General features: G+C 37.7%; 1 protein-coding gene across 2 annotated transcripts; it reads right to left on the bottom strand.

Moving 5' to 3' along the window:
• Positions 1-3,957: 3,957 nt before the first annotated feature.
• rhoaa (ras homolog gene family, member Aa) lies at positions 3,958-59,379 on the bottom strand. 2 transcript variants are annotated; one of them, XM_039776110.1, is made up of 5 exons: positions 59,281-59,379; positions 35,260-35,417; positions 33,321-33,441; positions 28,468-28,598; positions 3,958-4,512 (listed from the first exon to the last, which is right to left on the bottom strand). In XM_039776110.1, the coding sequence occupies exons 2-5, from the start codon at positions 35,413-35,415 to the stop codon at positions 4,339-4,341; spliced, it is 582 nt and encodes a 193-aa protein (XP_039632044.1). In that variant the 5' UTR covers positions 35,416-35,417; positions 59,281-59,379; the 3' UTR covers positions 3,958-4,338. The 2 variants fall into 2 exon arrangements, with proteins under 2 accessions (XP_039632044.1, XP_039632045.1); XM_039776111.1 differs by lacking the exon at positions 59,281-59,379 and adding an exon at positions 58,326-58,343.
• Between the last annotated feature and the right edge of the window lie 12,710 nt (positions 59,380-72,089).

Genomic DNA, 72,089 nt, shown 5'->3' on the forward strand with positions numbered 1-72,089 from the left:
AGGGGCTAAACAAACTGATACGATTGAGACGTTTCGGGAGCAGACTACGCACTGTTGGTCAATTTAAATGGGCAAAACACAATGCTTGTTAGAAAAATAACCCAGTATTCCTCACAGCAGATATCTGAATCAATCCACAGAAAATGTGTACAACTAGCATAAAATCCAAATAGAACATGGTTTGAATTGCTTTATTTAAAATGAATAAATTAGATTGTAATTACTGCTTGTGTTCTAGAATTGTCTTTTAAAAACATTATGTAAAAGTCCAGCCTTAAAAAGAAATAATCATAACCTAATAGTTGTATGTAAAATATATGAAAAATGGGTCGATTCAGCATGCTATAGTGAAGTCATTATTTTGAACTTGGTCATTCTTGTCACAATTTCGCCTTCTGAAAGGGCATTCAGCTAATAGGATGGTGTTTCTAGAAAAGAACTTACGAAGAGTATAACACACCTTAGAAAAGTTCCAGTCCTAGAACACAAAAATGGAAATAAATTAAGTTAGCAATTTAAAATTAAACATTTTTACAATCATAATTAGCAACACTATTTTAAAAAGGGATCTTTTGTACTTTTAATTATCAAGAAAAGTGTAAATATAATTATTAGATTTTTATAGCATCCGAACGACTTGTATTTTATTTTTTTAATTTGGTGAATTTAAGATTCATGTTTATACCATTACAGCTTAGGTTTATCACAAAAGCATTTACACAATAAAGAAAATATTTTCTGCTGTAACTAATTTCTCACCCTATTTAAGAATTTTTTTTTATTAACTTTGGAGAGCTTACTTGTTTACTATTTGTTGGTGTATATTGCAATGCATTATTAATATCTTTAGGTCAGTGGAAAATATTGTGATCTCATATTGAGGTCATATGTAACCCTAATAAAATTTAAAGTTCACTGCGATTTTCTTCTCTTGTTCTAAAGTAGGTTATTGCCTAGTATTTTCTTGTTATCTGTACAATTACAATGACCTTAACATTAACACATTTCTATATAACTTACAAGTGTTTTTGTTATAACAAACATAGTAAGGAGCGAGGTCAGCCAAAACAAATGATGTAACTACTATACGTTAAAAGTATTGCTGAATATTTATTAAGCAAATGCCCACATCAGCTACAAAAATTAATAAGTTTCAGACAAGACAGAAGCAATAAAATGATTTATTGAATCACTACAATAAACACACTGAAGGGCAGATGTTGAAGCATTACAAGTAGTACATATTTTTCTCAGTAGGTATATCACAACAGTCCAAGAAAAAAAATGTGTCGAATAATAAAAAAATCCAATTAGTGTACATCTTTTTCAGCTCAAAACCAATATGAACATAAGCAGGAAACTTATTCTGTTAAAAAAAAAAATCACAATGACCCCACAATTGTGTGTTCAGTGTATTTTGAAACAACAACGAATTCTGCTAAAATATCACAATGTTAAGACATCAATCTGCCCTGTATTACACTTTAAGAAAATGACACCAAGGTATGAATAGAGAAACTTCCTTTGGCAGAGTTAGCTGTTACAGTACAATGTAGAATACTATAAATAACCTGCAACGTGCTAATCTCATGACACAACATCAGAACAAAAATTAAACAGAAATATGTATAACAGTTTGGGTATTAAGGTACAGAAAAAATACTTGTAATTGTGTACTTTCTTATCCATATATTTCCAAATTAAACCTTTTATTATTAATCATATGATCACATAGGCAGAGTTACATTCTGTGCATTCAGAAAAATAAACATCTAGCATCCTGGATAAATCTTATGGTACATTAAATTCAGCCACTGATACCCTTTACTTTTGTGTGGAAATCCAGGAGGTACAAAGTCTTCCATTATACCAGAATACATTTAAAAGGTAGCAAAGCAATATAATACAAATTTTAAATATATTAGACATAAAAACTGAATGAGAGAAAGGCTTCCACCCAACACTTAAGGTTTTTTTTACTTTTATGCAACTGCTCGGTTCCTTTACAGTTGTCCTAACAGTACAGTCAACTGTTACTTTTGTTTACAGAAGTTTTTTTCCTTAAATATTATGAACCATTAAATATTTAGGAAATAAAGTAACTAAATAGTTACATTTAGTATAAAGGAATAGCATATTCATGTTTTGTAGCCATCCCCAATATAGATCAGCTCCTTAAAAAAATAATTTTCTTGCATTTAAAAAATATTGAAAAAATGCCCCATTTACGACTTTTACCAATCTTAAAAAGGTTTTACATACTTTATTCATAATTGAAATGTGCAGTCACTACAGTATATTACACAAAAGTATTCCTAATAAAAATAAAGATGACTTTTTTTGTAACTGAAGTAGCTATTAATCCTGCCACAAAATTTCACTTTCAGTTTAAATGGGAAAAACAAAGTCCAAATGTTTCAAAATCACAATTCAGACTTTTAAAGCTGCATTTAGACTAATTGAGGACATGTGCAGAGAATACACTAGGTACTGCAACTTAAAATTCACTGTTTATGTAATACTAATTTTATTTGTTTCCAGCACCACCTCAATACCTCAAAATAAATCTAATGATTAGTGGGTGGAAAAAAATGTCCTTCTCAAAAGTTCAGATCTTTATTCCGAATTTCTAGGATATACCTCTTAAAATATGCCTCCAAGATAAATCACATAAATTGAACCACCATGGTCACACAAACTTTTTTTTGTGTTTCACTGGAAAAAGAAAAAAAAAAAACACATTAAGTGTAAACCTCTCAATATATTAGTGTGACGTGCAACACATGCATGCAGTATGTCAATTTTTAAAAGCAGCACTCTAACTTTTCCTTTAAAACATTTGGATTCTTGCACTTGTCACACATAATACAGAACTATAGACTGCAGATAATAATGCTGCTTAAGAGGTATATAGCAATGTAAATACACACACATGCTGCATTATTTTAACAAAATACTGTATAAATCATTTTTTTTCGTGACCCAGCTATCTAGCGCACTCTCTCGCTCTCTCTCTCTATATATATATCTATATATACACACACACATATATATATATATATATACACATATACACATATATATACATATACACATATATATACATATACATATATATACATATACACATATATATACATGCATATACATATACATACATATACATATATATATATACACACACACACACACACACACACATACATACATACATACATACACACACACACACACACATCCACCCATCTTTTTAATTTAAGCTGCTTCAAAACTCAAAATTTCAGGATGCATGTGTATAAAACTATTTTGCTTTTGCACAAAAATTTAAAAAGAGGCCCAGACGTTAGTTTGTTTTCATGACAAATACCGATGTAGAAGAGGACTCCAGCCCTGGTTAAAGGTAAAGTTTCAGAGTATGACAAAACATATATTGACATCAGGAAAAAAAAATAGATTGTCTACAAAATGAACAATATGTATTGATCAACGGTTTTATTAATTTTAATCTAACTACAAAAATAAACTGACCAGTTAAACTGAAAATAGCTAGTTTTCATATGCGTTATACATGTTTGCTCTAGAAGCAATGAAAATATGACTTTTTTGTTTTTTATAAAATGGCTGATATTTATTGTATAAATATTTTACCCTTATTATAGGAGTGCTTTATTGGGAATGTATTTGAAATGTCCTTTTAAAACAAAGCACCATTTCTTGGTGGTATAGATCTGTCCCAGAATGCAGAGATTTCTCAGGACATAATGGAAATACACCCACCACCTTAGTATAATTTAAAATATGTTTAAGTGCAAAATGAGAACCTACCTACACTTTGATATGGTTTAATTTGAGAAAAGTGCTATGTAAAATAGGAAGAAAAAGTGATTCCTAAACATACTAAATAAGACATCAAGTTGTATTATTGTTATTAACAAGCTTAAGATAAACAATTTCAAATTTCTTTGCATTTTTCCCATTGCATAATTCAGTGGATTTTTTTTTATTTTTTAGTTTTTTGGAATTACATTTCAGATAAACTCTATACCTTTTAAACAAGATGCATCAAAAATGGGAAGGAAGCATAGAAAAAAAGACATTTGAAAGCATTTAGTTTTGGAGAAATTTTAAAAGGCATAGAACAACCTCTGGTATTCATCTTAGAAATTCTACATCCAAAAGATTATGTCAGTTTCACTGCATCCCAAAAATAGAACATTTCAGAGCAAGATCCTGTATAGTGCTACAATTCTAGAGTTGTAAAGTGATGGATAGAGCAGACAAAAAAGGAATGCTGGTACATTTTCATTGGCCTGTTTTTTTTTTTTTTAATCCTCCTCTCTACAACAAGCTGCAAGCATTCTTCTTACGACCTTTCTTGGCTTGTAAAGCAGCTCTTGTTGCCATCTCAAACACCTCTCGTACTCCATCCTTCGTCTTGGCAGAACATTCCAAATAGCCAAAAGCATTTATTCTGTTAGCCATATCACGACCCTCTTCAGGCTTCACTGGTTCCTTTAGCACAAAGACAGGAGTTCAAATAGTTAAGATTTACTTTTGAATAAACAGAATGTAAAAAAGCAAGGAAAAAAATGACTAAGAAATTTAATTTACACTCTGCACTACAGTATCCATTGAGCAGTCCCTTTTTAAACACGCAGTCTACCCTAGAAATGTACTGATACATTGCCAGGAAGCTTTGCTGAAGTTTGTTTTTTTTTTGTTTTTTTCTGTGCTCCCAGCCATTTGACTTTACCTTTGTTTGTTACTTGCTCTTTAATATTATTGCCAAATCTTGTTTTTCGTTTCATGTAACATTTCTGTCATCTTGTAAAGTACTTGATCTACATGGTTTGTATAAAAATGGGCTATATAAATATATGTTGTTGTTGGGTAGAGAACATGTGTGAACAAACTTAAGTACAGAAAAATCAAACTGCCAATTCCTTGTTCAAAACCAATTATAATTTCATGGCATGTCACAGGTTATTAGTATTAGAAAACCGATACTTAAATCATCCAAAATATCCCAGTACTCATTGATTTTTGTCAATACTGAAACAAGTGAATTGATCATAAGAGAAATTATGAACTAGACCGATTGTAGTTTACATTATATAGCCATGCGGTATACGTGGTAGTATTAAGAAACTCAAACCAAAGCACAGTTGTTGCCAGAAGTAGGTACATAAAAGATGTAATGGTATAAAGGCTGGCCTGCAGACTGCAAGAGCAACCTTTGTGCTTTCACATGCAACTTTGTTCTTGCACATTGAACTAAGTTCACAATGTTGATATAGCAAGCATACATTTATATGTCAGAAGGAACAGCAGTGTAGCAAGGTGAAAGGTGGATGAAAAAATTTCAAGAGCCATCTCCCATTCTGACTTCTAAAAGGAGATTGTTTGGCACTGGAAAGAAAACGTTAATAAAAGTAATGTGATGAGTATTATGCTATTTGGGAGCAAGATGTGGCGAATGAAGGAGGTACTAACAAAGCTGGAAAGAACAAAGGTGTGAATGAGCAGAGGCACGTGTACAAAAGATGGATGAAGAGTTTAGAGAAAAAGCTGGTGTGGAGGCTAAGTGATGCCTTTAACACAAAGATGAAGACCCAAGTCTTACTGGCAGCAATTATAGCTTTGAGTCTTATTGGGTAAGCTGTGTGCTCCTAGTTTTGAAGTTTATCCTGTTCTTACTTGCAAATCCTCTCAAGATCCGTTCGATTGGATGGGAAGCATCTATAAGCTGCTTCAGATCCCCCCCCCAGTCATTGACACAAATTTAAAACTGTTGTTTTACCCTGTCACTTGTCATTCAATGCTTAACCATCTTTGCTGTTCTACACATAAAATAAAACAAATTCTGTACATGTGTTCAAAGTTAATAACAGTAATATAGCAACACAAACTCATAGCCTCCTTGACTGTTATGATTGTCAATTTCAAAGAAATTAAGTCATTTTAAGAAGATGATAAGTCTGCGTTTGTATATAAAGCCTATAAGAAAAATAAAGAGATTTGGGAGTAACAACGAATAATATACAGTACTAGCCAACCACTGGCGTACCATACACCGCATAATCAGGCCGGTTTTTTAATGATTTTTAAGCACAGGGAGAAAATTAACATTCGAAAAATTGGTAATGTAATAAATCAGCAAGAAAAGCAACACTATAACAATGCAAGGAACGAACCAACACATAATCATCCGTGACTGAAAACTGGCGGACCGCCATCGCGCCTACTCCTGCCAGACGGAGGGATGGGGGTGCACGGCGCGGAGGGTGGAATGGCAGGAGAGGAGAAGGACGTCCATCCCGCTCCATCCGTCATGCTACTCTGCCGATTTCTCGTTCAGTATGCACGGCCCGCTCATGTGCCCACCTCCAACTCGTCACTTGAGTCGTTGTCATCTTTGCACAGTCCAGATGCACCTGTGACTCACGTAGACTTTTCATTGCTCTGTGCAGTTTTGGCTGCTTTTCTATATATAATCCACCAAGACCACGGTAGTAGCGAAGTGAGTCGCACTTAGTGGGAATTCCACGGTTTGCAGCCCAAATGGGGTTCAACGGCTTACCCACGCCTTTCTGCGCCGGGTAGACACGCACTCAATCTCATGCATAATTATTTATTGAATGCTAAACACTTCTGGAAAGACACGGTTGTCTAAAACGGGTTGGTGTGAGAATACAACAGTAAGCGAATGAAAAGATGGACCTCTGGAGAGAGCAAAATACAACACAATAGTGAATCCGCGGCATAACAAGCGCCGCATAATTATTTATTGATGGTTGAACACTTCTGGAAAGACACAGTTGTCTAAAAAGGGAGGGTTTGAGGATACAACAGAAAGTGAATGAAAAGATGGAACTCTGGAGAGAGCAACATATAATTGTCCGTGAGTAAAGAAGACGCATGTTTGTCGCGGATGCGAATTGCTGTATGTAGTGTGTAAAACAGTTTGCTATGGTGCACGTGGTCGTGCGTCGTAACCAAAAACTCGGCTTTTAAAGGCTGCTTACTTCATTGTGTTTTAACTTCAGTTATAAAGGATTGTTTTAAGGATCCCATGGGATTCCCCTTGCAAACCGTTTTACATGCTGCATATGGCAATTCACTTCCGCGAGAAACATGCCTCTATGAACAGTCAACGTGGCTCGGAGATGCATGTAATGTAGCCTCTACGACAGACGAATATAAATGACGCCGGTTTTTCTGTGTCGTCGCATTTGAGTTTGTGGGCGTGGCTCTGCGAGTTGTCGCCGTATCCAATGGTCTTGGAGTTGGTGAGCGTGGCTCCGTCCTGCGTGTGCCATAGGTGTCTTACTTGTCGGCGGCTTAGTGAGAGAGCGCGAGCAAAGTAGCTGAAGTAGACAGAGTTAACGTCAGCTGCAAGTAGGGCGACTCCCCTGTTGGGAAGCAGGGGGGCCGGCAGGTAAAAAGGCACCGGGCTTCTTCTTGGTTTTTTTTTTAATTTTTAAAGAATGCTTCCTGCTCCATTTTAATTTCGTTATTTTTAAGAATACTTTTTTCTATGGTTTTTAACCTCCACTTTTCACTTCTGATTTTATAGATTATTTATTGGAACTTTGGAGACTGCACTTTTATTTGAACACCTTGTTTTGTTAATCTATACTAATAAAAGGCAAAGCCCTCACTGACTGACTCACTGACTGACTGACTGACTCACTGAATCATCAGTTATTCTCCATGTTCCGTGTGGGTAGAAGGCTGAAATTTGGCAGGCTCATTCCTTACAGCTTCCTTACAAAAGTTGGGCAGGTTTCATTTTGAAATTCTAAGTGTAATGGTCATAACTGGAAGGTATTTTTCTCCATTTACTGTAATAGAGTTGAGCTCGAAAGCCGTGGGGGGCGGAGTTTCGTGTGACATCATCACGCCTCCCATGTAAATCACGTGAACTGACTGTCAACGCAGTGCGTAGAAAACCAGGCAGACCTCCAAAAAGCGCTGAAGAAAACATACATTATATAATTGAGAAGGCAGCGAAACAATAAGAAGCGAGCAAGTGACATATACTACCATATTCATGAGTGCTGCTACTTCAGAAAGAAAGCAAGGTGTAAACCTAAACTTAATTTAAAGTTCACAGACAGGCTGCTGTTGGCGTTTGTCATGCCCACGGGTAATGCAGGATGCAAGTTTAATGAGAGGAAGCAGGATATAAACGAGAGTTTTGATCACTTTGTAACCAAGTTAAAACTGCAGGTGAAGGGGTGTGCTTATGCAAATTTCAAAAGACTGTGTTTGTGGGGGATTGACAGTTAAGGCGGGTGGGGGAGTCACGTCATCATCTGCCCTCCCATTTACCTCATTTCGCTCTGAGCTGAGTTCCGCAGCTAACGCCATCTTCCAAAGCAACTTCGTCACACTGCCACCAAATACTCACAGAAAAATACACAAGTTAATACACATGCTGTCTCTTAGAGTTTCTCCACACTGAATCCTCCAGGCACTATTTACAAAAGGTTACATTGACAATCGTGTTACGTTATTTTTATAATCTTTCCTTTTCTTAGCACAAGCACAGCTGAGAAGCTTCGATGCATGTGCTCCATAATGCGTTAAAAAATAATGCATTTAATCACACTTTGCATTACAAGCAAAGGGGAACTTTTGTCAATGCATGATTTCCTGGTACACCGATTACATTGATCAGCGCATCCCGATTCATTTTACCCTCACACCCCCTTGGTTGAGTTTGAGAAGAAGTACAAAAAAATATGAGGTTAACACAGAACAAACAGATCACCAATTCAAGCTTTATGAATAATCGATTCGCCATCAATAATTGTTTTGGTAACGCCGTACTCAGTGTAATCCTCCTTCCATTTTATAATTTTTCCGCCACTAGCCATGATTAGATGAACAGTAAAAAAGTAAGATCCAAGCGAGGGTGACTTATTTAGGCAGGCATATATATGACAGCAGCACTCATGACAATGTCAATCATATTACGTTATTATTAAAATGTTTCCTTTTCTTTTTCATTACTTCTTTAACACACTACTTCTCCGCTGCGAGGTGCGGGCATTTTGCTATATATCTATATCTATCTATATATATGAATGAATGAATGAATGGATGACCTCCAAAGAGCGCTGAGACTTTTGATATCGTGAACGTTTCTGCAAAAACTGCGGTCTACTGCACAGCAAAAGTCGAGCAGCCGGCGCGCGCACATAGCTCTGCCGGCCTTTGAGGCGCTGACTGCCCTACTGCCTTAAGTCAAAGTGAGCACTTTTAATTTTTTTCATCCTCCCCCTGAGCTATAGCCCAGACAAGTGCAAACACGGGACCCCTTTTCTACACCGCGGTAAACTAATATTAAGGCGATTTGCACTTTCTTTTGCACGTATACGATTATGAGGTCATCAGCTCGGATTTTGAAGACACGCACATGAGTGGAGGACTGACAGTGCCATCACAGCCGACTAATGGCAGGGACGTCTCACCAATCTACACAAGACCCACCGCGACTGTCCCCAAAAGGCGATCATATCACTGCAGAAGACAAAAACACTAATTTTCTTTAATTGCTGGTAATGCCGGTAAGGCACATTACCAGAGGCAGAAATTTGAACGTTCACATAGAAAATGTAATTTCTATACCACAGCCGTCGTATACACATATATATTATATATACAGTGGTACGTTGGTATACTTCCTAAATCTGTTCCAGATCCTTGGACTTATACCAAACAATTTTTTCCCATAAGAAATAATGGAAAAAAGATTAATTCGTTCCCATGAAAAAAAAAATCCTATTGTTATTGGCATATTATACATTGATGCGGTTGTATAAAATAATTTAAACACTGCTTAATACTAAAATACATAAATACAAAAGCAATTAGATGAAATAAATGAAAATGACTTGTCCGATAACAATGAGTTTAATTTTACTGCACAACAAAGGAGAGCATTACAGCTTCTCCAAAGGAGCCTCTTCAGGCGATTGTGAAGCACTGTCGTCGTTCTTCTTCTGGCAGTCTTCAATCCAAATCCCTAAAGCAGATTCCATCCAGACTACTGCCTTATTACATCTACTTACAACTCGTTTTGCACCCTGGTTAAAAGGACACTGCGGCCGTAGATCTTATATTCCTTTCCTACTTTTTAAATAAAAAGAATCGTAGCCTTCAACAAATCCAAAACGTTTACCTTTCCGGCAATCGTTAACATCTTCCGTTTGCACTTGGGCACGGCCCCTGAAGCAGTAGCAGATTGTTTTGGAGCCATAATGAAGGGCTTGACTATGCACAAAGATAAACACAAAAGAGCACAACTCTTTACACAGCGAAATACGTTGATGCTGAATGAGCAAGATGAGACTTCCTGGTTAACACTGCATTCAGCACGCAGGAACTTAACTGCGTGCTCTGATTGGTTAGCTTCGCAGTCATCCGCCAATAGCGTCCCTTGTATGAAATCAACTGGGCAAACCAACTGAGGAAGCATGTACAGGAAGTAAAAAGACACATTGTCCGCAGAACCTGCGAAGCAGCGAAAAATCCACGTTATATATTTAGTTATGCTTTCATATAAAATCCAAAGTCAAAGCGTGATATAGCAAGGGATTACTGTACAGGTTAAAACTTAGCCCTTTTTTTTTGAAGGCGCGCACCCGGTATACCACACGTGGTGTTCTAGCACATGAGTCATATTCCAAACAAAGGTGGTATACCAAGCAAAATATTTTGCCTCTAAACAGGACGTATACCAAGTTGGACTTATTCCAAAGCAGACGTATATCGAGGTACCACTGTATAGTAATCCCTCGCTATATCGCGCAAACCAATTAGAGCACGCAGTTAAGTTCCTGCGTGCTGAATTCAGTGTTAACCAGGAAGTTTCATCGCACTCATTCAGCATCAACGTGCTTCGCTGTGTAAAGAGTTGTGCTCTTTTGTGTTTCTTTGTGCATAGTAAAGCCCTTCATTATGGCTCCAAAACGATCTGCTACTGCGTCAGGAGCCGTGCCCAAGTGCAAATGGAAGATGTTAACGATTGCCGAAAAGGTAAACGTTTTGGATTTGTTGAAGGCTACGATTCTTTTTATTTAAAAAGTAGGAAAGGAATATAAGATCTACGGCCGCAGTGTCCTTTTAACCAGGGTGCAAAACGAGTTGTAAGTGGATGTAATAAGGCAGTAGTCTGGATGGAATCTGCTTTAGGGATTTGGATTGAAGACTGCCAAATGAACAACAACGGCAGTGCTACACAATCGCCTGAAGTGGCTCCTTTGGAAGAGGTGTAACGCTCTCCTTTGTTGTGCAGTAAAATTAAACTCATTGTTATCGGACAAGTCATCGTGTCATTGTTGTTGAGTAACCATAATTAATTTTCTACTTACAGTACTTAGTACATGTACGTACGTTTAGTGTCACTGTACACACATTCACTGTATACTATTTTTCTTGCATTGTACGTATTTATTGCTGGTGGCCTGTCTATCGTAATGGCTGTAAACATATGTGATATCGGAGACACTCAATATCTTTAAAATAATATTTAGGTTTTACTGTATATAAACTGTGTTTATATACATAATTTCAAAGAATCTTACCTAATATCTAAGAGAATACAAAGGGATTATGCTGTATAACTCTGTGGGAAATATTTATAAACAGGGTGGGAGAGTTTGTAAGGGCTTAAAATATATAAAAATAACCATACAAACATATGGTTTCTACTTCGCAGATTTTCACCTATCGCGGGGCGGTCTGGAACGCAACCCCCGCGATCAAGGAGGGATTACTGTATTTTTTTCCTGTTTTTTTTTTATTTATATATATATATATATATATATATATATATATATATATATATATATATATATATATATATATATATATATACACATACATATATATATATATATATATATATATATATATATATATACACACACACACACACACACACACACACACACACACACACACACACATACATATATACATATATATATATATATATATATACATACATACATACACATCTATACATATAAAGGAGAGTTGGGATCCGAGAGACTGTGTTTGTGGAGGGATGGAGAGTTAAGGCGGGTGGGGGAGGTACGTGATCATCTCCCCTCCCATTCACTTCATTTCGCTCCAAGCTGAGCCCCGCAGCTGACGCGGTCTTGCCATTCTTTTTCCTTAGTGTTTAATCCTCTCTCCTTAACTGATTTACTATTTACTAGACGCAGTACTTACTGAATAGTATTTTTTCCTTTAGTGTTTCTACTTACAAAGTAGTTTTTCTTAGTGTTTATTAGACTTGGTGTGCCGGTGTTCCCGGCGGTGTTGCGGTTTACTGTTACTTTCTACTTCGTTTTTGTACTTTAGTGTTTAGTAGACTTTTACTTTATCTCATTTACTGTTGTTCCCGGCGGTGTTGCCGTTTTTCCCGTTTCTATTTTTTATGTAGCATGTTCACAAATTAGTCATAGAGAAAATTTATATATTTTGGTTCCAGGAGGACAAACCAAAAATGTTGTATATGAAGAAGCTCTATAAGTCGCATGTAGATACATAATTATTCCAACTACAGCGACTGCAGCGAAGCGCACACGGTCTGCTAGTATGTGTATATATATATATATATATATATATATATATATATATATATATATATATATATATATATATATATATACACATATATATACATATATATATATATATATATATATATATATATATATATATATATATATATATACATATATACACACAGGTGTGAAAAACTATTTGCCCCTTCCTGATTTCTTATTCTTTTGCATGTTTGTCACACAAAATATTTCTGATCAACACACACATTTAACCATTAGTCAAATATAACACAAGTAAACACAAAATGCAGTTTTTAAAATGATGGTTTTTATTATTTAGGGAGAAAAAATCCAAACCTACATGGCCCTGTGTGAAAAAGTAATTGCCCCTGAACCTAATAACTGGTTGGGCCACCCTTAGCAGCAATAACTGCAATCAAGCGTTTGCGATAACTTGCAATGAGTCTTTTACAGCGCTCTGGAGGAATTTTGGCCCACTCATCTTTGCAGAATTGCTGTAATTCAGCTTTATTTGAGGGTTTTCTAGCATGAGGTCATGCCATAGCATCTAAATTGGATTCAGGCCAGGACTTTGACTAGGCCACTCCAAAGTCTTCATTTTGTTTTTCTTCAGCCATTCAGAGGTGGATTTGCTGGTGTGTTTTGGGTCATTGTCCTGTTGCAGCACTCAAGATCGCTTCAGCTTGAGTTGACGAACAGATGGCCGGACATTCTCCTTCAGGATTTTTTGGTAGACAGTAGAATTCATGGTTCCATCTATCACAGCAAGCCTTCCAGGTCCTGAAGCAGCAAACAAACCCAGACCATCACACTACCACCACCATATTTTACTGTTGGTATGATGTTCCTTTTACGCCAGATGTAACGGGACATTTGCCTTCCAAAAAGTTCAACTTTTGTCTCATCAGTCCACAAGGTATTTTCCCAAAAGTCTTGGCAATCATTGAGATGTTTCTTAGCAAAATTGAGACGAGCCGTAATGTTCTTTTTGCTTAACAGTGGTTTGCGTCTTGGAAATCTGCCATGCAGGCCGTTTTTGGCCAGTCTCTTTCTTATGGTGGAGTCGTGAACACTGACACTGACCTTAATTGAGGCAGGTGAGGCCTGCAGTTCCTTAGACGTTGTCCTGGGGTCTTTTGTGACCTCTCGGATGAGAGGGGTAATTTTGGTCGGCCGGCCACTCCTGGGAAGGTTCACCACTGTTCCATGTTTTTGCCATTTGTGAATAATGGCTCTCACTGTGGTTCGCTGGAGTCCCAAAGCTTTAGAAATGGCTTTAACACCTTTACCAGACTGATAGATCTTAATTACTTCTGTTCTCATGTGTTCCTGAATTTCTTTGGATCTTGGCATGATGTCTAGCTTTTGAGGTGCTTTTGATCTACTTCTCTGTGTCAGGCAGCTCCTATTTAAGTGATTTCTTGATTGAAACAGGTGTGGCACTAATCAGGCCTGGGGGTGGCTACAGAAATTGAACTCAGGTGTGATACACCACAGTTAGGTTATTTTTTTAACAAGGGGGCAATTACTTTTCACACAGGGCCATGTAGGTTTGGATTTTTTCTCCCTAAATAATAAAACCATCATTTAAAAACTGCATTTTGTGTTTACTTGTGTTATATTTGACTAATGGTTAAATGTGTTTGATGATCAGAAACATTTTGTGTGACAAACATGCAAAAGAATAAGAAATCAGGAAGGGGGCAAATAGTTTCATACCACTGTACACACACACACACAAATACAATAATGTATCTGACAGTATGCATCAGACAAACCACAGCAAGCCACTATAACAATAATGAACTGTCAGCAACTACGTTTCAGTCAGTCACTTAACTACAGTGGGAGCCACGTCAAACAGCCGCCTGGAGTATGACAGGTCCATGACAGGACCATGCACGATCCGTGCACGGAATGTGATCCCCCGCGATGACGCAGTTAACGATGCCCCGCCCCATAAACGCCCCCATGCGCTTTCTAAAAAGATGGTTGCAATGCTGTATAATGCCGCCAGATGGCACATTGACTGCTTCAGTTAACTGCAATGTCCAGGAAGCCCTATACCGTATCTTTAATATACTGTATAGGCAGTTCTTGTATTGTCAACATAGTTTCATAAATAGATGACGTGGTAAAAAAAAACAACAACAAACCGATTAATAAAACAGATTTGTTAAATCACTCAATACACAACCCATGATGATTATGCTATTTATTATTAAATAAAGAATTAATAAAACTAGTCAGTAAAATATTTTTATTCTAGACTATAAGTGAAGAAAAAAATAAAGCAAGTTACAGTAAGCGGTTGATACGACAGCTTGCGTGGTGCAATGCTAAGAACTGCTGATTTCCGATCCGTGCTATATAAAATCATCACATTCAAATATTAACAATTCCCACACACCCTTCCTACATTCACGACATGTGTACTTGTTGCAGTGTACACATCTCTCTGTGCTATGGTTCCTATTACACTGAATGAGCACCTGACATTGTACTTTCTTCCCTGTTTAAATAACATTCGAGTATAGCACGTCTCCAAATAAATCACATTCGAGTTATAGCGCGTTTTTATGTGAAAACAGCATTGTCAGATTTTGGGGTCGGAACGCGACTGAGAGAATGGAACTGAATTTAAAAAAAAAAAAGCTAACCTTTACAATTATCATGCATTTACATATTCGTTTTCAAATAATATTGCATTATTATATAGGAGCTTCCCTGTCTGCCTATCATATAGTGCCTTTCCTTCCTACCTACCTATCTATATATCTATCCCCTTAGCTGTTTTTTATATATCTATTATACAGTGCCTTCCCTGTTTATTTATATATCTAGTGCCTTCTCTGCCTGTATGTCTGTCTGATTGCATATAGCGCTGAACTTACTGCTCTGTACTATTCTGTCCTCTGCATGTCTTGGAGTACAAAAGAAACAGCACCATACAGCAACATGTGCGAACTGGCAAGATCGGGGAAAAAACACGCGGTCACTGATTACAAACCGCAAGATGAATGAAAGAGACAATATATGTAAAACATCATCGCACTAATGCAATATTATTTGAAACGAATAGCGCCAGATCGGTTTGAATATGCGCCCGATCTGACGCCGTTCGTTTTCAAATAATATTGCATGTACTGTGCGTTGAAACTGCTTCACTGAATAAGATGACTCCTTCTGTAACAGCATCAGCGTGTATTCAAACCCGATCTGACGCTGTTCGTTTTCAAATAATATTGCATGTACTTAACTATTTTAGAATAAAAACATACATTTGATTTCAGTCAGTCTGTAAGAGCCAGTGTACATTACGGAAGCGTATTAGGGCCACGGTGAAAAAAAAAATACGGACACAGTGAAGAAAAAAAAAAATGTAAATGTCTAGATTAAAGTCAGTCTAAAGAATGTCGCAAACTAAACTAAATCTTAAAATGAATGTTTAATTTACTAGATTTTCTCAAACCCCGTCATTAATTAATGTAGCACATTAAATGCTTTATATTAAGTGTTCCTGACCCAGTTAAGTTGTGTTTACACGGATTACTGTAGAAACGGAACACACGTGAAATGCGTGTATTCCAAATAATGATCTATTCTTTCCACTCTAAAACTCCACTTCACTCAAAGATAATCAATCAAGGCATGAGATGGGAGAAGTTTGTGCACTTTTTAAATCGTTGGGGGGATGGAATAACCGACTCTGAACCAGTGGTGCGCTGTCAGATCCGGAAATCTCTGCATGACAGTCTCGTGCACCTTCTCTTTTAAATTCTTGGGCAATTTGGCTTTGCCGTTTGTCCCACTCCAGTTCAATGTAACCCATGGGTCTCAATCACAAAATCAGCCAACACTGTAAACAGATGACACAACAAATTATATACTCTGAAACGTTCATTTGAACATTTAAAAATATGTAAGTATAATAAGTATATACAAAAACATAAATATAAAAACAATCAACTATTATTGTTAAAGTCAGTCTGCTGTTCAGGATCAAGTTTACGGGGCTTCGTTTAACGTTGAAGCACTAACGGCCAAAGTGCCACCGTGTGTGTGTGTGTGTGTGTGTGCGCTCCGCATTCGTCAGGTTTGTCTGAGCTGGCTTTAACACAAACACATTTGCGCCAGCAGGACGAAAAAACATTTTAGCACCATCTAACAGTCAGTAATAAGGAGAAGTCAGTACATTCTCCGTTGAGATTTCTCACATTCCACTCCTCCTAAGTTTGTCTTTTAATGAAGTTCTAAGAAAACTAAGAAAAATATTTTGGGTCACTTAAGCACGAAATAGCACGGACGCAAATGATCAAGATTTTAATTGTTGTTGTCATTTTCTCAAACCTGATTTTCCAACTTGGCGTTTATAAAGATTTAGACAGACTGAATTTAAGAATGCACCCCTAGTAACCTAAAAAAACACACACACACACCCCGAAGAGCAAAGCGAGCTGCGATTCACACCTCAGACCGTCTTTTGTCTTGTAAATGAGGTATCCTAATTCACCTTCCAATCCCCACCAGCACACACACTCTTTGTCTGTACTGTACACTGTTGCTGTTTGTTAGGGCACTTGGTTATACAGAGTACTTTAATGTATAAAACACTTACTTCCTGGTTTGTTTTATTTTAAATATAGCTTATTACCTTATTCAGCAAAATAAACAATGTTATCTTTGTGTTAATTATTAACGTATTGATGTCTTTTATTTAGGACTGCTGAACAGCTGTGTTCATAGGTTTAATCAACGATAACAGTTAAAGCATTTGTGGATGAGAGGTGTGTGTGTGTGTGTGTGTGCGCTCCTGCATTTCTCCGTTGGCTTTAACACAAACACATTTGCGCAGACAGGTCTAAAGAACCCCTCCCCCCGCCAAAAAAACACACACAGAGCAATTAGCACCATGTCATAGTCAGTATTCTCCACTGAGGTTTCTCACCTTCTAAGTTTGTGTTTGCTCTTTTGATGGAGTTCTTAAAACCCAAAAAATTATTTATACTGAGAAAAAATTATGATGGGTCACATAATCACAAACACAAACTAGCACAGATACATATGATCAAGTGTTTAACTATTGTTTTCATTTGTTTCTATGACCAGTAATAATATTTATAATAATTATTATTGTTAGCCCAACTCTTTGACTATTTAAAACAAAGGCGTCTCCCATTTTTTGCCCATTTACTGTAAGTAGTTGGTTCAAGTAAATGTTTTTTTTAAATACCCAAACAATCCCCCAACAATTAAAACACGCACACACGACTTTAGAAATAAAATGTATTCTTCCAAAACTAGTCAATTGCTTCCTAAAACCGTTCTCACCTCTCCGCCAGTCTCTTTTGTTAATCTAAATGTGCTGATAAAAGAAAACCTGCAAGTAGCCGGCTATTCCATCCCCCGAACGACTTAGAACGTGCACAAACTTCTCCCAGCTCATGCCTTGATTGATTATCTGGGAGTGAAGTGGAGTTTTAGAGTGGAAAGAATAGATCATTATTTGGAATACACGCATTTCACGTGTGTTCCGTTTCTACAGTAATCCGTGTAAACACAACTTAACTGGGTCGGGAACACTTAATATAAAGCATTTAATGTGCTACATTAATTAATGACGGGTTTGAGAAAATCTAGTAAATTAAACATTCATTTTAAGATTTAGTTTAGTTTGCGACATTCTACTGACAAAATAAACTATTAGAATAAAGTGGAAATGTCGACTTTAATCTCAACATAATTGGCGACAATAAAGTGGAAATGTCGAGAATAAAGTCAACATGTCGACTTTAATCTCGACATTTAGATTTTTTTTTTTCTTCACTGTGTCCGTATTTTTTTTTTCACCGTGGCCCTAATACGCTTCCGTAATGTACACTGGCTCTTACAGACTGACTGAAATCAAATGTATGTTTTTATTCTAAAATAGTTAAGTACATGCAATATTATTTGAAAACGAACGCGTCAGATCGGGCGCATATTCAAACCTGATCTGACGCTATTCGTTTTCAAATAATATTGCATTAGTGCGATGATGTTTTTACATACTGTATATTGTCTCTTTCATTCATCTTGCAGTTTGTAATCAGTGACCGCGTGTTTTTTCCCCGATCTTGCCAGTTCGCACATGTTGCTGTATGGTGCTGTTTCTTTTGTACTCCAGGACATGCAGAGGACAGAATAGTACAGAGCAGTAAGTTCAGTACTATATGCAATCAGACATACAGACAGGCAGAGAAGGCAATAGATATATAAATAAACAGGGAAGGCACTGTATAATAGATATATAAAAAACAGCTAAGGGGATAGATATATAGATAGGTAGGTAGGAAGGAAAGGCACTATATGATAGGCAGACAGGGAAGCTCCTATATAATAATATAATATAATGTTATAATTATAATAATAAAATATAATGTTAAAATCACGTGATTGCAACTCAGCGCAGCTAAATTGCTGGCGTGTGTTAACGTGTTCTTGAGAACAAAGCGCCATCTAGTGGTGGAACCAGGTAAATGAATAAATAGGGCATGAATGGGCGTGTTTACTGTGAAATCTTAACATGCCTTCTGTCAGTAGAGGGAGGGGGGGATCACGGCGTGCATAGGGCAGCCGTACGCCATTCGCACGCCATTCACACGGCCGCGGCTATTTGACGTGGCTCCATCTGTATACCAACTGAAGTGTGTAATGTCAATGTCAGCTCAGTGTTTCAAATCACGCTGGGTGGAGGTAAATCCTTATTCATCTAGCTCAGTGCTTCCCAAACTCAGTCCTGGAGACCCACTGTGGCTACAGGTTTTCGTTCCAACCAGCTTCTATTTTTAATTGGACTATTGGGCTAATTAAGTGAACTGTTATTTTCCAAGTACTGTGTTAGAAAACTAAGTCTGGTGAAAAAAAAAAAAAAAGGTATTAATGTGCCAAGCAGTTACATGGGAATAATGTATATTTTTTTTCTTTCTAGCATTCTTTTCATCTTGATTTTCATTCAACTTCTCCAGGTGTTCTAATTGTTTAATTTGATCGATAGATCGATGGATAGATTTACTAATTAGTGTGTATGACCCTAAAGTAGTTGCAGCCTTTGATTATTCAGTGTTTGCCTGGGTGTCTACTCTCCTTGTTTTTAATTGTCATTAATAACATACAACAAAGGGGAGAAACTACACAGAGAAAAGGCAACATATGATATCTACAAAAGAGAGTTAAGCATTTAAATCTATAGCAAAAGCAGAAATAATTCAAAATGTGTAAAATCATGCTGATGTGCTTTTCTGAATGTAGAATAAGAAAAAAAAATACCAGCTGATTAAATGAGTTCAGTGTTATTAGGTTATGTCACTGATTATGAATCTGATTGGAACAAAAACCTGCAGCAACAGTGAGTCCCCAACACCAAGTTTGAAAATCACTGATCTAGTTATACTGTAAATTTCATAAATGCAGACTGGTAAAATGCATAATGCTTCAAAGAAGAGCTTTACTAATACGGATCACGACACCTCTCTTACCATAATACTGGATTCTCATAAATAATCGCAAATTAATTTGCCTCTTACCATTAATTTATAAAGATACTAGGAGACTAGGGGATGTTTGGTTTTCCGGATACACACTTTTAAGAATTTTGTTTTCTTTGAATTGTTGCTATTTCATTAGTTTCACTTTTATTTCAGAACTTCTGTGAAAACAATATTGTAATCTTTTATGTCCCAATATGCTGAATCTTTTAAACAAGGTCAGCGAGATAAGTGTTTAATGACTTTGTACCATAATTCAGGATAGATCTCTCTGTTTGGAATGTCAGCACAGACAAAGCAATCTACATCAGCAGCAGTTAATTTTTTTTTGCAAAGTAACCAATGAATGCATGCAAGGTAAACCATGTTGTTGAAATTCTCTGACTTAAACTTTAAAACCTTACAATATTTACATACTTCTGACACATCACCTGTGTCCATATATTCGATCTCTATTAGCCTTTTCGTTATTTCTCAGAGTAATAATTTCTCTTTGATTGCGCTAATGCAAAGTTTACTTTATTTTTTTGACACTGTCATTTTTTTCTGCTTTCATATTCTGTATCTTGCTCTGCATGTGTTTTGCACCTACGTTTTTTTTTTTTTTTTTGAGTCTTTTGAATTCCAGTTTTCATGATCTTTAACCTGCTCTGCATGTGTTTGGCCTCCTTGTTTTATAACCTCTTTATGACGTTTTACTTTGTTTTCTACTCTGTCTTATTTCTGACCTCGCTTTGTCCTGCTTTTTTTCCAGTGACACCTGGGGCCTCATGTATAAACGGTGCGTACGCATAGAAATGTTGTTTAAGAACTTTTCCACGTTCAAATCGCGATGTATAAAACCTACACTTGGAGTAAAGCCACGCACTTTTCCATGGTACCTCATACTTGTCGAACCCAAGTTCTCCGCTCGGTTTTGCAGACTGGCGGCACCCAGCGTCAAAGCAGTGCTACTGTTCCTGTGTGGTTACTCCTTATTTTTCTGACGCGGCTTTATAAATACATTGAAACTAACCGCATATTGTTTATTATTGTAATGCATCTGATTGTAATTAACTTGTAACAATATAATGGTCCAGGGAACAGCCATAGTATTCCAAATACCATAATTGCTTTAGCGTTGTTACTCTCACTTCTTCTTCTTCTTTCAGCTCCTCCCGTTAGGAGTTGCCACAGTGGATCATCTTTTTCCATATTACTCTCACTGCACCACTCGGAGTATTTATATCACTGTATCTGAGTGTGAATTACACCATCAGCTGATCGGAAAGAGAATTATCGGTAAACAGCTTCAAGGACACGCTATCTGAGCCACTGCAAAATGTTTTAAAGCCTTTCCTGTACGGACCTCGCGGTTCAAAAACAGTTTCATCCCAAGAACTTTAAATGCACTCAATCAATTGCACCTTGTAGAACTGTTTGTACTTATAAGTACAATCACCCCACTGTAAACTTGCACTATAGTTATATCACACAACCTGAGCCACTTTATAAAGCTCGTATTTACATATGACGACGATATTTTTAAGGTGGGGTAATGCAGCAAAATATATGTTTATTAAATTATACAGATAAAACTTTAACTTCATTTAAATAATCTATATTCTTCACTGGGAGTGTCGTGAAGGATAGAATAATTAAACATGTACTACGAAGATATTTCAATGTTCCTTAAACATTTTGAAGAATTGGCGCTAAGCTTACAGATGGCTTAACTTCTATTACAGAGCTTATCGTGTGCCGATCGATTACTTGGGGAAAGAAAAGCAAGGACTGCAGTGGCGGCTATGCCAATATATATTGAATATAAAACAGAAAGAGAAAATAACAACACAGCTAAAAACGCAGTGACAAATTTCGGCAAAAGTTAAATGCTTGTGTCATGAGCACGAGGCGGCTATGCAGTGTCTGCAACGGACGTGGCCATCCACCGCATAAGCTACCTTACTGACATTGGCGGGCAAGGAGCCACCGATTCTTCCTCTGCCCAGTGCCACCACAAGCCTAGAGCCCCTGAGTACTGCTGCAATAAATTATTTCATCGAAGTGAAACACATGTTTAATAACGTGCTTTAACTCCTATCATCATAAAAATGACATCACATATACATCTCAGTATTTTAGTTATTCAGAGAGCTGTAATATCACAAATGTAATGGATTCTGTGTCCAGTTGGAGGAAGAGAGCCGGTTTAAGAAGCAAGTAGTGATTCACACACATAGAGCACATAGAAGATCAAATACAAAACAAAGCATTTAACGTGCTACTTTAATTACGATGTGATTTGAGAAACTGGTTAATTAAACGATTTTAAGATGAAGTTTATGATGTTCTACTTTAAATGACAAAATAAACTACGTGATTAAAGTGGAAATGTCGAGATTGAAGTTGACATTTCATGCTTTTTCCCCATTGTGTGCCTTTTTTCTCTGTACCCTAATAAGCTTTGATATGACACTCAGACAGTGAGCTACAAGTCGCCTTTTCATGGCCACTTTGATATGCGACTTCTTTTTTTATTTCCGGCACTGTGCGATTTTGTGAACGTGAGCTGTCAAGTTTCTCCAACATGCTATGTCACTCGATCAACGTCCTTTTGTTGATTATACCACGGTATATTTAAACAAATAGTATGTTTTACCTTTGCCTCCACTTGGTATTCGCTGAAATTCTTGTATTCACCCGCGTGCTTTTATCATTGTCTTTTCACAGAAGGCTTAAGGGCGATTTATATTGGTTTGCATATTCAAAGATGCGTAATTCTAGGAGGAGTTGGGGCGTTACATAAAGCGCGTGCACGAGCGTTACTTTTCACGCTGATCGGGATTTATGTAGCGGAAGAACATGGAAGTTGGAGTACGCACAGATTCCTGCATCTGGATTTTTCTGTGCGTAAGCACATTTCGGCTTTTGTGCTTATGCCATGTTATAGTGCGAGTTCTACGCACGGTGTTATACATGAGGCCCCTGGTCTGTGGTGATTATTTTCCCTTTTTCAAGTAATAACTTCTTTGTTTGCACTACTGCGATCTTTACTTTTTGTTTTTTTTTCTTTAATACTTTCTAAATTTTCCTACTTTCATATTCTTTAACTTTCTCCACATGTATCACACCGTTTTTTTTTTTTCAGCCTTTCGAGTTCCACTGCTTTCATAATCTCTAATCTGCTCTTCATGTGTATAGCGCCAACATTTGTAAACGTCTTTATTAAGTTCTACTTTGCCTTTTTCTTCCGTCGTTCAATTCTGAGACCGATTGGACATGCTAGATTATTTTTTCTTTTTTGCTCCTTTTTCCTCTCCAACGCTTTTGAGTCTCTTTTCTTGGCGCTACTTCTTCACTTAGTCGTCGATGTTTCATTTGCAACGTATTGTCCTTATACTCTTTATATGTGCGGAGACCCTGGATCCCCGTGTGCTCAAATTCTTCACACGACTGAATGTTTTGTTGCCCGTTACATTTGATATTGATTGTAATTAGGGTGTGTCTTACAAGAATTTCATGTTCTATGTCATCGCGAGACAGTCTTGGGTCAATCTATTAGCACAATGTTTAAAGTCCCTGCAAGACGGCCAATTGAAGGTCTCCGCGAGACGCTCCATGGCCATTCTCTTTCTTCTCGCCGGTCTTTTAACTGTCTTCCGTGATCTTAACGTGAAGATCACGCCTCAATGCCCTAGTGTTTCTCTCAGGTTTTTATTTTTTTTTATAATAGAGAGATATCAAAATTAAATGATCATTTTGTTTCATGTATATAACAAAAGATCTGACTATTTCAATAGGTTTTTATGACTAATGATTAATAATTATACATTAGGGATTAAATGATTAAATATTAATTTGTGGAATTTGCAATTATTTAGATTGTAATGGGGGGTTTCAATGCTTGACAAAGCTTCCTTTGAACTGAGCGTGTTAGCTCAGTGCTTCAAACCATACTTTATTTCCACTGCACTGGGTCATTTTCACTATGCATGTCAGCTTACGGTTTCAGACCACGCTGGATGGAGAAGGGACACTTCCGCTGCACATGTCAGCTCAGCATTTCAAATCCTTATTTATCTAGCTTTCTTTGAACTACACATAGCATCATCAGATTTCAAAAACTTGACAGAACTGTTAGACAAAATGAATGATTGTGAATCATCAATAAATTTTAAATGATTGTGCCCGATAACTTAGCATTAAGAAAGAATGTATAAATTCTACATCTTACAAATACTGACTTGTAGAATCCATAATGCTGCAAAAAAGATCTTTAGTAATAAAGGACACAACACTTTTCTCATTATAATACCCTATTCTCAAATATCCCATAAATATTTGCATCTTATTAATTTATAGATAGAACAAAAGAAAATGCATCTTGATTCATGTGTGTAACAAAATGAAACTAATGACTAACAATTGCAATTGTTGTTATGGCTAATGATTACAAGGTTAGGGGTTTTAATTGTTAAGTTTTAAATGAATCAGGAGGAATTTGTTCTTACTTTGATTGTTGGATTTGGTGTACAGTAAATGTGTTAGTGACTGGGGTTGTGCTTAGGTAATTGGAAGATTGGTTATGAATGCTACAGTCAAAAGAACTGTCTTATTTAAGGAAATGTTTTATTATGCTGTGCTGTGACTAAGACAACTTTGTACCGATTGCCTATATGGGCCTAGAAGAATATTTTCAAGGTCATATGCATTTTTTCAAATGTAAAGGTAAATTTATCTCACTGCTCTTTGCTGAAGCAGCACTCAAGTGGATCTTTAATGCTGACCTGCATAAGTATCACCTAGTTCACTTTTTATCACAAAAGCACCTACAGTGGCTGGCTGTGGATTTTCATCTCTGTTTGAATGACAGTTGTACTTAAGTTATGCAGCACATACTTTTATCCACATTACACTTTATATATACAGTAAATTTTAACTACAGATTGGAGAACTTAATACTAACAGTCCTCACCTTGGAGTATTGTGTGTGGTTGTGCGACAGTGTGGTCATCTGCGCCATGTCTCCCAGCCTCTCCCAACATGTTCCGGAATGACACCTTTGAACTTGGATTCCAGTAGAGTGAATTCAGCCTAATCTGTCACAATGGGTTTGTTATCTTTTTCAATGGCGGGATTCATAGACATCAAGTGGCAATGAATGGAAAACGAATTCTGAATACATGAGCTACCTTCTGCAAATTAGTCATTTCAATGTTGATGACGATTCTAAGTAGGAGTGATTCCAGAACAGTTCTCTTATGCAATCGTTCCACTGTATCTTAACATTTTTTTTAGGTTGCATCACTCATGATTTTTTTTTTTTTTTATTCAGGTAACTCTTTAATCTGACATCAACCTAGTTTATTTAAAGTAAACAGGATGCACCTGACCACAACTTGGAATGCAACAGCAAAGTCACATAACTGAAATGAGTCACACATGGCTAGAGTTTTTCAGAAAATCCAAAATTTGAAATTAACAAATCAGCATATCAACATACACTTATGTCAGGCTTGTTTTCTCCTAGACAACTACTGTATTTTCTATAATATATAATGGTTTTGATGTAGCAGGAACATGCCTTGGCCAGTATTAGAAAATATCTTTTGCTCATTTGCATATATGTGCCTTTGTGGTGAAGGATGACAAATAATAAATGTATATCGGATGTGCTTCTAATTATTTAATAAATAGATATATACATACATACATACATACATACTGTAAGAAGGCGCTATAAAGTGCCCGACCTGGCACAAACCACGCAGAGGCACGTGTACAAAAACACACAGGCTTTTATTTTTCTTCAGCTGTGTGACACGTCTTCCCCGTGCCACACAGCCCAAACACAGTCCCAAAGCACAAGCAATACTCTTCCCTCTCTGGTACCACCACTCCTCCCAGGCAACCTCGTCCTCTTCCTCCCGATTCTGGCTACCCAGTGGTGGAGGCTGGCTCGTTTTATACCCCACCTGGAAGTGATCCAGATGCTTGACCACCTGGTCCTAATTACACCTCCGGGTGGGGCTGAAGATTCGTCCAGCCAGGCTCTTGAGTCGTGGCAGCCCCCTAGCGGCCACCCCCTCTCCCAACCAGGCTGTAGAGGACTCCATGTCCCAAGGAGCCACATGGGAGAGTGGGAAATGAACATTGGCCAGGGAGGCTGCCACCTAGCGTCCCGGGGAGCTAATGAGCTGTCCATGATGGCTCCCCCGGAACATATGTAGCAGGGGCGTCCCGACTGGGCATGGGACCCGGCTGTCCGTCACAATACATACACACACACAGTAGAGTCTCGCTTATCCTACCTTCGCTTATCCAACATTCCTTATTATCTGACGTCCCACCGCAAGAAAAAAAATAAATAAATAAATCAATCAGCAAGAAGAACTGCAAGTTGCGAGCGTGAGCGTAGTCTATTTTTTGTTGCTCCTGACTAATTACAGTGGAACCTCGGTTTGCGAGCATAATTCGTTCTGGAAATGTGCTCGCAGTCGAAAGCACTAATACAGTATATCAATGCGAATTTCCCCATAAGAAATAATGGAAACTCAGATGATTCGTTCTACAACCCAAAACTATTCATATAAAAATGATTAATACAAAATATAAAGTAAAAATACATAAAGCAAATTGACCTGCACTTTAACTTTGAAAAGAATCATGGCTGGTGTGAGTGAGTTTCTAAACTCTTGTGGGATTCCACCCAACGGGACGACACACAGAAGAGTGTCCCAAAGCAATTGCAGTCTCCCAGCCCTGTAGCAGTTTGCCATAAAGGCAAATCCAAAAAGATTGTGGACATGCTATAAGCGCCTGCCGTCGATGGGTGATACAAGGAACATTATAAATGCACAGACTATATGAGTGATGGAGTTAAGGTTCTAGAAACAGCAATTAATTACATTGAGCAACAAGAAGATGATACAGGAATCGACATAATGATGCTGCAAAGATGGCGAGACTTGACAGCGAAGAAACAGCACTCGTCAGGAAAGCAGACTACGATCAAAAATGTCTTTATATCATCACAGGACTGAACTTTTTAAGTACAGTACAGAATTGTCTGAAGTTAAATACAGTATGTAAGTGTAAGCTCATTTTTTCAGTTAATTTATTCTGTTTTGATGTAAAACATGATTAGGTTTGTAATGTGTAAAATGATATATATATATATATATATATATATATATATATATATATATATATATATATATATATATATATATATATATATATATATCTGCTCAAAAATTAAAGGAACACTTTGAAAACACATCAGATCTCAATGGGAAAAAGAAATCCTCCTGGATATCTATACTGATATAGACTGGGTAATGTGTTGGGAACGAAAGGATGCCACATCGTTTGATGGAAATGAAAAATGATCAACCTATAGAGCCCTGAATTCAAAGACGCTCCAAAAATCGGACTAGCCTGCCACATAATTTTTTCACTTTATTTTGCCAAAATTTAATTGCAGCAACTCAAAATTGTACGCAGCACTTTGTATGGCCCCTGTGTTCTTGTATACATGCCTGACAACATCAGTGCATGCTTCTAATGAGATGACAGATGGTGTTGTGGGGGATCTCCTCCCAGATCTGGACCAGGGCATCACTGAGCTCCTGGACAGTCTGAGGTGCAACCTGGTGGCATTGGATGGACCAAAACAATGTCCCAGAGGCGTTTTATTGGATTTAGGTCAGGAAAGTGTGGTGGCCAGTCAATAGTATCAATTCCTTCATCCTCCAGGAACTGCCTGCATACTCTCACCACATGAGGCCAGGAATTGTCGTGCACCAGAAGCCACTGTACCAGCATAGGGTCTGACAATGGGTCCAAGGATTTCATCCTGATACCTAATGGCAGCCAAGGTGCCTTTGTCAAGCCTGTAGCAGTCTGTGTGACCCCTCCATGGATATGCCTCCCCAGACAATCATTAACCCACCACCAAACTGCTCATGCCGAATGATGTTACAGGCAGCATAATGTTCTCCATGGTTTCTCCAGACCCATTCACTTCTGTCACGTGCTCAGGGTGAACCTGCTCTCATCTGTAAAAAGCACAGGGCACCAGTGGTGCATCTGCCAATTCTGGTATTCTATGGCGAATGCCAATCGAGCTGCATGCTGCTGGGCAGTGAGCTCAGGGCCCATTAGAGGACATGGGGCCCTTGGGTCACCCTCATGAAGTCTTTCTGGTTGTTTGGTCAGAGACCATATACAAAGAAATATGCAGTTAAGTTATAAGCAGCATTCTAAATTCATTAGACAAAAAAAAAAAACCTTCAGATATAGTAAGTTAAGTGCTTAATGCAGAAAATCATAATTTTATGTTTTGCCTTTACCTGTTTCATTTTGGCAAGCTCACGGCGGGTATGTTCATCATTTCGGAGATCTTTCTTGTTTCCCACAAGTATAATGGGCACATTGGGACAAAAGTGCTTCACCTCAGGAGTCCATTTCTCAGGAATATTCTCTGTGGGTTGAGACAACAGGAAGCAAATTACATATATAAATACATACATTCTCAAAACTACTTAAAAACAACCATTTTTAACACTTCTGCATTGATAAACTGAAACGTTTGATGGCTGGGATATATGGTTATATTATTACAAAGTCTGAAATGAAGTCAAGAGTTTCTGTAGTGTTCCTTTCTGTTCTACTTCAAAACAACCAACTATTTTAAAGTTTTCATGACTTACCAGTTGATAAAGGTGAACAAAAAGAAATGGACTTGCAAAATAAGATGCAAAGGTTCAGTGTTTCATGTTAATCAAGGTTTTGTATGTAGTCTGTATTTTACCGATTATGACTATCTTCAATTTGTACATTGTAGTCTCTCAAAACTGGCACTGTCCCATCCTGCTTTAAGTGTAACTGCTGGGGAGATGTGGAAGCAAGGACAGCTTTCCGTGTATGACAGATAATAAAGCCATCTGGGAGATGACTTTTGACATGTTCTTTTTGATGTGCCACCTGAAATACAAGAAACAGGCATGGAAAAAGTGTGCAACACTGATATGTTGACAGACCATGATTATGCTTGTCCTCCTTTAGGTATGCTTGTGTGTTTTCATGATCTTTTTTTAATGTAATCTTTATTAAAACTGTACCACTTATGTGCCGTTATATTTGTATTATCAAAAAAGCAAAATAACTTACTATATAGTAAGGGTAGTCTTATCATACTTTAATATAAGAGACAGTTACTAATTACTAGAAGGCTGGCTAATGTAAGCACATTACACACTGTTTGTGTTTATGTTTATGGAGTTGCAAGAACTTTAGCCATTGGAGCCAAGTTGCTTTGGTGGGGAGATAAGTTGAATTGACAGTATTGGTTTTCAATGCAATTTCTGCTGTTACAATTACACAAAGAAATATTTGTGGAAAACATAATGTGGTAAGCAGATTTAGACAATGGTTGAATAGATGCTGCCTTCATAATTATCTGTTTTGTCTGATTTATTCGTATTGTCAAGTTGCTAGGCCCAAGAAAAAAAATCAGTTCCCTATAGTTTTCATCATAATTCTTTTAATTAAGTATGCCCAATAACATTACCTAACACTATTACATAATAGAGACCAAAATTGTCATGGGTAAACCATCACTCTATTCTTGGGCACTACGTCACATCATTGAAGGACCGTTGAATAGTTATTATTGTATGCAATAAACTGCATTTTTGTGTGTTTACATTATGATGGTGTGCTATGTAAAAGATGCATGAAATAAATGTGGCTTACCTGATAGATATCAATTACAACAGGAAACCCTGCATGATATAAATTCCCAATTGCTAGTGACAAAATAAAAATGTCCCCACTACTACATTTTAATTTAAAATGTAATTTTTTAAATGAAAATGATCTCCACACACACTAACATCTTCCCATCATTTATGAAACTCTCTCCATCCACACTAAAATGACCAAAAATGCATATGATGGAGAGGTTGGTTTATACTGGGCAAACATGCATCGGTAGAAAAAAAAAAAACCTTTGAAGAGACAGCAACACTGCTGGTCAAAAGACTTAGCAAAACTGTAATGACCAGTAAACTATTTGCCTTTTGCAAATGTATGCAGCATTTTAACCTTACAAAACACAATTTATATGCATACAGGAAAGTAACACAACAAGAGCCATTGAAAGCAACTTTTATTTCAGCTATGCTAGTATATGTGTTTCTTTTGTGGAGGTAACCAATCAGGGAATGAGATATTGTAATGGGCAGGATCTAATCAGGGAAGGACTATGTAATAAACAGGAACAAATCAGAGCACAATTTGAGTAGGCATTTTTGAAGTTCATGGTTTCACATGTCTACACTGCAATGCATAGTCAGTATATGGCCTTAGACAGCATTTTCAAAAGTGTCAGAATAAAGTTTTTAAAAGTAAACACAGTAGTGTGGACTTTGCCAAAATTGTTCTGGTATCAGTGAATTGTATGATTCATTATGCTCAAAATGGACAGCATCAAAGACTATTGTTGCCAAAATAAGCTTTAACTTCCCACAGTCCTATGCTTTATGAAGCAAATATAGGAGAAAAAAAAGTTGCCTCCTTTTCAAGACAAACTAGAATTGAAAACACCATAATGATTTAATACACTTTTAATTGCAAAGAAATGTGTTTTACAACTGCAGCTGATTAGGATAATTCTGATCTCATACACTGTATGTGTGATATATTTAGATGAACTAATGTAGGCAACAAAAATACTACCTTGTTATAGTTCTGTATATACAGTCAGTCCACCCACTTTAGCACCCCTAATCCCCTCTTACTCCAGCATCCTTGATGCGACACTATGACATCACACTACACACCACTTTCCTCTTGATAACATGAAGTATGCCATTGTTGAAGCAATGGGGTGTGTTTGGGGGGGAGGATGGGTCCTCGGAGAGGTCCAGATAGGTAGGTAGATTATTTGCTGCAGGGGTAAATTTGGCTTGGTATAGAAGATCATTAAATAATACATACACATACACACACACACACACACACACGTCTGAACACACCAGAATGACTAAAAAGGAAAAAAATATGTATCCTGTCAATACACAAATCAAAGAAATGTAGTTTTCTAAGAAAAGAAATGCCACTCTGCCCTTTCTAATTGTATATAGTTGCCCTATAGTTAGGAGACCAGTTCAACCCATCATTAATGTGGACCCTCAAGTACTTGTAGGATTGCAAAACCTCTATATTCACTCACTGAATAGTTAGCAGACATACAGTGCATTCAGAAAATATTCACAGCACATCACTTTTTCCACATTTTGTTATTTTAGAGCCTTACACCAAAATGGATTAAATTCATTTTTTTCCTCAGAATTCTACACAACAGCGCTCAGGATGTCTCTGTACATTGCTGCAGTCATCTTTCCCCTTTATCCTGACTAGTCTCCCAGTTCCTGCCACTGAAAAACATCCCCACAGAATGATGCTGCCACCTCTATGCTTCACTGTAGGGATGGTATTGGCCTGGTGATGAGCGGTGCCTGGTTTCCTCCAAATGTGAAGCCTGGCATTCACACCAAAGAGTTCAACTTCTGTCTCATCAGACCAGAGAATTTTGTTTCTCATGGTCTGAGAATCCTTCAGGTGCCTTTTGGCAAACTCCAGGCAGGCTGCCATGTACCTTTTACTAAGGAGTGGCTTCTGTCTGGCCACTCTACCATACAGGCCCGATTGATGGATTGCTATTGAGATGGTTGTCCTTCTGGAAGGTTCTCCTCTCTCCACAGAGGACCTCTGGAGCTCTGACAGAGTCACCATCAGGTTCTTGGTCAACTCCCCGACTAAGGCCCTTCTCCCCCGATCACTCAGTTTAGATGGCCGGTCAGCTCTAGGAAGAGTCCTGGTGGTTTCGAACTTCTTCCACTTACGGATGATGGAGGCCTCTGTGCTCATTGGGACTTTCAAAGCAGCAGAAATTTTTTTGTAACCTTCCCCAGATTTGTGCCTCGAGACAATCCTGTCTCGGAGGTCTACAGACAATTCCTTTGACTACATGCATGGTTTATGCTCTGACATGAACTTTCAACTGTGGGACCTTAAATAGACAGGTGTGCGCCTTTTCAAATCATGTTCAATCAACTGAATTTACCACAGGTGGACTCCAATTAAGCTGCAGAAACATCTCAAGGGTGATTAGGGGAAACAGGATGCACCGGAGCTCAATTTTGAGCTTCATGGCAAAGGCTGTGAATACTTATGTACATGTGATTTCTCAATTTTTGTATTTTTAATAATTTTGCAAAAACCTCAAGTAAACTTTTTTTACGTTGTCATTATGGGGTGTTGTGTGTAGAATTCTGAGGAAAAAAATTACTTTAATCCATTTTGGAATAAGGCTGTAACATAACAAAATGTGGAAAAAGTGATGCGCTGTGAATACTTTCCAGAAGGTGTCTCATCAATACATCCGAGAGTCATCTGAGAATTTCTGAGAGTGATACAACATGATGTTTTATTTATAGTCCAAGGTATAGAAGGTGAAGAAAAAAAGGAGACAGGAGTGCTCCTTGTGGTGTTCCATTGTTGCTCAGATCCATAGAAGAAACACAGTCCTTGAGCATCACTAACTGCTGTCTGCTCAACAGATGATATTCCAATATCCAGGACATCACAAGCTTATCCCTTTGTATATCACAGAGCTAACCCTTAATAGAGATGGTTGGATGGTAATTGAAAGCACTGGTGAAATGAAAAAAACATAACCCTTGCAGTGCTGCCTGCATCAAAGAGAAATATCAATTATTATTATTATTATGAAATATATGCAAGACAAAATGCAATATAGCTTGTTTTACATTTATAGGGTCAATATGGTGAGGTTTATAGAGTATAATATTTTACTTGACTGTACCAATCAACATGCAACACATCACACTTGTTGATGCATTAGTAGACTAAAAACAGTTTAATGAATATTTTGTAATGTTACCGAAGAACAAGAAAAAAAAAAGTGTTTTACCTATTTTGTCAAAACAGGAACATTATTTGGTATCTAGTTTCTACTGAACATTCATAAGCTTTACTTATGGATGAAAAACATTCATATTCAGAAGGAGAAACTTTTTATACAAGCTGTATGTGCCTTGGTTCAGAGAGTCAAAAAGAACACTCTGTGTTCTGTATTTAGTAGTGATAATTCCGACTTCATAAAACCAGCACTCACCTAAGCTATCAGGACTATCTATAGAGAAACACATGAGAATAACATCGGTATCAGGATAAGAAAGAGGCCGTAGTCTATCATAATCTTCTTGTCCAGCAGTGTCCCACAAAGCCAGCTCTACCTAAAAGATAATAAAAAATTAAAACCACCAGGTACTATAGTAATTAATGTAATGGTCCACAACAGCTTCACTAAAGGGACAGTAGCTTAATTTTAGTTCTGTTCTTATCATTAACATTCTAAACATTTAAATCACAAACTGAATACAGAGATGAGATCTTGAATATTAATTGTTTACCCATTTATTGAAAGATGAACTAATTCAGAGTTCTAATACATTTCAAAAGAACTTGCTACCAAATGATGTATGTATATAGGTTTTCTCTCTGTAGCATAATTCTTGTTTTACAAGGTAAGAGTAATTTATGAGGAAAAAAAAAAAAAACCTGTCCGCTTACTTAGATTACCAATCATGATACATAAAGTAAATCAAGTCAGACGTTTTGCTTCCTTTTGAGTAAAGCTGCTCTTTGATTTAAAGAAACTAAATCACAATTAAATGCACAATTAAAATTTTTAAATTGAAATTAACTGAATATTAAAATTTAACTGTGATTACCTTCTAATAAACTCTTTTAATAACCTTTGTCTAAATTATTCCATTTTATTAAAATTTTTTGTAAAAGAAATCAGTTAACAGCTCAAAATATGGATTTTTTATTTTGAACCATATCACGATGCAATGCGTTTTAAAATGATATGAAGATGAAAAAATAAGACATTATTGATTTTCTGACTGCTAGATACAGCCAACTTCTCAGCAGGTTCAATTTACAGTGAATTACACTGGTCCAGGCAAAGGAGTTTAAGCATTTTGGGGTCTTGTCACGAGTGAGGGAAGAAGGGAGCAGGAGACTGACAGAAGGATCAGAGAGGTGTCAGCAGTTATGCAGACACATACCAATCTGTCCTGATGAAGAGAGAGCTGAGCTGAAAGGCAAAGCTCCTGATTTAACAATCAATCCACGTCACTGTTCTCACCTATAGTCACAAGGTTTGGGTAGTGACCAAAATAACTAGTTTGCTAGATGCAAGTAGCAGAAATGTGCAAATGGATGGAGACCTAGGGACAGACTCTGGACATGCTGGAGAAATCACTCAGCTGGTCTGGGAACACCTCAGCCCTGGAGGAGTAATGATGGAAAAAAGATGTGTGAGTAGCTTTCCTTTGACTGCTGCCCTCACAACCTGGACCTGGAGAAGTATCAGAAAATGGATGGTCAGTTCAAGGAACACTGTTTTCTTATTAACTCCTTTAGTTTTTCCGCTCAGAAGAATGCGACCTTGGTGCTTCAATTTTTGTGTCTCCAAATGGATTTTTCCTTCTCTTTTTTTATTTAGCTTCCTGATCTCCAATTGGCTACCATTTGGAAAAGTTACTGACAGAAGCATAGAAATCCCATCCTCAAAAGGTGCTGCTGTCAATCACTGTCTTACCACTCTCAGAAGAAAGCTCTAACATGTTAAAATGTATGGAAACCTAGGAAGTGAGAAAAGAGCACACAAGACAGAAACTTGTACAGTATATTTATGTGGCAGTGCTACATTGCTAGTACTATTAATAGACTAATTAATGCATTTCCGTGTTGCATTAAAAATGTAATACTGTGTTAAAAGCATGCTTTAGTGATAATCAGTAGCCATACTTTTTAGTAATTGCGGCATGTATTTACTAATAATAATAATAATATTTACTGAGCTTCTGCAAAAAGCTAAATATCCCCCTTAGGACAAATAAAGTGCTATCTAAATGGTAATACAATGTAAAGTAAATCATCATAAGAAAAGTTATACAAAAAGTCATAGTCAGATTTTTATAACAGTTTACATTTGTAACTTTCAGAACAGTACACAGTGTGTAAATATGTTGACATCTTACCTGTTTACCATCCACTTCAATATCTGCAACATAGTTTTCAAAGACTGTTGGAACGTAGACTTCAGGAAATTGGTCTTTGCTGAAGACTATTAGTAGACAGGTCTTCCCACATGCACCATCCCCAACTATTACTAGCTTCTTACGGATTGCAGCCATCACTAAAAAGTTAAATACAGACATTAAATTGAACTGAAAAATTATACCAAGAGATGTACTAGTGCTCTGCTCAGAGCTAGTTTCACCCTTCTACCTAATCCAATCTCAACCCTGAATTTGTCAAAAACAGCTAATGGATGGAAACAATTTCCCCCAAAACTGTATTCATAAAGCCCTTTCAGGGAATGTAATACATTTCATTTTGACAAAATGATAAACAAGAAAATAAGTAAACTTGACTGGGGTCATGCAACCTAATAAAATAAGTTTTATTATATTTTTACATTTCAGCTTGCTGCAAAATAACTAAACTTATTTAACAACAGAATAATTTAAATTAGTATGGTTGTCCCAACAATGCCAAAGAAAAGAAATCTGGAAATGTGTGTTTCTAAGTATTATACAAGTGCACTACATAAGTAATTAAAAAAATAATGTAAAAAAGTGCAACCACCATACAATCTACAAACCTTCCCCAGCCGGTCAATATCAGTGTTTCATGCACACAGAAAATTTAGCAGCATACAATTATAAATAATGAAATCCAAAACTATTTCTCTCACAGAGGTATACACTATTCGAAAATTCGTTCCATGAAAACTGTGCATGAGAAGGGCTATTCTTTATTTAACTCACTGGTTACAAAATTCATATTTTCCATAAAAGGAAAAGCCTGCACAATGACAACATTTGTCCATATGTTGATGTATGGCTCACAGATAACTCTTTAATTTTACAAATTTGAATCTTGTGCATATTTTCTCAGGCAATGTACAATATAAAACTGCACAGCATCTGGAAATGAATGCAGTGAATTTGTAAATAGTAATAAACACAAACCAGAAACTCCAATCTAGACTTCTCATGTAACGAATACAGACATTAAGGCTGATGCAGATGTGTTTAATACTGCATTCATTTTCGTATTACATTTAATAATATTAGCAAGTGTGCCATTTCCTCTACCTGCATCACTTAACAAACATTTTGGTATATTTTGCTGTGATTTACACAAGTTAGAGCAAAGGTCTGATAAACAAAAGCAAGGAAAACCAAACTATTTTCTGCTTAAGTATATTAATTTATCAATAAGGAGTGAAATAAGCATAGAATAATGTCTGTGCTCCAAATTACAGAAGCTAAGTGTTATTTGATGTAAACATGGAAGTGTAATACATTACATTTCTTCTAGTTCATAAAACCTTTGCAGTGAATAACGTAATGAGCAAATACTGCAATTTAACCTTGACTGTATCAAGCAAGCAGTCGAGGAGCTGGCGACTATGGGAATGAGGGCGTGACTCACTCACCCTTCCTCAACTTCACCCCTTCAGCTATTAGTAGTAGTGTGTTACCAGCTTTACTGTTTTCTTCACTTAGGATTTTTATATTAATACATTTCCAAGCACTGTGGAGAACCACTGATGGGATCTGCAAACCCACGTTCTCTGGCTCAGAAAAGTGATTTGCTATGTGAACTAAACGGAGAGATCTATCAGCCCTGGTGTCATCCGTTGATCTCTCAATCTGTCAGTTGCCATCTTATCTATGTGGCGTCACCACTACAGTCAGCCGCACAGAGAGCACTGTGAGTGCAGCAGTTTCCTGAAGACTGATTTCTCGGTGTCAGACACTACTTTCTCTGCACATCACCACTAAGCAGCCATCCATTTTATCAGAATATTTACCCATCCAAATTAGCAATGGTCCACATTACCTGGGAAAAACTGAGTTCTACTGTATATACACAACAAGCTTTTAACCATAGCTGTACTAACTACATGAATAAAAAAAGAAGTATACAAGTTACTTATCTATTTTGTCCTTTTTGCTTTTTTTTTTTTGAGCTATAAGCACTGTGCACCTCAACAGCAGCATAGGTTGGACACCTTCCCTTTTATCATTGCAGATCAGTTTAATTACTTCGGGGTAAACATCACAAGTAAACAAAGCTCTTTATCAACAATATGTTGCTGTCTGCATGGAAAACCTTAAGCAAGACTTGCATAGATGATCTACCCTTCATCTCACTTTAGCTGGAAGAATTAACACTGTCAAGATGAATATCCTTCCCAAGTTTTTTTTTTTCTATTTCAAAGTATTCCAATACACATCAATAAAAAATTTCTTAAGAAATTTATCATTTATCTGGAATTCAACACATCCACTTCCCCAAAGGACGACCCTACAAAGGCCAAAGGTGGCATGGTTCTACCTAACTTTCAATTTTATTACTGGGCAGCAAATATACAAGCTATAAAAACCTGAACATTGACACAAAGACAGACAGACATACACAGGTTTGGTCCGCAATAGAAATATAAAGTAGTACTGCAGGATTGTTTTCTTTGCTTTGTACCTCAGTAAATACAAGTTATTGCCAGTATACCAACAACCCAATTCTGCTTCATTCACTTAGAATATGGAACCAATGTAGGAAGAACAAGACAGAGAAGCTCATCTGTGGCACCTCTGCACAATAACCACCTTTTTCTACCCTCTCCTATGCAGTTTTTTGTGTATAGGAAACATTTGGGATTAAATCACTTAGAGATCAGTACACAGACAACGTCTTCACATCCTACAAACAACTACACTCCAAATTGAACTTTTCATCAACATTTCTTTCACTACCTCCAAATCAGAAATTCTGCTAAACAAAACTTGCCCAATTTTCCTCACCTCCCACCTACCTCTCTATGACGGAAAATTATTCTTTAGGACTCAGACAGCATTTCTGTAATACCGTAGATCCCGGAATACAGGCCGACCCGGTATATTAGCCGAACCCCTTCTCTACCTACTAAATTACATGTATTTGCCGATGACCTGTATTTAAGCCGACCCCCTTCTCCAAACAAAATTTTCTAAATTTCCTTAAAAGTGTCTCTTCGGGTATATTTATAATGTTTATCGGCGAGAATTTGAGACTGCCGGCATTTTTGATATATAATATAATGTGCATAATTTACCAAAACACCAATCATTTTTCTAATGTACTAACCAAAAAGTTATAAAAAGTGCCAAGCCTACTTCGATTAAGCTAGGAGCATGGCGGCGCAAGGTCGCAGCGCTCAGGGCTCTCCTTTTCAGTGCACTTTTTTGTTGTTTTTGTACTTTTTTTGTCCTTGTTTGTGCACGATCGGTTTGGTGAACATCCGCTACACCATTCAGAACCGTATAGACATCGGTGTCCAGAGCCAGACATCTTTTTCGAGTGTTTTTCATCACACGCACAACATCCCAGACAACATAGCGAGACCAACAGGCTCTCCGTGGATTGTTGTCGGGTCTAGGAGATGACACAGACGGAGGAGGGAAAGAAAGCAGAAGCGGGGCCGCAGGTCCGGCGTTATGCTAAAGCTAAAAAACAACCATACAAGCCCTATACAGAACTTTTTCTGCACTGAAGGAGCTGCTTTTAATCTCATTGTAGATGCGTATAGTGACAATAAAAGGCATTCTATTCTAGAAACAATTTCATACTGTACTCACCATTTAATTTGACATCTTTGGGCTGCAGTAAGGGAGGAGATATTTCCACACAATGTCCATCTTCGTTTCGATTGCGATCGCTTACTTTTACCTTCTCTTCCTTCCTTAGCAATTATGTGTCTTGCTTGCATGGTCTTAATGAATTATATATATAGGTAAATCACTGCAATGACGGAAATTACATCCACAAACACATGTATCTGGGCTCCGACTGACGCTACTAACGCTCTCGGTTGTTTGTTTACAATCGCAAGCGGATACACATGACCGCATCCGTTTCGTATCGCAAGATGTTGATCGTAAATCAAAACAAAAATTTCATTTTAAACTTCCCGATAATTTATTATAAATTTTATTAATAAAATCAACAACTAAAACACTTTTTTGAATAAATTATTTAATTTAAAGTACCGGCATGCAAAGTTACTTCTTCATCTGAAAGATGGCTCTGTGGTTTCGTCATTATTTACTTCCGTATTCAATCGGCAAAGCCGGCATTGCGCTGGAAATCTTGAATCTGAAACGATACTCGTTGTATAAACCGACCCCCAAACTCTAGGACGAAATTCTCGGCTTATATAACGGGATCTACGGTATATAAAAATATTTTAAAGTCTTTCCCTTTCACAGATCCCAGAGTACAGTGGGAAAAGGAGTGGAAGGTAGAAATGCACAGAATTCACTCTAGCTCCAAATGTGCAAAGCATACAATTATTCAACTTAAAATTGTATAACAAGCAAAACTGTCTCGTTTAAAATTGTCCAAAATGTTTCCAAGGCAAGATCCAACCTGTGAACGTTGCAATCAAGTTCCAGCGTCATTGGCCATATGTTTTGGGTGTGAACCAAATTAACATCACCCTGGACCAAAACCTTTAAATGCCTTTGTGCCACAATCCCTCCTAATCCACTAACAGCTGTGTTTGGTGTACTTCCAGATGGGCTTCAAATGGAGAAGGACAAACTGTAAATGCCTTTACTTCACTATTGGCATGTAGACTTATCTTGCTCAACTGGAAGACTCCTAACTGATCTCTTTTAAGTCAATGGGTAACTGATGTTATATTTTATTTGAAATTGGAAAAAAATCAAATTCTCACTTAGAGGATCTGTGCAAAACTTCTAATCAATAACATTTTAGAATACACATTTAAATCGAGGAAGCAGATTATCTTCCATTTTTTTATTCTATTTATTGGTTGCTTGTTTTTCCTACTATTAAAATTTTACTCTGTTGGCCTAGCTCTCTTTCTTATGGGTGGGGGTTGATTTGATTTAAACCTAGATTTGTAAAATTTTACTTGCTTGTGGGGAATGTTGTTTTTAAAAAATAATCCAATAAACCAGATGACCTCTCCTTAAGTTCAAACCAAGAATCATTATGGGGAAAGAAAGATGATTTTAGTGATTTTGAACGTGGCATGGGTGTTGGTGCCAGACAGGCGGATTTGACTATTTCAGAAACTGCTGATCTATTGGGATTTTCGTGCATAACCATCTCTAGGGTTTATAGACAGTGGACTGAAAAGGGAAAATATCCAATGAGTGGCCATTGTCTAGGCAAAAATGCCTTGTTGATGCCAGAGGAGAATGGCTAGATTGGTTTGAACTGGTAGAAAGGTTAACAGTAACTCAAATAACCACACATTTCAACAAAGGTATGCAGAAGAGCATCTCTGAATGCACATCACTTTGAACCTAGAAGCAGATGGGCCACAGCAGTAGGATACCACACCAGGAACCACTCATATCAGCCAAGAACAGGCAACTGAGTTTGCAATTCACACAGTCTCACCAAAATAGAAGATTGGAAAAATGTTGCCTGGTCTTAGGAGTCTTGATTTCTGCTGCAACATTCAGATAGTAGGGTGAGAATTTGGAGTCAGCAACATGAAAGGATAGATCCATCCTGCCTTTTATTAACAGTTCAGGTTTGCCGATGGTGGTATAATGGTGTGGGGAATTTTCTTGGCAGTTTGGGCCCCTTAGTACCAACTGAGCATCGTTTAAATGCCCGGCCTATTGAAGTATTTTTAATGATTATGTCCATCCCTTTATGACTGCAGTGTGCCCATTCTCTGATGGCTATTTCCATCAGGATAGTGTGCCATGTCACAAAGATCAAACCATCTCAAACTAGTTTCTTGAACAGTACAATGAGTTCAATGCATCAAATGGCATCCACAGTCACCAGATCTCATCCCAACAGAGCACTTTTGGGATGTGCTGAAACAAGAGATTCACATCACAGATGTGTGGCCGAAAAGCATTATGTAGTTGCTACAGATTTATCATGTTAAAATGGACCAAAATCCCTGAAGAATATTTCTAGCACCTTGCTGAATTTATGCTATAAGGAATTACAGCAGTTCTGACATCAAAGGGGGTCCAACCCTGTACTAGCAAGGTGTACATAATAAAGTTACCAGCAAGTGTATATTTGGTAAACAAAAGCACACCACTGGACCAATCTGTGCCAAAATGTGCACAGCTCCCTCTAGGCAAGACCTGAAGGAAACTTTTGATTGATTGATTGATTGATTAATACATACATACATACATACATACAGTACTTATTATTAGGGATGTCATGATACCAGAATTTTACTATTCAATTCCAATACCAGTGAAACTGGTGAAACATTTTGATAACATGGCAAAAAACAGAAATCCCATTTAAATGCTTTTTATTAAAAAGTACTTCCATTATTAAAGTGGAACAATATTGTGCCTTTATTCATGACAGAATGTAAAATGTAAATAATAAAAATAAATAAATAACTGACAACTTTATCTAAGCAGACTTACAACATTTGAGATACGACTTGTCCCATTTCTTTTGGTCTCCAAGCTACAAAAAAAAAGACATAGCAGTGCTGGAAAAAGTCCAAAAAAGAGCAACTTAGGATGAGTTATGAAGAAAGAGTAAAATTTTCAGTTTAAGCAAAAGAACATTAAGAGGAGACATGAGTGAAGTGTTTAAAACTAAGAATGGAATTGCATATATGAAAACTTGTTAAGGGTAAATTTCGCACAAACACTAGGTGGTTTTTTTTTTTTTTACACAGAGAACCATAGACACTTGGAATAAGCTAACAAGCAGTGTTGTAGACAATAGGACTTTAGGAAATAACAAAACTAAACTGTTATTTTAGAAGAATTAAGTGGACATGACCGGTATGATTTTGTGGGCTAAATGGCCTGTACTTGTGTAGATGGATGTTTTGTTTTACCTGTAGGAGCACAGTCATACAGTGCAAGCAGTGAGATCTGAACCCACAACCTCAAGGTTTGATGTCCAAGGCCTTCAATTCAATAACACATCATATTGCCTGCCAAAAACTACACCACATTGTAGTAACAGCAGCTTTAAAATACTGGTATACTTATCAAGAAGTTACCCAACTATCATTTAAGTAAACTAGTACTGGCATTCATAAATATTAAAATTGAAGCCCTGAAATGTATTCTTATATTTGACAGACATGGGGATACTCCCCGTGTAACGACTAATGGGGAAAACTCAATCTTGAAGGAATTTCAGCATAGAGTTTATAAAGGATAATATAAACACTAACTACCTAGTTTTACACTGTGCACATTCTAAATTTATTCTCTGAAGTTCTCGCCCAAGTGTCTGAAAAATACCACTTACTAAACATAATCATTCATTTAGTTAATTAGTGATTTCCAAGGTAATTTAGGATAATTTTTTTAATCTGTTTTTTTAACAACATGTTATTAAAGTCTGGTTTATCAGAGAATCATTCTGTTAGGTTTGTAACATTTAATATTGTAGGATTTGCATCACTAGCTGGTTAAAAGCAGTCAAAAAAAAAGTAACGGATAAGTCAAACTGATTCAATTTTCAAAATGTCACAAAATCCTGCAACTTCAAATTTTCTAAATCTGTTTCTCCTTTTACCAATTTTTTTATATTTGTGCAAACTTCAATTTCCTGTGTGAAATCAACCTTGTTATAGCTGTACAATTTTTCTATTACTTCAGAACTCCTCTAAACCCTACTTTGTTGTGCCATTTTCAAAATATCTTCTATGACTGATCAGACTTCTTTAATTGCTGTTTAACTACTAGATTTCATTACACTCTCCAAGACACCTTACAAATATATGATGTGTATTTTCACTATGTTTGACACATTTTAGGGATTACATGAATGGATATTAGCTTGGCTTCAAAGCACAAAATACTTCATTGCTAAATATGCAAATACTAAATTTGTGTGCATTTGTTTGGTTTTTGAAGAACTAAATGCATTTTGGTATTAATCAAAGCAGTTCATTTCATTGTCAGTGTAAGCAAGCCAAACAGCTACTTTGTTTAGAAACTAGCCTCAAATTTTACTCGTTGCAGCTGTTCGCACTGCCAGCACGTAGAATCCTATATACATAACAATGCATGGACCTTGCGACTGCCAACCGATTAGAAAATGGATGGATGCTTAAAAGCAAATCCGTTGACATGTTCAACATAATCAAAAAATGACTGAAAGCTTCACCATTATTTTGTCTTCTCTTATACCATGAGACAATAAGTTGAATGATTAAAACTTGCACCTGATTAGTCATATCGCTTACAAAGCATGCATGAAGCTATTTAACTGAAGCCCTTAATGGAATACAAATTGAAACAACAGAAGCCTGTGCATGTGTTTTTGGCTTTTTTTTTTTCTTTTAAAAATAATAATCGGCCTGTTTTGAAGGAAAAGTATTTCCAGATGCGACTTCTGTTTTTCTTTTCAATATGTAATGATGAGGTGCTTTATCATCAGTACCCTGAGTTTTTCTCATACACATACTGTATACTTTGGCTTCTGCAGTAATTTGTCTGCAAGCAATCATTCATGGTCCAATACCAACTGCCATTTGGTCATACCAATACAGAAAGAAAGCTAGAACCCTTTGGTTTTGGAACACTGGTATTGACTGGTACCAAAAGTATTAAAGTGCTGCTATTCTGACATGTGATAATGTTCACTGACTGCACAGCGGTGGTAAGAAAGTACATGCAAATGAAGGAGTGCATCAAACGATTAAAGGCCATGTGAACAGTGCCACTGACTAATATAAGCGAAGAGAAGGCAGGGTCTTGATCAGTAAAAACAAAGATAATCAAATTTTCCTTATACAGTGAAGAATGAAATGAAGATACAGTCCTAACTTCAATAAAGCCTCCACTGCCAGATGCTGGACCCGTTAGTGTTACCGTGGCTTTGTCAGAATGAAAAGGGCAGGGAGATACAAGTTGAAGGGAAGAGAAAAAACAAACACACCACCACACACTGGCATCTTCTGATCCAACAAAATGGTGACACATGGTGTACTTTAAAGTCATGGGGTCCCTCAATACCCATTTCATTATAATATACGTTTGCATGTTCAGAGGGCAGCACAGTAACACAATGGCAGCACTGCTGTCTTGCAGTAACAAGACCAGGGTTTGCATCCCAGACCCTCCCTACATGGAGTTTCCTCTCATCTAGTGTGTGTTTACTTTGTGGGTGTTCACGCTGTGATTGACGGGCACCTTATCTGAGGTATATTCCTACCTTGTTGCCCATGCTAACTGGGATACGTTCTAGCCTCCCAGCGACCCTGCCCTGTATTAGGCAAATTGGAAAATGTTGTGAAATGTATGGACCTTAAAAGGGGACACTGTGATATCCCGTGTACTGGGAAGTGGCCCTAGCCTACACTCTGGACATCTGATAGTTCATGAACCGAACAGGGTCAGTGGAGAGATGAGACACACAAAAATTGAAGGGTGAATGGTGCAAGTTTATTTACAAGAGTGCTGTACAACAAAAATGCAGTAGTGGGCTTTGAGACACAGTCCTTCAACACTGACACTTCTTTAGAAATAAATAAAAAACAAACAAAAAAGAAAAATACGGTGTATTTACAAAAACAGTGCACTCCTACAAAAACTACAGACACACTCCAATAATGAAGGTTGTCTTTTTATCCATATCTCAAGAAGCTCCTCCAGCAGGAAAGAAAAATGCACAAAAACAAATGCCTATGGAATACTAAAAAGGCAAAGTTGCTTATTTAACTAATGCAAATAACAAAAAGAAATACTGGAGTCAACACAAATTAAAAATTTTACACATCTAACTACCTCGGCTTAATTGATGACATTATAACCAAGGGTCATTTTCTAATAAAATATTCTACTAACTTACATTGATAAAGTGTGATCATTAACAAAAGTAATCACAATAATCTTATTTATAGGCACTGTACATTAGTCTTCTTGGATATAATCTTTTCACAGGTTAGATCTGAGAGAGAAAACTTTAAAAAGGGGAAAAAAAAAAGACCACTGCACATTATGACAAGTTAATATGCTGTTCCTATATTGCTAAAAACTTAGTTAATGCATTAAGGTAGTTATTTTAGATAAGGAATACAGAAGTTTGAGATACTGAGACATTTCTCATGCATGTAGGTTTGTCTACATTGTTGTTTGCCATTTTTTCCTACCATTTTTTTTTTGATAAACATGGGTGTATGGTGCAGTGCGCACTGAAAGTGAAAGCAATGCCTGTCAAACTACTGTAGAGTAGTAAAGCCATAGCCTTATGTTTTTTGTTTTTTTATTTTCTTTATAGCTATAGCACACCTACCTTGAGGGAGGGGTGTGTCGTACAATATCTCCAGAGGAGACATGACTTCTCAAAGGTTCGGGTCTTGCATGTCCACGGTACGCAAACCTGATTTATGTGCTGTTTTGGACTGGAATTGGACGGCGTCTGATCAGGCAAAGTCTGCCATCTATTGTGCTCTGCCAGTGCTGGAAAAGGGAAAGGAGGCAATTCGAGTCTTAGTACAGTGGGATGCAAAAGTTTGGGCAACCTTGTTAATAGTCATTATTTTCCTGTATAAATCGTTGGTTGTTACGATAAAAAATGTCAGTTAAATATCATATAGGAGACACACACAGTGATATTTGGGAAGTGAAATGAAGTTTATTGGATTTACAGAAAGTGTGCAATAATTGTTCAAACAAAATCAAACAGGTGCATAAATTTGGGCACCGTTATTTTATTGATTCCAAAACTTTTAGAACTAATTATTGGAACTCAAATTGGCTTGGTAAGCTCAGGGACCCCTGACCTACATACACAGGTGAATCCTATAATGAGAAAGAGTATTTAAGGGGGTCAATTGTAAGTTTCCCTCCTCCTTTAATTTTCTCTGAAGAGTAGCAACATGGGGGTCACAAAACAACTCTCAAATGACCTTAAGACAAAGATTGTTCACCATCATGGTTTAGGAGAAGGATACGGAAAGCTGTCCCAAAGATTTAAGCTGTCTGTTTCCACAGTTAGGAACATATTGAGAAAATGGAAGACCACAGGCTCAGTTCAAGTTAAGGCTCGAAGTGGCAGACCAAGAAAGATTTTGGATAGACAGAAGCGACGAATGGTGAGAACAGTCAGAGTCAACCCACAGACCAGCACCAAAGACCTACAACATCATTTTGCAGCAGATGGAGTCACTGTGCATCGTTCAACCATTCGGCGCACTTTACACAAGGAGATGCTGTAAGCGAGAGTGATGCAGAGGAAGCCTTTTCTCCGCCCACAGCACAAACAGAGCCGCTTGAGGTATGCTCAAGCACATTTGGACAAGCCAGCTTCATTTTGGAATAAGGTGCTGTGGACTGATGAAACTAAAATTGAGTTATTTGGGCATAACAAGGGGAGTTATGCATGGAGGAAAAAGAACACAGCATTCCAAGAAAAACACCTGCTATCTACAGTAAAATATGGTGGTGGTTCCATCATGCTGTGGGGCTGTGTGGCCAGTGCAGGGACTGGGAATCTTGTCAAAGTTGAGGGATGCATGGATTCCACTCAGTATCAGCAGATTCTGGAGACCAATGTCCAGGAATCAGTGACAAAGCTGAAGCTGCGCCGGGGCTGGATCTTTCAACAAGACAACGACCCGAAACACTGCTCAAAATCCATTAAGGCATTCAGTAAGTACAACGTTCTGGAATGGCCATCTCAGTCCCCAGACCTGAATATAATTGAAAATCTGTGGTGTGAGTTAAAGAGAGCTGTCCATGCTCGGAAGCCATCAAACCTGAATGAACTAGAGATGTTTTGTAAAGAGGAATGGTCCAAAATACCTTCAACCACAATCCAAACTCTCATTGGAACCTACAGGAAGCGTTTAGAGGCTATAATTTCTGCAAAAGGTGGATCTACTAAATATTGATTTCATTTCTTTTTTGTGGTGCCCAAATTTATGCACCTGTCTGATTTTGTTTGAACATTGTTTGTACATTTTCTGTAAATCCAATAAACTTCATTTCACTTCTCAAATATCACTGTGTGTGTCTCCTATATGATATATTTAACTGACATTTTTTATCGTAACAACCAACGATTTATACAGGAAAATAATGACTATTAACAAGGTTGCCCAAACTTTTGGATCCCACTGTAAAAAGACAATCATGCAAGTTTTGCGAAGTCCCAGGCAAACATTTAAAATGAGAGAATAGTACTTACTGGAGAAAGTGCAATGGCAAGCGGGAGAGTGGAAGAGAGAGGCAGCTCCTTATGAAGCGCACACTGGCAAATGCCTCAGGAAATAGAGAGCCAGGAGGAGGGGTCAGGGTCATGACAGTGTGAGCAGCGTAACTATGCGTTTCCTAATTGGGAAATGCGAGGACATCAGTGGGAATTGGGCACCACAATCCCCCTTCGACCTATAAAACCGGAGAATGGACAGATCTCATCTTTTGGCCATGTTGAGTGTTTGACCTTCAACAGCACATCTAATAGAGTGAAGGTGGAGTGGCGAGTAGGAGTTAAAAGTGTGTGCATAGAGACATGGAGGCGAAGGAAAGACATTTGTTTTTGTATAAAGTTTTTTTTCTCTTCTAGATTGTGTGTTGCTAAGAGGAAGAAAATACTTCATTAATTATTTTTTGACTAAGCTCTTAAACTTTTTCTTCTTCCTTTCCTTTCCTGATTTTTGTGTGGTATAAAAAGGACAGAAATTTTGTAAATTTGCTTTTTGTCAATTTTCATCACTTTTCTTGCAGGTGTGTCATAACGACTAGGGTTTTATTTTAAGATACCACATCATTTGGAATTTTTGTTTTTTCACCATTTTTGTTTGTAGAACCGGTTGATAAAGAGCACTCGTTTTTCTTCAATTTTACAATTTTGTGTCTGTCTCTCTGTTCTCACCATCGATATGCTCGATACCTGAACAACAAAAGCCCAAACTGTAGCTTGGTGCCAATTCCCATTACACGGGGTCTGAATGAAAAATATGAGGAAGGACCAGCACTCCTCACTTACAACTGACAGCAGCTGTTGGTCTTGCATCCTTTGTCTCTGAAAGCACAGGAGACAATTGCTTCACTGAGACATGGCTTAGAGCAGAAACACCAGAACCCGCGGATGCGCTGGATGGGTTTAAAATCGTGCAAGCAGAGAGAAGTAGATCCGAAAACAGAAAGAATAAAAGAGGTAGGCCTGATGTTTTTGTGAATGAAAAAAATGTCACCACGGACATATAACTGTTAAAGCATAGGTGTGTGACCCAAATATTGAGCTGCCTGTTGTTTGGCTTATCTCATTATATGCCAATTGCCATTATGCTAGCACATTCCCAAACCATACTCTCCCGCCCCCTCCACCCTGCAGACGCAGCAATTGCAACAGACACTGTATACAGTACAATCCCTCTTAACTGGCCTCACATTAACCAGCCAATGGATTAACCGTCCTGTTAAAATAAAATAAATTTTTTTTTTTTTTTAATCCTGAGTTCTTCTTTATATTATATGCATTTCTTTCTTTCCTGGAAGGTGAGAGGTATTTTAAAACCAGCAAACAGCAAAACAGTGTTCAAATTAAATAAAGTGCAGTGTATCAAAATTCTTCTTTAAAATAAATAATCCATTAAAACTAGTGAATTAGTGGAGGTTAAAATCCATTAGTAAAAAAACGAGTCCTTTAAAAACAATGCAAATGAGGTTAAAACAATGGCTGGAAGCGGTCTCTTAAAATCCAAAGCACGGTGCCTTGTTCTTTCTACCTGCCGGCTCCCAATGGGCTTCGCAACAGGGGAAGTCTACCTACCTGCAGGTGCAGCTGCCTTCCACACTGGTCCGGTAGCCCTCTGATCCCAGGCTAAGTCTGACTCCATCCACACCGAGACTTGGGTTATTTCCCCAGCAGCCAGGGCGCTCACGCTGGGGCTAAACCAGCCCAAAGCCTCTACGACTGCCTTTCAACGGCCAGTCGTCTTCAATACCGGTCACTCCAGCTCCGTGATCGCTCAGCTGGAGCAACTGCTTTCTTCAGCCCCATCGAGTGTCGGCCAAACACTTCTCTACAAGGGTTCACCTCCCAGCTGCCTGCCTTTGCTCTATCGAATCTGCTCTCTCTCGCTCGCTCTCCTGCATCGGCTGCCCTCTACTGGCTTCCTTCTCCATTAACTTCCCACTCTTTCCTTTTCTCCGCCTAGCGCTTCTATTCATCATGGGGACGTGGATCTGATGTGGCAATTAGCAGTTCACGGGAACAATTACGGATGATGACAACTCCTCACCTGTGCATTTAACCTAGGATTGCCCCCATCATGAATTCCCCGAGAACCGATCGGCCACATCTACCACGCCCCCTTGCTAAGCCGCGAGTGCAGCAATTTATTTATTTAAAAAGTGGCCTTTTTGACTTGAGCTGTGGACCCGCTACACCACACTGTCCAGTCGTTGTACGAGAAAAAAAACCCGTGTGCGAAATCATTGATGAAGCCTTGTAGATATGGTTTATTCAGGAACATCGAAGAGGTACAGTACATACCTTAAGAAATATTTTTCTACATGAAAATAGATATGCATTGGATTAATCGGCCATGGGTCCAGTCCCGAGGTGGCCGGTTAAGAGGGATTGTACTGTATTGCGTAATTAAACTACTGATCACTCCAGTACTTTCATTACAATTTCAGGTGATTTTAACCATGTTTCACTTTTCTCCTCTCTCATCAATTATTACCAGGTTGTGGACTGTAAAAATAGTTAAAAAGGACAGTGAACTTGTTAAATGCCAATGTGAAGCAGGCATACAACTCCACTGCTTTGCAACCTTTAGGCGGATCGGACAATGATATAGTACAGCTCGTACATGCAAATAAAACAGCTGCCAGCCACCACCAGGACTGTGCAGAAATGGATAGTGGAAGCTTAGGAGGCTCCAAAGGATGCCTTTGAAAACCATGACTGGAACATGCTTTGCGAGTCTACATCAAGTTCTATGTGGATAGCATAATCCCCAAAAAGTCCAACAACAAACTATGGATCACAAAAGACTTGAAAGCCCTATCGAATAGGAAAGGGAGAGCCTTCAGGTCTGGAGATAAAGATGAAATAAAGCAAGTGTAGTTAGAACTGAGGAAGCAGCTCCAAAAGAGGAATGCCTGTCACAGAAACAAATCTGAGCACAAGTTATAACAAAAAAACATGAAGTAACTTTGGAATGAGTTGAAAACTATTACGGGCTACAAAAGCAGGCTGTAAAACATGCAGAGGAAGGGAGCAAGAGCAGAGCTAATGAACTAAACCAGTTCCTCAACAGGTTTGAATCATTCTGGTCAGTCCAGCCCTCCCCTCAACACTACTATCTTCTGTGAGCAAGCTGAGGAAGTTCTAGAATCCCTACTGCCATCTGCAACAACCTGCATGACCTTCCCCAAAGTGACATCACACCTGTGGTCTTCAGCTCTACTGTACGGACTTTGTGTCTATGTGAAAACTGCATCAAAAAAGGCATCAGGGCCAGAAGAAATCAGACCAAGGAGGTGATAACATACAAGACCCTGCAGAGCTGGCTAGCAGAACACCTGTTCTCCCTTTCCTTGAATTTGCAGAAGGTTGCCCAGCTGTGGAAAACATCCTGTGTGGTCCCAGGGCCAAAGACAGGTCATTCCAGTGATCCCAAGAACTTCAGACCAGTTGCACATACTTCATACATCATGAAGACCTTTGACAGGCTGGCCTAAAAAAGTTATGGCCCCTGCTTTCAGAATATCTGGATCCTCTACAGTTTGCCTATTAGACACATACAGTATGGGTGTGGAAGATACTCTCATCTACATACACCACAGAGCCTTCTACCACTTGGACAAAGTCCACATCACAGTCAGGATAATGTTCTTTGACTTTTCCAGTGCCTCTAACACCATACTGCCTCAACCACAAGAGGAAAAAGTCCAAGGCTTTGTATCTTGGATGCCCTCCAGTCTCCTGGATCATGGACTACCTGACCAACAGATAGCAGTTTGTAAGGCTGAGGGACTGTGTGACAGAAATGTTGGTGTGTAATACAGGAGCACTTCAGGGAACAGGGAAGCTGTTATAGAAAAGAGGATGGTGGCAAAATTGGATGCCACGTTAAGATCACGGGAGACACTTAAAAGACCTGCGAGACAAAATAGAGTGGTCACAGAGCGTCTCGCGGAGACCTTAAACATGAGACTTTGTGCCAAGAGATTGACCCAATACCATCTCGCGAGGACGTAGAACATGAGATTCTTGCAAGACACACCCTACTTACAACCAATATCAAATAAGACCATGGGCAGCAAAACACTGTCGTGCGAGTGTAAGGCTTTGAGCACACACAGACTCAGGACTCTCAGCGCATATAAAGCATATAATACAATACGTTATAGATGAAACGTTGACAACTAAGCAAAGAAGAAAGAGCAGCGCGAAAAAAAAGAGACTCCAAAGCACAAGTGGAACTGAAAAAAGCACTTCCAATCAGGCTCAGAATTAAAAAACAGAGTAAAACACAAAGTAGAACTTCATAAAGACGTTCACAAACGTTGGCGCTATACACATGCAGAGCAGAGTAAGATTATAAAAGCAGTGGAATTCGAAATGCAAAAAAAAAAACAAAAAAAAAACAAACCTTGGTGCGATACACATGTGGAGAAAGCGGAATATGCAAGAAAATTAGAAAGTATACAAAAAAAGAAAGCAAAGATCACAGTAGTGCAAACAAATGGAAATTACTCAAAAAAAGGGAAAATAATCACCACGAACTAGGATTCACTGAAGAAGAAGAAAAAGATAAAAAGCAGGACAAATCGAGGTCAGAAATAAAAGGCAGAGTAGAAAACAAAGTAAAACGTCATAAAGAAGCTGAAAAACAAGGGGGCCAAACACATACAGAGCAGGTTAGAGATAATGAAAACTGGAATTCAAAAGACTAGAAAAAAAAAAATGTAGGTGTGAAATACATGCAGAGCAAGATACAGAATATGAAAAAAGAAAAAAAAAACGAGTGTCAAAACAAAGAAAGTAAACATCGCATTAGCACAAAAAAAGAGAAATTATTATTTGGAGAACAAATAGGCGAATAGATGATATCAAATATATGGACATAGATGATATGTCAAAAGTATGTAAATATTGTAAGGCTTTGAAGTTTAAGTCAGAGAATTTCAAAAACGTGATTGACCTCACATGCATGTATTGGTTACTTTGCAAAAAAATAAAAAATAAATAAATAGCTGATGATGTAGATCGTTTTGTCTGTGCTAAAATTCCAAACAGAGAATATTAGGATATTTTTTACAGAAGTTCTGAAATAAAAGTGAAACTAATGAAATAGCAATAGTTAAAAGAAAAAAAAAAAAAATCTTAAGTGTGTATCCGGAAAACTAAACACAGGGGTTGGCGAGCGAAGTGAGCAGGGGGCGAAGCCCCCTAGTTTATTTATATTTATTTACATATCAATTGCTTTGCTGCATTTGTTCAGTGAGTCTGTATCCTTGATGCTACATTGCTGAAGTATGCATGTGAAATTCCCCTTAGGATTAATAAAGTTTTCTAATCTGATACTTACAGTGCATCCGGAAAGTATTCACAGCACTTTTTCCACATTTTGTTATGTTACAGCCTTATTCCAAAATGGATTAATTTTTTTTCCTGAGAATTCTACACACATTTCCCCATAATGACAACGTGAAAAAAGTTTACTTGAGATTTTTGCAAATTAAAAATAAAGAAAATTGAGGAAGTAGCCTTTGCCATGAAGCTTATAATTGAGCTCAGCTGCATTCTGTTTTCCCTGATCATCCTTGAGATGTTTCTGCAGCTTAATTGGAGTCCACCTGTGGTAAATTCAGTTGATTGGACATGATTTGGAAAGGCACACACCTGTCTATATAAGGTCCCACAGTTGTCAGTTCATGTCAGAGCACAAACCAAGCATGAAGTCAAAGGAATTGTCTGTAGACCTCCATTCATCCTAAACTGTTTTTAGTCTACTAATGCATCAACAAGTGTGATGTATTGACCCTATAAACATAAAACAAGCTATATTGCATTTTGTCTTGTGTATATTTTATGCATAATTGACATTTCTCTGTGATGCAGACAGCACTGCAAGGGTTATGTTTTTTTTTCATTTCACCAGTGCTTTCAATTACCATTCAACCATCTCTATTAAGGGTTAGCTCTGTTATATACAAAGGGATAAGCTTCTGATGTCCTGGATATTGGAATATCTTCTGTTGAGCAGACAGCAGTTACTGATGCTCAAGGACTGTGTTTCTTCTATGGATCTGAGCAACAATGGAACACCACAAGGAGCAGTCCTGTCCCCTTTTTTTTTTCTTCCTTTTTTTTATTATTAATTTTGTTGCAATCGTTCCATACAAAATCAATCAATTTTTACAAAAAGTAGTATTGAGAACAAGTATACCCCCACCCCTGAGAGAGAGCATGGCCAATCGGGTAAAGCTTAAGGCTTGTAAACATACCTAAAATGAGGAGTTTGATAAACAATAGAGATGAATGAAGAAGAAAAAGAAATGTGGAAATAATTGCTTCCTCTGTGCTTTAAAAGTTTATTCTAAAATATTATTGATTAGATCCTGCCATGTTTTGAAAAAACAGATAATATAAAACATTGGTTTCCCACTGACTTAAAAGAGGAGAGTTAGGATTCTTCCAGTTTAGCAAAATAAGTGTGTGCCAAAAGTGTAGTGAATGCAATCATAGTTTGTTTGTCCTTCTCCATTTTAAACCCATCTGGAAGAACCTCAAACAAAGCTATTAATGGGTTCGGAGGGGTTGTGACACCAAGTCTGTCTGAAATGTAATTAAAAATTTTGGTCCAGAATGATGTTAATTTGGTGCAGGACCAAAACATGTGACCCTGTTAGACTGGGACTTGACTGCAGCATTTCCAGGGTGGATCCTGCCCTGGAAACATTTTGGAGAGTTTTAGGTGAGACAGATGTGCTCAATATATAATTTTCAGTTGAATAATTGTATGCTTTGCGCATATGGAGCTTGAGTGAATTCTCTGTATTGCTATTTTCCACTCCTTTTCTGATATATAGATTAAGAGATCTTTTTCCCAGTGTCCTTTTGGATCTTTGAAAAAGAGGGACTGTAAAATCTATATATATATATATATATATATATATATATATATATATATATATATATATATATATATATATATATATATATATATATAAAGGAGAGTTGGGATCCGAGAGACTGTGTTTGTGGAGTGATGGAGAGTTAAGGTGGGTGGGGGAGTCACGTGATCATCTCCCTTCCATTCACGTCATTTCATTCACATCATTTCGCTCCGAGCTGAGCTCTGCTGAGCTCCGCAGCTGACGCGGTCTTGCTGTTCTTTTTCATTAGGGTTTAGTCCTCTCTCCTTTACTGATTTATATAAAGGAGAGTTGGGATCCGAGAGACTGTGTTTAGGGAGGGATGGAGAGTTACGGTAGGTGGGGGAGTCATGTCATCATCTCCCCTCCCATTCACGTCATTTCATTCACTTCATTTCGCTCCAAGCTGAGCTCCGCAGCTGACATGGTCTTACCGTTCTTTTTCTTTAGTGATTAGTCCTCTCTCCTTTACTGATTTACTGTTTACTAGATGCAGTACTTACTGAATAGTATTTTTTCCTTTAGTGTTTCTACTTAGTGTTTCTTAGTGTTTAGTAGACGGAGTGTGCCTGTGTTCCCGACGATGTTGCGGTTTACTGTTACTTTGCACTTTGTTTTTTATTTTAGTGTTTAGTAGACTTTTAGTTTATCTCATTTACTGTTGTTTTTTTACTGTTGTTCCCGGCGATGCTGACGTTTTTCCCCCCGTTTCTATTTTTTATGTAACATGTTCACGAATTAGTCATAGAGAAAATTTATATATTTTGGCTCCAGGAGGATAAACCAAAAATGTTGTATATAAAAAAGCTCTACTCTGTTATTTAGATATGTAATTATTTCAACTACAGTGACTGCAGCGAAGCGCACGAGGTCTGCTAGTAATTTTATATATTGCAGAGATGGTGTCTAAATCCTTGAAATTGAGCAATATTTTTTCCAGCATGGATGAGGGTGCAAGATGAGGAAAATTGGGCAGGTTCTGTTTAACAAAGTTCTTAATTTGAAGATAGTGAAAGAAATGTGTAGCTGGAATGTTAAATTTGGAATGTAATTGTTCATAGGATGCAAAGATGTTGTCTGTATAAAGATCTCTAAGCAAGTTAATGCCAAATTTTTTCCAGATATTAAAAACTGCATATGTTTGTGAAGGTTGAAAGAGGTGGTTCTCTTGCAGAGGTGCAACAGAGAAAAGCTTCTCCATCTTAAAATGCTTCCTACATTGGTTCCAGATTCTAAATGAGCGGAGCACAATTGGGTTATTTGTATATTGCCGATAACTTGCATTTATTAGGGCACAAAGCAGGGAATATAAAGAAGTACTGCAGGATTTTACTTCTATTGCAGACCAGATCTGTGTATGTTCATCTATTTGGGTCCAGGTTTTTTAAAGCATATATGTTTGCTGCCCAGTAATAAAACTGAAAGTTAGGTAGAGCCATGTCACCTTCTGCCTTTGGTCTTTGTAGGGTCGCTCTTTAGTAATGTGGATGTTTTGAGTTCCAAATAAATTAGGTTATTGTTGAATCTAATTGCTTCAAGAATGATTTACTGATGTGTACTGGAATGTTTTGAAATAAAGCTAAGGAAGAATATTCATCTTAATGTTAATTCTTCCAGCTAGAGTGAGATGAAGGGTTGACCATCTATGCAAGTCTTGCTCAGTTTTTTCCATGCAGACGGCAAAATTTTGTTGATAAAGAGCTTTAGAACAAACAGTTTTCTGATTCACATTTTATTGTAATAGCTAATGTAAGTGCTCATTCCAGAGCCTTTGGATACATTATATTTTTTGTTTTCCCTTGTGGTGAGAAAATGAACAAATTCTGAGGATTGCCCACTCTAGAACATACTAAGTAAAGTTGTCCATGTCAAAAGCATGGATTTTCGAAATTGATGCCTGCAACTTGTAGTGTTCGCCCTTGAGCCTTATTATTTGACAGAGCAAAAGCCAAACTAACAGGAATTTGGAGCAGTTTGAAATCAAAGGGTAAATCATTCGGAATCAGCGGTATTCTTGGTATGAAAACATCTTTACGTCTTGCGCAACGGGACATGATAGTTGCTTCAATAATATTTGAATAGAGAGTCTTGACACAAAGGGGAGTGGTATTACACAGTGAGGTGCGTCTATGTTGAACCGTGCTGCTATCTAACAGACGTTGGCAATGGTAACTACAGAGAGAAGTGACATACAACCGCTGATGCGTGTGTGTGGAAAATGGCAGGGGAAGGATGCTGTCTTTTTAAGGCGAGTCTCTCTTCAAAACGTGCTGCCATATAACTTAACGTTGGTGAATGAAATACAGCACTATCGGTGCGTGTGCGAGTTTGACTCGCGGAAACGCAGGTGTGTCAGCCGGTCACGCGCACTGGGTCGTTCACGTTTTATAAATTAAAAGCAACAATCCAGTGACACAGTGACTAAACAATCCACAGACACGGTTCTGATAAGAGGACATTAATTCCAATCCAAAACTTACACTCAGCAACATGCATGTTGATTCTGATACTAAAGTACTCTTACTGGTGATTCCTTTATTATATTTTAGAATATTACAATTGTAAACTATATGAATCCAGCAGTACAAGGAGCTAGAATACCAGTTACTCCTGCTAAATGACCTTTTCTTATAGACAGCCAGGTCTCTGCTATCTTGCTGCCGGTCAGTGGAAACAAAACTTTGAAGTCAGAGATTAAACTGGACGTTTATGTAAATTTGCAACAAAAACAATATGTTGCTGTTTAATTGTGTGTACCACCCTACCAAGATTATTCATGAGAGATGGACACCTTATTAAATTGCATTTTCTTAACTCTACATAGCAGTTTTGGATGCAGCGACAGGTACAGTGTTATATAAAATGGCAGAAGACAGTGATCTTCTCGCTCTACTGGAGTAGAGAAATACAGTGCCTACAAAAATTATTCACCCCTTGGACATTTTCACATTTTATCGTTATACACTGAATCACAGTGGATTTGGATTTTTTGAAGATGAACATAAAAAGCCCACTTTGCGGAGATATGTCTTAAAAGAAAATATGACTTTGTACATAGTATAATAAATTTAAAGAAGCTTGACTTAGCATCACAGACAAATTTTCTGTAACTTCTACCAGTGCAAATAATATAACAACAAGAAAGCAAATGTACATTCGATGAAGTCCTCATATACGTAAAAAGGCAAACCTAACACGAGTATACTATAAATTTAACACCTTACTGTATAAAACTACATATTCCTCAAAAGAACTCTGCAACCTTTCCAAAGTTGATATAAATTATAATGGGGATTTCCTTTGGGTACTTTGTGTGCTAGCCTTCCCTTTCATTTCATTTCATTTTCTGAACCATCCCATTTTTTTTCTACTCCGTGTATCCTTGGGGTAGGATTTGAGGTTTGAACACCCGCCAAAGAAATATCTTATGACAGTACCAACGGACTGATGTACTTTCTCACCCCAATTAAATTCATTTCTGCCTACGTCCCTGCTCTCCACAGCAACACCCGCTAAAGTAGGTTTAAAAATATATATGTGCTTTATACAATACTAAATCTGTTTAAAATTTGATGAACCAAGCCCAGAATATAAAACAAGGAATATAAAAAGGCCAGTCTTTCGTTACGGCAAAATATCTAAATACTTAAAGACGTAGAAAATCCTAGTTTGTGGAAAATAATCTATTACTATAGAAACATTACGTTCAAAGCACGTTACACTCTAGATAAATATGTAATAATTGTATCTTTTATCAGGGCCAAATGATAGTTTGGGATAAGTCAACATAATTTAACATTAGAAGTAACTCAAGCAAAACTTATTTTTTAAAAACTTTATCATGTTAATGTCTACAGAGTTATATTTTAAACATAATCAACAAAATGACACATAACAACAATACAGATAAAACATGAGTCCGTGCATGTTATACTTACAAAATAATTCAACTTCGAGGTAAGTCAAACTATTCTGGTATATCTAATTTTTCCTCGCTACCTCCAAAAATGGTGTACAAGCTCGGAAACAAAAACACCTATGGAAATCAAAGTTCACTGTGAAATACGCACTTTTAACTTGTGACCTCAGCGATTTGAATTTCTCCAAGGGGAGGGGAGGGTCATCCGGAAGTGAAGATAAGGAAGCAAGGCCTGAACAGATGGACAAACATTACGCACATTCGCCGATTAATGATAAAATGGATACCAATTTAAAATTCTAACAAGTATGTTCCCACTGTTTTACAAAACTGCGTCCCACGCCTTTTCATGAGCTCAGGCGTCTTCGTCAGACACGCCCCCATCCTCCAATCTGTAATCCCACCCACAAACCCGCCATTGCAAGCAATCGCTCTCTGCCACCAAGGCCCAAGCGAATCCCCACCGCGCCCAAAAGTGTGCAAAACGAAAATTACAAAAAATGAATGCCCAACTGAAACAGTTCTTAATAAGGTTACCTGGATCAAAGGATTGCAAGTCACTGCCGGGACAGGATTAAATGAACGTGGTTCGGCATGTCTTATTTTAAAAGGATTTAATGAAATCATTATACTCTCCTCAAAGCCACCGTTCGCTTTATTAATTCCACTAGTAAATGGTTCATATGTATTTAACAAGATCAAATTCATAAAGTTTCCACTTTATACGTGGGTGCCCTGTTACATACGATACCTAAAATTACATAATCTCAATAATTCAAGTCCAACAAAACGGCCCTTATTGCACGTAACAAAATTGATAAAACCGCAAAACAAAGAAAAAAGTTGCACAACTTTCCATTTAAACTTTGTTTTTCACAACTTCGTTACTTTTAATTACTGTTACGGAAACTCAGCACTGGACACAATTACATCGATTTCAAACTGCACGTAAAAAGCAAAATAAAGATTGTTACCGTTTATTCGCTTTTACTGTCAGTTGTCTTCGCTTTCCTTTCCTGTCCGACGCTTAAGACCCACCCCTTTACAGCTGCCACGCCAATACAGCCCAGCCTCTTGGGACACTTGCGCTAACTAAGAAATGTTTCATCATGAATGACATGAGCAGAACCAATGAAAATATAAAGTTTATATACGGCTTTTCAGATTGGGGAGACTCATTGTTACTCAACTGAGTGTTACCATGACTATCCAATCGGAATCATCGAATTTTATAATGGACATTAACACGACAAATTACCTCCGTACTTCCAACTTTCTCGCTCTCCTCGCTTACATCATTCTACTCGAAAAAGTAATAATTAGCAACATTCATTCAAACAAGGGTAAAAATCGATTCAGTAGACCTCAACAACAGTCCTAAAGCGCATGCGTGATGTCGTCAGCCTCTTTCGTTTAGATGTTTAAGTGGGTGTGAAAAGTACCGCTGGGCTGATTCACGATTCTTTCTATTAAGAACTCAGTCATTGGCGAACCAGAAATTTATCATTCTCTCGTTTATCATACAAGTAAAAAACAGTAACAACACATTACTATTTGAGTGTATTAAGTGTTTACAACACGTTATTATTTGAGTGAATTGTTTATTTTGTACAGTTCTTATTAGAATTGTTTAAATAGTTTTGAAGAATTCTTTAATGGAATTATTTTAAAGTGAATATACGCCGATCAACCTGAACATCGAAACCACTTGCCTAATATTGTACAGTTACCCGTCGTGCGGCTACATCTCTGGCCCGTCGAGGCGTGAATGCCACAAGACCTTTGAACGTGTCCTGGTGTATCTGGCGCAAACACGTTGCCAGCAGATCCTTTAAGTCCAGTAAGTTGTGAGGTGGGGTGTCCGTGAATAGAACTTGTTTTTCCAGGTCATTACACAGATAACGGGGCATTTGGAAGCCAAGTCAACACCTTGAATTCTTGTCATGTCGTGCTTCTCACCCCATTTTTTTTGTACTGTGGCAGGGCACATTATCCTGAAAAAAAAGAGAAACAGACCATTGCCATCAGGGAATACCACTGCCATGAAGGGATGTTCATAGTCTCCAGCAAGCTTTAAGTAAGTAATACATGTCAAAGTAACATCCACAAAGTTTCCCAGCAGAACATTACCCACAACATCACATTCTCTGCTGGCTTGCCTTCTTCTCATAGTGCATCCTGCTACCAAGTCTTCCACAAATAATGATGCACACGCACCTAGCTGTACACATGGTCTAGATGAAAATCTGACTCATCAGATAAGGTAACTTTCTTCAATTGCTCCTTGGTCCTGTTCTACCCTTTGCAGGCAGTTTTGGCAGTGGCCATAATTAAGTTGTTCGGCAATGTTTGCTACCGTAGCTCCTCATTGGTATCAGACCAGACAGGCTAGCCTTCACTCCCAAACACACAACAGTGAGTTTTGGGCACCCTTGACCCTGTCACCAGTTCTTTGGACCACTTTTGGAAGGTACTAGCCAATGCATTCTGGCAATACCTTACAACACATGCAATTTTGGAGATGCTTTGACACAGTTGTCTAGCCATTATAATTTGGCCCTTGTGGATGTCACTCAGATTCTTATGCTTGCCCATTTTACCTGCTTCCAACAATTCATCTTCAAGAACAGACTGTTCACCGGTTGCCAAATATATACCACCCCTTGACAGGTGCCATTGTAACAAGATGGTCAATGTTATTCACTTCACCTTATTCAATTCCACAGTATTGTTTTTAGGTTATCAAATTTCTAGACAGGGTCTGACTATGCATCAAGCCAAGGTTAAAGTTGTATTGGATGGGAAAGAACCAAGTTCCAAGAATATATTGGTGTAGCTTGTATATCACTTAAGAAAGTGATCTAAACAGCAAAGTTCTTTAAGGAAACTTCTATGTATTAGTTGCAATAGCGTTTTGAACTTAATGTTTTAACAACAACAACATTTATTTATATAGCACATTTTCATACAAAAAGTAGCCCAAAGTGCTTTACATAATGAAGAATAGAAAAATAAAAGACACAGTAAGAAAATAAAATAAGTCAACATTAATTAACATAGAATAAGAGTAAGGTCCAATGGCCAGGGTGGACAGAAAAAACTCCAGATGGCTGGAGAAAAAAATAAAATCTGCAGGGATTCCAAACCATTAGACTGCCCAGTCCCCTCTGGGTATTCTACCTAACATAAATGAAACAGTCCTCTTTGGATTTAGGGTTCTCACAGAAGTACTTGATGATGATGGTCATGTAGACTTCTGGCTTTTAATTCATCCATCGTTGTTGGAGCATCATGATGCTTTGAATAGGTGGTGGTGGCGCAGGCCGCCACCACAAAGAAACCGGAAAAAGAAACAGAAGAGAGAGTAGGGGTCAGTATGGATTTTAGAGCCACCATTAATAGTTATTATGATGAATTGGACATACAGAGTATCAGGATTAAGTTAAAGTGAAGTTATGAAAAGGCCATGTTAAAGTAATGTGTTTTCATCAGTGTTTTAAAGTGCTCTATTGTATTAGCCTGGCGAATTCCTATTGGCAGGTTATACCAGATTTTAGGTGCATAACAGCAGAAGGCCGCCTCATCAGTTTTAAGTTTTGTTCTTGGAATTCTAAGGAGATACTCATTTGAGGATCTGAAGTTACGATTTGGAATATAAGGTGTCAGACATTCCGATATATAAGATGGGGCGAGATTATTTAAGGCTTTATAAACAACTAGCCAACCTGCGGTGTACCATACGCCGCATAATCAGGCTGGTTTTTTAATAATTTTTAAGCACAGGGAGAAAATTTACATTTGAAAAATCGGTAATGTAATAATAAATCAGAAAGAAAAGCAACATTGTAACAATGCACGGAACAAACCAACACACAATCATCCATGTGGCGCTCAGGCGCGGAGGGTGGAATGGGAGGAGAGGAGAAGGACGTACACTCGCTCCCTCCATCATGCTAGTCTGCTGATTTCTTGTCCAGTATGCACTGCCTGCTCATGTGGCCACCTCCAACTCGTCACTCGAGTCGTTGTCGTCTTTGTACAGTCCAGATGCACCTGTGACTCACGTAGATTTTTCATTGCTCTGTGCAGTTTTGGCTGCCTTTCTATATATAATCCACCAAGACACCCGACCACGGTAGCAGCGAGGTGGGAGGGGGGCGTGTACAAAGTGCAGGAGCATCTAAGAAGACGCATGTTTGTTGCGGATGCGAATTGCTGTATGTAGCGTGTAAAACAGTTTGCTATGGTGCACGCGGTCGTGCGTTGTAACCGAAAACTCGGTTTTTAAAGACTGCTCACTTCATTGTGTATACAACTGTAGGTGAATGAAAAGATGCAACTCTGGAGAGGGCAACATACAATACAGCGTTTTACACACTGCATACAGCGATTCAAATTTGCGACAAATTGTTTTACATGCTGCATACAGCGATTTACATCCGTGACAAACATGCCTCTTCTTAGATAGTCCTGTCGCGTCCACCCTCATTCTCGAAGCATACACACCGCCTGGTCATGTCGTCAGACACAGAGAAGGTCAGCTGCCGAGACAGCGTCTCGACTGTTGCAGGGCCTGCATTGGTGAAGCAGGTGAGACGGTAATGAAACAGAGGCACAGGGCTTATTGGTTTTTAAAGACTGCCATTGGGTTTTAACCAATGCACGGAACGAACCAACACACAATCGTCCATGCGGCGCTCAGGCACAGAGGGTGGAATGGGAGGAGAGGAGAAGGACGTCCACTCCGCTCCCTCCGTCATGCTAGTCTGCCGATTTCTCGTTCAGTATACACTGCCTGCTCATGTGCCCACCTCCAACTCGTCACTCGAGTCGTTGTCATCTTTGCACAGTCCAGATGCACCTGTGACTCAAGTAGACTTTTCATTGCTCTGTGCGGTTTTGGTTGCCTTTCTATATATAATTCACCAAGACACCCGACCACGGTGGTAGCGAGGTGAGGGGGGGGGTGTGTACAAAGTGCAGGAGCATCTAAGAAGACGTATATTTTTCGCGGATGCGAATTGCTGTATGTAGCGTTTAAAACAGTTTGCTATGGTGCACGCGGTTGTGCGTCGTAACCGAAAACTCGTTTTTTAAAGACTGCTTACTTCATTGTGTTCTAACCTCAGTTGTAAAGGAATGTTTTAAGGATCCCATGGGATACCCCTCTCAAACAGTTTTTCATATGGTGATTCACCTCCGCGAGAAACATGCCTCTATGAACAGTCAACGTGGGTCGGAGCTGTATGTGACCTCTACGACAGACGAATATAAATGACACCGATTTTTCTGTGTCGCGTCCGAGTTGGTGGGCGTGGCTCTGTGAGTTGTCGTCGTATCCAATGGTCTTGGAGTTGGTGGGCGTGGCTCCTTCCTGTGTGTGCCATAGGTGTCTCACTTGTCGGCGGCTTAGTGAATCCATGCCCCTTCCGGCATGCTTTCCATGGTTGTCTTGTCTTAGTGAATTATATATATAGATAAGCAGAATTTTAAAGTCAATCCTGAATGACAATGGTAACCAATGTAGTGACATCGAAACTGGAGAAATGTGCTCGGATTTTCTTTTCCTAGTTAGGATTCTAGCAGCTGCATTCTGCACTAATGGCAAACAATTTATGTCTTTTTTGGGTACTCCTGAGAGGAGTGCGTTACAGTAATCTAGTTGACTGAAAACAAACGCGTGAACTAATTTCTCAGCATCTTTCAGTGATATAAGAGGTCTAACTTTAGCTATGTTTCTTAAGTTAAAAAATGCTGTCCTAGTGATCTGATTAATGTGCGATTTAAAATTCAGATTACAGTCAACAATTACCCCTAAGCTTTTTACCTCCGTCTTGACTTTTAATTCTAATGTATCCAGTTTATTTCTAATAGCATCATTGTATCCATTATTGCCAATCACTAAGATTTCAGTTTTCTCTTTAACTTGAGAAAGTTACTATTCATCTATTCTGAGATACAAGTCAGACATTGTGTTAGTGAATCAAGAGAATCGGGGTCATCAGGTGCTATTGATAAGTACAGCTGTGTGTCATCAGCATAGCTGTGGTAGTTCATGTTGTGCCCTGAGATAATCTGACCTAACAGAAGCATGTAGATTGAGAATAACAGCGGACCCAGGATAGAGCCTTGTGGAACACCATATTGGATATCATGTGTCTTTGAGTTGTAATTACCACAACTGCCAAAGAATTTTCTCCCTGCCAGGTAGGATTCAAGCCAATTTAAGACACTGCCAGAGAGGCCCACCCTTTGACTAAGGCGATTTTTAAGAATATTATGATCAATGGTGTCAAATGCAGCACTCAGATCTAAGAGGATGTGAACAGATAGCTGGCCTCTGTCTGCATTCACCCGCAAATCATTTACTGCTTTAACGAGTGCAGTTTCTGTGCTGTGATTTGTTCTAAAACCCAACTGAAATTTATCAAGAATAGCATGTTTATTTAGGTGGTCATTTAGCTGCATAATGACTGCCATCTCCAGAATTTTACTTAAGAAAGGCAGGTTAGAGATGGGTCTAAAATTTTCAAGAGCCAAGGGGTCGAGATTATGTTTCTTAAGTAGTAACTACAGCAGTCTTAAGACAGTCTTGGAAGACCCCCGTATCTAATGACAAATTTACTATGTCAAGAGGTCATTTAGTTATACTTGAATGTAATACAATACATTTCAAGGTCAGGAAACACTGAATTGCGAAAGTACTGTTATAGCTTGTTAATCAGATAGAAAATGATCTGTACAGTAACTACTACAGTAACTAAGTAGGAAAACTACTGTTTTTACCTTAATGCAACTATAGAACTTTGACTTATACAGTACTTCAATGTAGCACAATGGCTTTTGATACTGAAAAAACACTCCATGTGAGAAGTAGTGCTGCAACCTTTGTATCACTTACAAAATGATATACACAGTAAAGTACTGCTAGGAAACTGCTATTATTAAGTTGCAGCAGTGTTTTTTACTCTAATGCATCAATAGACCAATTACTTATACTTTAATGTAACAAAATGTGCTACAAGGCCAGAAAACACTGAATGTGAAATGTAGTGGTACAGCTTATCTATTATTTAGAAATTGATGTAAACAGTAAAGCTGTGTTAGAAAATTATTATTCATACGTTGCAGCAGTGTTTTCACCTCAATGGAACTTTAGTACCTTTGAGTCATACAGTACTTCAAAGTAGCACAATTTGTTTCAAAGTTGAAAAAACTGTATTTGAAATGTAGTGCTGTAGCTCCTGTATCATTCCAAAAATGACCTAAACAGTAAAGTTCTGTTAGGAAAATATTATTTATACTAGCGGACGCCTGGTGTAGCATACGGCAGTGTAAGAATAGGAACGGAAAACGGTGAGAAAGGAATTCAGAAATCAAGAAGAAAGAAATACTTCTTGAAAGACGTAGTTGTGAATAGGTGTTTTGCTGGAGACGACAGATAATGAGTCAAAAGATCTAATCTTGGAAAGAGCTTGAATTTCAGCTTCACCACAATTAAACTGTAGATGTTACCATGTATTGATAGTACTCGTGAGTTGTTGTGATAACTTGACTTGGGTTGGAAAGAATAATGTCTCCAAATCTGTCCCATGTCGTAGTGAGAGTGCATTGCCTTCGTCAACTGTTTGTGTCAAGAAATAACCCACTGATAGGAACAGGCAGTTGCCGGATCCCGGAATACAGATGACGTTGTACAAAAACCCGTCAACAGAGAAGATACTGTCGTTCATTTTATAATAAAGGCTTAGGAAACAACTGTCGCAGTATAACGAAAATAGCAAGGAGCGAAAACAATAGCAATGAGTGAAATCAATGGCAATGGTCGAGAGTGTACCTTCCTGAAGCATGCTATGGAAAAGACTCCCAGGCACAGACATGGCTGAAGTGAAAGGTCACGCGGTCAGGCTAGGTCACACGGTCATCGGGTGGTGACATGACATCAATGGGGTCATGAGAGAGGAGCAGGGAACACGGTAGTCCGAAGGAGGAATAGGACTCGAGAAAAGCGGTGTGGGGGTGTATGAGAGGTCACAGGCAGTGTGGGGAAGGGTTTGGAAGAGGACGAATAGGAATAGAGAAATGCCATGTGGGCGGGACTGGGTTTGAAGAGGAAGCAGGACGAACCAGAAGAGAAATATATATATAAGAGATGTTGCTGTAGTGTTTTCACCTTAATTTATCAACAGGGCATTCTGTTATATATGAAATGTTTCACACTGTGTTAGAAGGCTGAAGAACACTGCAACTGAAATGCTACAGCTTATGTATCACTTAGAAACTGAACAGTAAAGTTATGTTAGGAAACTACAATTTATATGTTGCAATTGTATTTCACCTTAATGCAGGTATATAATTTTGAGTCATACAGTACTTCAATGCATTTCAATTCTGAAAAACATACTTCTGAAATGTACCGCAGCTGTTTTTACATGACTTAGAAAATGATCTAAACATATCACAGTGTCTTACAAGGCTAAGAACTCAATGTGAAATGTAATGCTGCAGCTTGTGTATAGGTTATAAAGTGATCTAAAAACTAAATTTCTGTTAGGAAACTAGTATTTATGTTTTGTGGCAGTGTTTTCACCTTAACAACATTTATTTATATAGCACATTTTCATACAAATAATGCAGCTCAAAGTCCTTTGCATGATGAAGAAAGAGAAAAATAACAAAATAAGAATTAAAATAAGGGAACACTAATTAACATAGAATAAAAGTAAGGTCTGATGGCCAGGAAGGACAGAAAAAACAACAAAAAACTCCAGACGGCTGGAGAAAAAAATAAAATTTGCAGGGGTTCCAGGCCACGAGACCACCCAGCCCCCTTTAGGCATTCTACCTAATATAAATGATCAATCCTCATAGTATTCAGGGTTCTCATGGAAAAATGTGATAACGGTCATGTGGACTTCTGGCCTTTAATCCATTAATGTAGGGACATCACTGTGCTTTGAACAGGTGGTGGTGGCGCAGGTTGCTACCCCAGAAAACCGGAAAAAGAACAGAGGAGAAAGTAGGGGTTAGTATGGATTTTGAATATGAATACCATGAATAATAACGATGATTAATTGAATATACAGAGCATCAGGATTAAACTAAGATGAAGCTATGAGAAAGCCAGGTTAAAGTAACGTGTATTCAGCAGTTTTTTTAAAGTGCTCCACTGTATTAGCCTGGCGAATTTCTATCAGAATTTCTATCAGTAAGTTATTCCAGATTGTAGGTGTATAACAGCAGGAAGCTGCCTCACCACTTCTTTTAAGTTTAGCTCTTGGAATTCTAAGTAGACACTCATTTGAAGATCTAAGGTTACGATTTGGAGCGTAAGGTGTAAGACATTCCGAAATATAATATGGAGCGAGATTATTTAAGGCTTTGTAAACTATAAGCAGGATTTTAAAGTAAATTCTAAATGACACCGGTAACCAATGTAGTGACATCAAAACTGGAGACATATACTGGGATTTTCTTTTCCTAGTTAAGATTCTAGCAGCTGCATTCTGAAGTAGTTGCAAATCGATTTATTTCTTTTTTGGGTAGTCCTGAGAGGAGTGCATTACAGTAATCTAGTCGACTGAAAACAAAAGTGTGAATTAATTTCTCAGCATCTTGCAATGTTATAAGAGGTCTAACTTTTGCTATATTTCTTAAGTGGAAAAATGCTGTCCTAGTAATCTGATTAATATGTGATTTAAAATTCAGGTCAGAGACAATAGTTACCCCTAAATTCTTTACCTCTGTCTTGTCTTTTAATCCTAATGTATCAAGTTTATTTCTAATAACCTCATTATATCCATTATTGCCAATCACTAAAATTTCTGTTTTCTCTTTATTTAGTTTGAGAAAATTACTACTCATCCATTCAGAAACACAAGTAAGACATTGTTACGGTATCAAAAGAACATGTGGTTATGCTTGAAAATATCACAATGAGTTACAACGCTGAAAACCTCTTCATGTGATATGTACTATAGTGCTGCATCTTTTGTATCACTTTAGAAATTGATCTTGTTAGGAAACTACTATTTATATATTGCAGCCATGTTTTTCACCTTAATGCAAGTATAGAATTTTGAGTTACAGTATTTCAATGTATCACAATGCGCTACAAGGCTAAAACACTGAATGTGTATAGTGCTGCAGCATGTGTGTAAGTCCCTGTCTTGCATCACTAAACACGAGGCTGAGTCTCAGTACTTTAGCAAAACCAACTTTATTCCGCTTGAAACAAGAACAGCACGGTTATTTTTGTGGCAGGATCTACCACTCTCCTATACACAGACACAGCAATTAGGCAGGGTTGTGGCCAGGTTAGTGGCCAAGTAATACTGTTCACTGCAGTTATAATGTTCCTTGCATCACTAATCTACAGTAGGTGATCATAGCGTGACCGCAATCTTTTCGGATTTGTTTTCACAATGAACTGCCACAGTGGTGGGAGCCCGCAGTTGCCCTGGCCCAGGCTATCTTCCATAGATGCAGCAATTGCACTTTAGGATGATCTTCTCATGTCATCCTGTTGGGGGGTGGGAGCCCCAAAAGAGTTTAGAAACCTTACAGTATCAATTAGAAAATGAAATAAATGTGTTTATATGTTTAAGCAGTGTGTTCACCTCAATCCAACTATACAATTTTGACATATGCTGTATTTCAATGTACCACAGTGTGTATCAATGCTGAAAATAACTACATTTGAAACATACTGAATCAGTACGACTTAGAAAATTATTTAAACAGTAACATTCTTTTAGGAAACTATGTATATATATTGCGACACAGTTTTACCTTAATACATAAAAGGGGCATTCAGTTTTACTGAATGTATCACAATGTACTACAAGACCAGAAAACAATGAAAACAGTGAAATGTAATGCTGCATCTTTAGTATCAGAAAGACATTGATTTAAAGATTAAAGTTCTGTTGGAGAACTAATACTTAAATGCTGCAACAGTTTTCACTGTTAATGCAACTTTAGAAATTTGAGTTATAAAGTGCTTCAGTGTAGCACAATGCATTTCAATGCTGAAAAAAAAACTACACTTAAAATGTAGTGCTGCAGCTTCTGTATCACATAGAACATTATCTAAACAGTAAAGTTCTGTTGGGAAACTACTACTTAAATGTTGCCACAGTGTTTTCACCTTAATGTATCAATAGGGCATTTGGTTATACATGAAATGTATTGCACTGCGTTAAAAGGATAATACTGCAATTGAAATGTAGTGCCCCATCTCGTGTATCACTTAGAAACTGATCTGAACGATAAAGTTACTACTACTACTAATGCAACTATTGAACTTTGAGTTATACAATGCTTCATTATAACAAAATGTGTTTCAATGCTGAAAAAAACTACATTTAAAATGAGATGGTGTAGCTTGTGTATTGCTTAGAGAATGATCTAAACTCTACATTTCTGTCTCAAAGGAGCTTTCAGTTATACTTGAATGAATTACAATGAGTGACAAGGCTAAATACTACTGAAAATTAGAATGTAGTGCTGCAGCTTGTGTATCACTTAGACATTGATCTGCTACCTGTTGATCTTTTGATCTGTGAGAACTGTAAATTTCACTTAGAAACTGATCTGTTATATACTGATCTATTGATTTGTGATGACTGTAAAGTTCTTTAATGATTGTTACATGTTCTGTTGTTACTGCTGCAGTTTGTCACTTATAAAACTAATTACACATTAATTTTCTACTATTTATATATTGCAGCAGTGTTTTCACCTTAATGTATCAAAAAAGCATTTAGCCATACTTGAATATGTCACAATGCGTTACAAGGCTAAAAAACACTGATGTAGTGCTGTAGCTTGTGTATCTCTTGGAAAATGATCTAAACAGTAAAGTATATATTGCAGCAGTGGTTTCACTTTAATTCACCTATTGAACTTTGAGTTATTCAATACTTCAATTTAGCACACTGTTCTGTGGGTACCTTACTAGCATACCCTTTAACCAAAATGTCTTTCACAAACATTTTATAATATTCACAGAACATTAGGCTCTTTTTCATTTTTTATTTCTTGAGGCCAATAGCACACTGTTCTGCAATATAATGGCTGTGTGGCATTTTAAGTGTCTCTTCTTTAAAAGGCAGGTTAATGCAATAGTGCCCATTCACTAATTTTGCTGACTCTGAGATTACGCACATGAACACATTTCCTCTTTTTTATCACAGCTGCGCTCTGGAAGTCTGCATAGTATTGCTGGAGTAACATTTGTTCTACAGTATTTCCATCACTGACACATGATTGACTGTATATCTTTGCAGACTTCTGTTATCTGTCCCCTTTAGTATGCTATAGGCAATCCGTCCAAGAGCCACCTTCACAGCATAAGGACCCTTTACTTCTACTGTGTATAACTTGACATGGCTCAGTGGATTTAGGTATATTTGTACTTTTTAACAAGGCCACTTCTGCTTTTATCTGTGGCAGATGCACATCTTTAAGGTAATGGAATCTTGCAATATCTTCTTGCATTGGGATGCGATTCAACAGAGACGTACAAAAAAGAAATATTCTACTTATCTGTCTTAATGTCCTCCTTTTTAAGAGTGTGTGGCTTTATTTTCTCTACTCGTTTCTTTATTCATATGCAAGATAGCTGAATGTGACTGAGAACGTATTTGACGTTTAACATTTTCTACAATGTCCTTGTTTAAGGCATTTAAAGCATAAGCCTTTAGATTTCAAAAAGTCAATCCTATTTTCATTTTTTTAGCCTCTGGATCTTACTGCATTCAACAAGAGCGTGACTTCCATTGCAAAATAGACAGTTTACCAAATTCACAAACTGCCATCTCTGCCTTTTTGACGGAGGTGTCTGAAGTCCCCTTTTCAGCAGCAATTGTAGCAAAACTGCTTCTTCTCTGGCTATGTTTCAGGGGAGACTTCACTTTGTCATTGTTTTCTTTTCCATTCTTAAAAATATGACTTTGATGCGCTCTATCGTGCCCAGGATGCAAGGATATTGTAGCCTGTCATTCTAGAAAGTCAACTAGGTCATCAAAATTTGCACCTCTGTTTTCTTTTTTCTTCAATCTCACAAGCCATATATTGCCATCATCCTTGCAGCTTGTAGGGAAGCTATGAGAGTACAGCAAGAAAGTTTGCACTGGTGACAAATTCCTATCCATTCTGCACACTGAACAGGACTAGAAAGAAAAGCTGTGTGATCCCTCAGACCTGTTCCATCATCCAACCTTAACCTTATTTGTGGGCACTTCATAGCTTTCTCTAGGTATGCAATGACTATCTGCTTTCCATACATGGTTCCTTATATGGTTTCCATAAAAAATCTCAAAGTTCTTCCTGGCCTTTCTGTAACCTTCAGCTGGTGGCAGTTATGTACATCTTTTAACAATTTCATGTGGTGATCCTTTGCTAAATTGTATTAAGAAATCTAATTTATCTTGGGGGGGGTTTCCATCACTTCACCCATTGCATGGTCAAATGCACTAATAAAGGCATAGTCCATTGGGTCACCATCAAACACTGGAACCTTTCTGTAGGGTATGTGTTCTTTATTTTGCTGTTCATAATTTGAACTCTGATCTTGGTGAAGCACATTTTTATGACGAGGTTCATATTTACTTTAATTAGTATGCAAAGAACTACATGGGGTCCTCGGGTTACAACGTCTCGACATACAATGTTTCGAGTTTACAATGCTCACTCCCATAAAAACTTTAAAAAATTGAGACGTGAGTGTTTAAGCTTACGCCGTTAGTGTCGTACTTACAGACTACGTGGGTGAACTAGT

The sequence above is a fragment of the Polypterus senegalus genome, chromosome 13 (genome assembly GCF_016835505.1).
Source record: "Polypterus senegalus isolate Bchr_013 chromosome 13, ASM1683550v1, whole genome shotgun sequence".
Taxonomy (NCBI): domain Eukaryota; kingdom Metazoa; phylum Chordata; class Cladistia; order Polypteriformes; family Polypteridae; genus Polypterus; species Polypterus senegalus.

What these genes read in the sequence shown, in the direction of transcription:
- rhoaa (XM_039776110.1), bottom strand. Translation starts at nt 35,415, where the DNA reads ATGGCTGCAATCCGTAAGAAGCTAGTAATAGTTGGGGATGGTGCATGT. An exon ending in AGATAGTCCTGATAGCTTAG is followed by an intron (nt 28,599 to 33,320) that starts GTGAGTGCTGGT and finishes CTCAACCCACAG; the next exon opens with AGAATATTCCTGAGAAATGG. An exon ending in AGCTTGCCAAAATGAAACAG is followed by an intron (nt 4,513 to 28,467) that starts GTAAAGGCAAAA and finishes TTTGTGCTAAAG; the next exon opens with GAACCAGTGAAGCCTGAAGA.